Source organism: Crassostrea angulata, chromosome 2, assembly GCF_025612915.1.
Source record: "Crassostrea angulata isolate pt1a10 chromosome 2, ASM2561291v2, whole genome shotgun sequence".
In the NCBI taxonomy this organism is placed as follows: Eukaryota; Metazoa; Mollusca; class Bivalvia; order Ostreida; family Ostreidae; genus Magallana; species Magallana angulata.
The window spans coordinates 16,966,206-17,038,294 of NC_069112.1; the positions used below are offsets into that span (position 1 = coordinate 16,966,206).

The 72,089-nt window shown below is 33.2% G+C and overlaps 1 protein-coding gene, 1 long non-coding RNA gene and 1 pseudogene across 4 annotated transcripts; 2 read left to right on the forward strand and 1 right to left on the reverse strand.

The window, feature by feature from the left end:
* The first annotated feature begins 2,421 nt into the window (after positions 1-2,421).
* LOC128172212 (uncharacterized) lies at positions 2,422-12,630 on the forward strand (annotated as a pseudogene).
* Positions 12,631-17,484: 4,854 nt separating this feature from the next.
* On the reverse strand, positions 17,485-45,744 carry LOC128173495 (uncharacterized). Of its 2 annotated transcripts, XM_052839193.1 has the most exons (4): positions 45,586-45,663; positions 32,252-32,370; positions 25,494-26,126; positions 17,485-17,867 (listed from the first exon to the last, which is right to left on the reverse strand). In XM_052839193.1, the coding sequence occupies exons 3-4, from the start codon at positions 26,074-26,076 to the stop codon at positions 17,587-17,589; spliced, it is 864 nt and encodes a 287-aa protein (XP_052695153.1). In that variant the 5' UTR covers positions 26,077-26,126; positions 32,252-32,370; positions 45,586-45,663; the 3' UTR covers positions 17,485-17,586. The 2 variants fall into 2 exon arrangements, with proteins under 2 accessions (XP_052695153.1, XP_052695152.1); XM_052839192.1 differs by lacking the exon at positions 32,252-32,370 and having other exon boundaries at positions 45,586-45,744.
* A 3,993-nt stretch (positions 45,745-49,737) lies between these two features.
* LOC128174909 (uncharacterized) lies at positions 49,738-54,577 on the forward strand. 2 transcript variants are annotated; one of them, XR_008242590.1, is made up of 5 exons: positions 49,738-50,186; positions 52,363-52,445; positions 52,613-52,821; positions 53,160-53,358; positions 53,767-54,577. It is a non-coding gene; the product is annotated as an uncharacterized LOC128174909 (long non-coding RNA). The 2 variants fall into 2 exon arrangements; XR_008242591.1 differs by lacking the exon at positions 52,363-52,445.
* Positions 54,578-72,089: the final 17,512 nt, after the last annotated feature.

Below are 72,089 nucleotides of genomic sequence, written 5' to 3' on the forward strand. Positions count from 1 at the left end.
AGGTGACCCTTGGATTCCAGTGAGATCCCTTCGGTATTAATAGTTATTAATTTCTATCATTGGGGGTACCTTGGGGTGAGCCTTGGATTTGAATGAGACCCCTGGATTTTTAGTGGTTAATAATTTCTATCATTGGGGTTCGTAGGGGTATCCTAGGGTTTCCTTGGGGTGTCCTTGGGGTACTAAGAGGTGACCCGTGAACTCCAATGAGACCCCTTGGGTATTAATAGTTATTAATTTCAATCATTGGGGTTCCTTGGGGTTTCCTTGGGGTTCCTTAGGGTTCCTTGGGGTTAAAAGACGCACCCGTATTATAGTAAACACTCATGATTTTATTGGAGATTTGCATAAATTTGTGCAAAATTTCATATCAAATTAAAAAAAAAACATAAATAAGGTGAAGCGATGAATAGGGCGAGGTCCACGTGCCAGGAAAAAAAAGTATCGACCTGATTTCCGAAAAATACAGTACTTTTAATGGGCGATTTTTTGTCTATAAAAGGCCATTGTTTTAAACATTCCATATTTTGAATTTTAAGTGATGATTTTTTTTTCTATCTAAACTTGTAATAATCTTAACTAATGAAATTCATGTTAATATGTAGATGTTTTAAAAAAAAGAAAATAAACATTAATTGTGAGAAATCAAATTCATAATTATTGATCAATATGTTACTAGCACTGTATGATCATTTTTTTTTTTACATGATATGATATGCTTCCTGTATGATACATGTTAGCTGCAATGATGTAGCCCTCTCACGATTTTTTTTTTTTTTTGGAGAGGGCTACAACTCCAAAGGATCTCCGTAATGGTGCAAGTGCGGGAGTGATTCACTCCCGCAACAATTTCGTCTCAAATCGTACATAAATGGAAATAACATTTGCATTTCTTACCAGAACTCAAACATTGTAGATGTCTATGGCATAAATTAATCCAAAAATATCAAGTATAGTCCATATATCGGTTATTTTTCGTGTATGTCAACAACACAAATTGAATTTGTCCGCCATGTTTACTGGCCTTGACCAGTTTTATTTTGGGACAGCCAATGAGAATTCAGGAGCGGATCTTTACCTGAATATAGGAATTCCCTTATTTTAAACATAATTAACGCTGTAAATATGAATTTTCCATTATATACCATTTCCTGAAACGATGTTTTAGTGATAGAACGAGGAAAGATCGATTATTTACTCTGTCATTCACGTTATCAAGCCCATCAAAACTCCAAGCGTAGATCCCATACAATCACGCTAGAACTGTCTTGGCTGCTGAAAAAGACGACTGGTAAACATGCTTTTGTGTTTTATCTGGTTTTGATTTATATACGGTTAGTTTGTTCAACCTGAATTAAAAAATCATTTTATCTAAAGGAAGTCAAATATAAAATCGAAATTTTTAGACCGAAGTCAGTTGCATTAAAAAATTAATTTAGCACCATTATGGAGATCCTGTGGAATTGTAGCCCTCTCCAGTAAACATCAGATATAAAAATCGGAGAGGGCTACATTATTGCAGCTAGATACATGTATAACACTTTTTCTATACACTTTTTCATACAGGAAGCATTATGATATCATATCATGTGAAAAAAGACCATACAGTGCGAGTAACATTTATCATATCGTACAAAAAGCAAACCGTGCTATGATAGGAACGTATTGTAAAAACTGTATAGCGTGTGAGAAGCATGTGAGAAACATACAGCTGGTATAGTAGTGTGTTTCAGGTTTTTATTTGTATGAAGAAAAAAAATAATAAATAAATAATGCATCCCCCCCCCCCCAATAATTTCATTTTGTGAGGGGATGCTCTGCTTTGCGGTGCCCTTGTATTTTTTAAAAATACATTGTGATTCATATACCGTTACCACTATATTGTGATATGTATTGTTGTTTCATAACGCATGCATTGTTCATATAACCATAATATTTCATCATATGAATGCTTATGTTTATATGTAACATTAGACTTTTTATCTAAGTATTGTTTTCATTATTATTTTACAGCATTGATCAGTATGAATCTTCCAAAAGCTTGAAAAGCACATTAATGATGCAACCTCAGACAAGCCCAAAAATAATGCTGTTATGAAATTAATGTTGAATGAACAACTTCCCATGGAAGCTTTGACTCTTTGCAAGGAGGGATATTGATAGACAGTAGGAGATTAGATATGACTTTGGACTCTGTTGCAGCACTGTGATGCACGTTCCATAGATTCTTCTGACCACTGCACTGATTCAGCAGATGTCAGACATGAACAGGTATTTTTCATTAACTACATTACTTTTTTCAACACATGATTTACAAGCTTAACTCTAATTACAATGAAATCTTTTTCAAATTTATAACAGAGAGCATTCTAGAGAGGGACACAATGGTAACTCATGTAGATGTTCCACTTACTAGTTAAGATGGGCTCTTAACTGATACTACAGTCTACTCAGAACCATGCAACTTCACATGTTCAACAGCTTAGGCATTTTACTACAGGTATTACCTTTAGTTACTCTTTCTGAAATATAGGGGAACATTTCAGTAACTACAGTAGACCTGTAGTAACTAAGTAACTAAAATTTCATTGACAATTATTCTTTGCCTGTACTCTAGGGAGGAATTTGAAGGCAAATCCTGTTGAAGCACACCCAGATGTTCCACAGATTCTGCAGAACAGTGAAGCCATAATTACCGTATATACTTGTTCTACAGATTCAACAGGTCATAAAGGACCATGTTGCCGAATATGTTCAACAGCCTTGCATAGGTATTTTTATTACACAAATACATGTATTCTGAATGATAGGGAATTTTTGTCAAGGCAGGACTTCACTAGAATATCATTGTTCTTTGTATACTCTAGGGAGCATTTTGGAAGCGGCAGTTTTGCATATACCGCATAGTTTAGTGCTAGAATCTTTTTAAGAGCACCCGATTGGCGCAACAATTTTTGAAATATTTTTATCTCCTTAATAAGAAGACATATGTATAAAGATAGAGAAAAGTAATAAGATTTTAAAGCTAAAATATTTAGATTTTTTTCTTTTGTAAATGATAGTTTATAGCTAGACAAATCATATCAAAAAATTTAAAGAAGATCTGATGGTTAATTTATTAACCACCCAGCCTCCTTAAAGGATACTATCTGAGTATTAATTGATCACCAAATCATTTTATTTCTTTTCAGAATATTAGATAGAAGCTTGTAATGGTAGTAGCATCAGCATTGTCTGGAAGGAACTATCAGTGAAGGTAATACATGCAGATACATTATTTGAGGGTCCTCAACACCTGTTAAAAGTTCTGCATACAAGCCCATTCTCTTAATTAAAGATATTGATTTTTAGCATGTGTTTTGACTTAAAAATTACCCCCCCCCCCCCATAATCAGTTTTTTTAAGGGGGGACTTTAAATTTCATATCTCTTCATTAAAATAAATGCTCCTTCAGTATTCACACTCAGAACCGGTGGGTTGGTAGACTGAGGGTAAACCCATAGCTGCACAGAGATATTTAAAACACCAATTATTGGCGATATTTAAACTGTTTCACATCGCGTTGAAATTGCCATGATGTGACGTATTGTCTTAAAAGTAGAAGTCACAGGGTGTCGAGGATTCTTAATTTCGTTATTGTTTTAGTTATATTTTGTCACCACTTTTTAATCAGCCTTTATCCTTAACTTTGACAATGACAGCTTTTTTCTGAAATGGAATTGTTTGTTCTGACATTTTCCCTGTAGATTGTTCATGATTTATTTTGTGTCTTTGTGACATTGTGTATATGCAAACTTATAACTGTGTGATTGCTCATGGTTTTTGGGTCACTGTCAGATATATGTATTTGTGTCTGTTCATAGATTAAACGTGGGTCATTGTCATATATATATATATGTTTGTGTCTGTTCATGGATTGTGGGTCATTGTCATATACATGTATATATAAATATATATATACCGGTATATGTTTGTGTCTGTTCATGGATTAAATGGGGGTCATTGTCATATATACATGTTTGTGTCTGTTCATGGATTGTGGGTCATTTTCATATATGTGTCTGTTCATGGATTAAATGCAGGTCATTGTCACACATACATGTTTGTGTCTGTTCATGGATTGTAGGTCATTGTCATATATATATACCGGTACTATATATACCAGGGTTGTCCAAATAAGTTCGTGGACAATCGCGTTTTTGTTATTTTAAATGGGTTAATTTATTCATATTGTTTATCTAAATCTTTGTCATAAAATTTCAGATCAAACCAAAGTGGTTTTTATTGTTTTCTATAGAAATAAAGTAAAATTTAATGTATCAAAGGCTCGCAGAAAGTATGCACGTCCCAGCGCAAAAATTGTCCAAACTTTGTAATTGAGTTTTTAGACATGAATATTTACTGTTTTCATAATCTTCTATTGTGATGTAGTCTAGCTGTATTGTGTACATTATTTTCATACATCATTTAAAAATATTTTCAAACCAGCAGAGGACTTTTAAAAGATATTACGGCAAGATTATGTCTTTAAAAACGCATGAAAAAGCAACTTCATCTGACCGCTGGCAATAAAAAAATTGTGTCAACTGAAGTAAAAAACTGAAATGAATGAAACGATTATGGAAACTTATCCACAAGTGGCACAAGTGATATCTTGATGGAATATGCGATTGTACCTTCTGACCAAATGGTGAATGCGGCATATTACTCTCAAATAAACCCAGGACTACGTCATTATAATTTAACGTCATACTAGGCAATGTATATCGTTCATAACTCCATTACAAAAATATACATTGCTCTGATTTTTATACACATACATTATTATGCTCTTTATTACAATATTATAATACTTTCCTGATAATGGCGCTTCTATTTTGAATAAAATTATATGTGTTCACAAACGTTTTGGACAACCCTTGTATATATATACGTTTGTGTCTGTTCATGGATTGTGGTTCACTTTCATAGAGTTTTTGTTCTGCAATTTTTTCTGTGGATTGCTCATGGGTTTTTATGTCTTTGAGTTTAGACATTTGTGCATATGCATGCATACATATTTAGTTTAGATATATATATGTGAATGCTCATGGTTTTTGGGTTGCTCTCATATCTACATGTTTGTGTCTGTTCATAGGATGTGGATCACTATCATGGATTGGTTGTTCTAACATTTTTCCTGTACAGTAGTTTGTTCACGCCTATTTTGTGTCTTTGAGTTTAGAAATTTGTTTAAGTGCAAATATATATGTGAATGCTAATGATTTTTGGGTTGCTGTCATATATACATGCTTTTGTCTGTTCATGGGATGTGGGTCATTGTAACAGATTGTTTGTTCATGAGGTTTTAGTGTCCTTGTACATAACGCCTCAACTACCTTATGTGGATGATGATGATACTTCAACATTAATTTACATGATGATACTTCAACATCACATGCTGAAACTTTAACATTACATGCTGATACTTTGTCTTTATATGATGATAGTTCTTTGTTACATGCTGATACTTCTTCATTATATGATGGTACTTCACTCTGCGGTGATTCTAAAAATAGGGAAGGGTCATCTTGAGATTGAAATACACTAAAATTCAGAATTCATTGATGCCTGACAAGTTTTTAACACTGGGCTTTTTCTCTGTTTCGGAGATTGATCAGATATTACTAAGGTCCACTGAGACTAGTTTAGATCAAGATACTCAACAAATAATACCACTTGATTATGTGTTGTCCTTTAACAGAGTCATTTTATATTTAAAGAAAGCCTGCTTGGGAAAACCATTGGCGCTCCCCATCAGTGCATACAAATCAGGGGGTTCGAGGTACCCCAGGGGATTTTTTGTCCAAAAATGTGCATTCTGAAGTGAACCCAAGTTTATGGCGCTTGGTCAAAGTGGACCGCTAAAAGTATTCATAGCACCTAAACAAAGACTTCTGTCATTCAGGTTACATCAGATTTATGGGCGGGCTTTCCCTGGAGATCCACATAAAGGAGTGGGCAATGTAAGCACTAATTTTTTTCAACAGTACAGTTACTGCTAAAGTCAGTTTCAACAGCGCACGTAGTCCCTAGCATCTGACTTCATGTAAGATATTGCAATCTGGAGGACGCAATGCTCTATCCTTTGCATGTAGTTTTACAATAATTTTATGAAAATGGAAATTCGATCATATGTAGATCAATAGATGAAATATTGTAAAATACGGGATCCCCCCCCCCCCCCCAATTTCCTATTTTATATTTACTTGTTGACTTGTTGTGATTGAGGGGTAGGTCTGCCACCACCCCCCCCCCCTTAAATAAAAGATAGTTTGTGCAAAGCGCTGGGATCTAATGGATGATTGCTCATGCTCTGATTTCCTTAAGAAAGAAAGTAAAATCGCTATTTAATGGCGTAGAATGCCCAATCCAAAGGGGGTAAAAATAAATTTGAAGGCCTGCAGAATTAAAACAATCAACCTACAACATAAAACGTACTCATAAAATTGGCATCCAATTTGAAGGCGCCTAAACAAAGATGAGTTCCAATAAGGGGACTATGGAATTGTTTGACACACAGAGATTTCGGCGCAAGTTCCAACAAATATAATGAAAGTGATGGTGCCCCCATTCCCTCCAGCATCCAGTTTCAGCTGAATGGCACAATCCCTAGTATTGGGAATATAAGTTTTGATAATAACCAATGGGGTGTCCATATTTATATAAGGAAATAAGCATAAAAGAAGCTTGTTTAAATTGTTGGGTACAATGTAGCTTGAATTTATTCTATTCTCTCCTTAGTAATATCCCTTTATTTTTACCGAATCACGATCCTGCTGCTTAAAGCGAATTTAGAATCACCGCATACTGTAATACCATCATTTTATGAAATATCAGCATGTATTAGTGAAAGCATATAGTGAATAGGTATCATCATATAATAAAAAATTATCAGCATGTAATGTTATACTATCAGCATGTAATGATAATTGATAAATTATCATATAATGAAGAAGTATCAGCATATAAAGTTCACTTGATGTATCAGCATGTAATGTTGATCGATGATCAGCATGTAATGTTGATCGATGATCAGCATGAAATGTTGAACTATCAGCATATTATGGGCATTATCTACATAAGGCAGTTGAGGTGTTCCATATCTTTGAGTTTTATTTGTGTTTACATGTATATGTATATATATGTGAATGCTTATAGTTCTAAGGTTGCTATAGTAATACATATTTGTGTCTGTTCATGGATTGTGGTTCACTGTCATATATACATGTTTGTGTCTGTTCATGGATTGTGGGTCACTATCGTAGGTTAATTGTTGTATTATTTCTCCTGTACCAGGTAGTTTGTTCATGACTTTTTTGTGTCTATGAGTTCAGACATTTTTATATATGCAAATATTTTAAAGGGGCACTGTCATGATTTTGGTCAAATTTTGTTTTTCTGTTTTCATTATTTACAATGCTTTAGGATATATTTCTAATGATCAAATGAAATTTGAGAGTCAGTCATTGAGTTACAAGCAAGATACAGAGCTCACAATTCTTTGTCATGTAAACCAGGCTTATGCCCTATTTTTTATTTACATGGGTTCAATATACAAGTCTTTTTCAAGCTGATTTGTCTATCTTTTTATTCATTTTAAAAATAAATAAACAGTTCCTAACATTTAACACATTCATTTTAGGTCTATAACTGGAAGTTTTGCTTCAACATTCAAAATTTAAACAAAAGATTTGTTTACATAGCAAAGTAATTTCTTATTTAATTTTGGTCTCAAGCATTTTGATATTATAGTATGATAGAATGCTGGAGAAAATTGTATCTAATTTGTTTGATGAATTATTGAACTGTATATACATGTTTGTGTCTGTTCATGGATTGTGGGTCATGTATATTCATGTTTGTATCTGTCCATGGATTGTGGGTCATTGTCGTATATTTACATCTACAAACTTTAAGTATAATTTCCTCAATTTCTTACGGTAGGTTATAGTTAATTCATAGCTCTATAGAAACAGCCAGACTGAAATCTACAGGCCCCATTTATCTATTGGTCGAAATCTACAGCAACTGAAAGTGACAGGACTGATCCGCTAACGCGGGTTATGTATTTTTCCTGCAATGTCGCTACCTTCATATCCCGAATGAATCACTATAGAAAGCGTTTTATTGTATAAAAAAAAATGACCTGCATATGGAAAGGAACGATATGATTAACATAATAGGATAAACAGAAAAACCGTGAAGTTAAATGATAAACTTTCTAGGATTAACACTCGGTACTACTGGATTTGTGCATGATGATAGATCTGTATGCTTGATCGATAGGTCTGACAAATGATATGATATGATAGTATAAGATTGTAAAAAATATTGATGCGGGTACTATATACCGGTATATATATGTTTGTATCTGTTCATAGATTGTGGGTCACTATCATATATTGTTTGTTTAAACATTTTTCATGTTATTTGTGTATGGGTTTTTTGTGTCTTCAAGTTTAGTCAATTGTGTATATGCATTAATACATATTAAGTTCAGACATTTGTAAATTCAAAGATATATATGTGAATGCTCATTGCTTTTGGAGTGCTGTCATATATAAATGTTTTTGTCTGTTCATGGGATGTGGGTCACTCTCATAGAATGTTTGCTCAAACATTTTTCCTGTAGATTGTTCATTAGGTTTTTGTGTCTTTGAGTTTAGATATTTGTGTTTATGAGTACATATATATGTGAATACTCCTGGTTATTTGGTCGCTGTCATAAATACATGTTAATATGTGTTAATGGATTGTGGGTCACCGTCATAGATGACTGGTATATGCTCAAAATTTTCCCTTTTAGTTTACCAGGTAGTTTGTTCACGACTTTTTTGTGACTTTGAGTTAGATATTTGATCTTTATGTTAATTGTTGGTTCTCTGTTATACTGTATCCGCAATGAATTTAACATGATAATAAAATGATAGGATAGAAACCACGCACGATATGATAGGATTGACGCATGTTATACATGTACATTGAAAAGTGTACATGCAAGATACGATAGGAATGATACACCAGAGGAAAGGATAAATGATGTTCATGATAAACATATAATATTAGCTCTAAATGATCTTCAAAATTAATGTGATAAATTAATGGCAGAGTTTGATAAAAAAAAATGTACAAATAAAGATACTCGCAGAAATCTTTTTATTAACAATTGCCTAGTTGTTAATCCTAGCTGCTTCATCTAAAGGGTATACAAAAATGACTTATTGGCTTACATGATTAATAAATTATCTGTATTCTACATTTTTTTCATTACCGAACATCCCAGCCAATCACTACTAACATGTCATCTCAACATCGAATCCTGTGGAAAATATCAGGTTCAATAAAAATTCAACTGTCGTTTTTAATAAACATGTACAATCCAAACAATAACAAATTATATACAAATTACCTGTAATGTTTACGCAGTTATAAACTCTAGTACATATGATTAAATGTAATACTATGAGCATTTAGTCTAGAAAAAAATGTTACTGTAACCATGTTCCTATAAAGATCTTCAATTGTTCACATTAATCTTTTATTTCCATTACTTACATATATGATTAAAATGTAATTTCTAATTTGATTTTTGTCACAAGAGTTTGGATATTAGTATGATAGAATGCTGGAGAAAATTTTACCTAATTTGTTTGATGAACTATTGTACTGTAAAAAAAATGTTGGTGTCTGTTCATGGATTGTGGGTCATTGTCTTGTATATACATGTTTGGGTCTGTTTATGGATTGTGGGACATTGTCATGTATATGTATACCTGTTTGTGTCTGTTCATGGATTGTGGGTTATCATCATATATTTCTTATTCTAACATTTTTCAGTTGATTGTTCATGAGTTTTTGTGTCTTTGAGTTTACTTAATTGACATTTGCATACTGGATATATGCGTCCATACATATTGAGTTTGTACATATGTACAATGAAAGATATGTATGGGAATGCTTGTGGTTTTTGAATCTCTTTCATGTATAAATGTTTGTGTCTATTCATGAATTGTAGGTCACTGTCAGAGATTATTTGTTCTAACATTTTTCCTATAGTTTATTACTGTGTCTTTGAGTTTAGTTATCTGTTTATTTGCAAACATAATTACCAGGTACATGGGATGTTGGTCACTGTCATAGATTGTTTGCTGAAATATTTTTGCGATGGGTTGTTTATGAGTTTTTTGTGTCTTTGAGGTCAGATATTTGACTGTTCATATGCGTACATATATATATAGCAAGTTTAGACATATGTTTATATGCAAATATATACATTGATATGTGATCGCAGATAATTGTTTAGTTTTTAAACATTAAAGCATTATTACTTGAAAGATGTGGTCACAATTTACTGCAGCATAGTGTGTATACAAATTGAATACCAAGCATTATTATCCCTTCTGTCAGTTTGTCACTATATATTCAATACTCATCTATTTTCGCATAGTATCAAAGGATTTATATAGCGTAAGCATACTATGCCGTAATAGAGCACGGCGAATATTTTCAACGAAAATCTGTCAAGCGCCGACAGCGGGATTCGAACTCACGACGCTAAAATCATTGAATCTAGCATGAAGCCCAACGCGTTACCGCTACGCTAAATTAGCCGTTATCATGACAACCGGTATTTAGGTATATAAAACGTAGAAATGTACGACTGACATCAAGCAATTAAAATTATTCATTTTTCCAAAAAAAAACTTCATTATTGACGGTAATTTTAAAGTTAAAGTTTCCTATAAACTTTTGAACAAATTGATTGAACATTTTTCAAAGAAATTCTACATGAGAATCACAAAAACGCTTTTTTAAATGACGCTTGATAAAGAATGTTCAAGAAAAAAAATTCACTGAGATTTCGTCTGCTAAACATTTCGAGTTTTCTCGGTAAGGCCAAACGTCTCTCTATTTCTTGAATAGAACATAAATCTTTGTTGACTTTTTATTGTACAACAACTTGTTGATTAAATAAACAATCAAATCAATTGATTACACGTAATTTGAAAAACAACAACAAACGCTTGCTTTTCCGGTGATTATTTTAAGGGACTTGTCAACACTCGAACGTCAGAGCTACTTATAGCAAAGCACGTCAGTATATTTAACAGTCGGCATAATAATAACAATAGTGTTGTGTTGTGCATGTACTATGCCTAAATAGTAGTCAGGGTTTGATACATAGTGCACTCGCCTCCGGCTCGTGCACCATGTATCAAACCCTGACTACTATTTAGGCATAGTACATGCACAACACAACACTATTATATAACTAGCATGTTATGAAAATGTGTTGCGTACACTATTATTTTAACTTACATGTACAATTGTAGAATTTAATTCACTGAACCTTTCTTATATTTGATTCACAGATTCTATTGAAGAACACAAGGATTATGTCCCAAGTGGTATAGAATCAGTGGATAAACCATCATGCACCACATTACCATCAATGAAAAAATGGACAATGGAATAGGACATTTGAATTTTATATGGACTTTAAAGATTAAAGTGTACCAAGAGAGGCAGAAGCACTGAACTTAAAAAACAAATGCAAATTTCTTGCTGATAGAAGTATTCATCAGAAAAAGAGTAAAATGCAACATATGCTGAGACTTAATCAGCAGATACGATTGCTGATTCCAATGAGCCCCCGTTAAACGTAATGGCGGAAGATGAGGATGCAAATTTAGGACGTTTGGTCTTGCAGTAACAAATGATTCTGTAATAAACCCTTTAAATTTAAACAGTAATTGGAAGATTATCTCCTCATGAAATACCCTGGACTTATTTATAAACAAGAGTCGTCTGTATGCTTCATGTTTTAGATTGAAGATTGAATGTGGTTGTGTTATATCTGTATTACTCTCTCTGCTTCCCATCTGCAACATGTGTACCTGTGGTGTAACCTCATGGTTTAGTTTTTATTCGTTTTAAAATCTTAATATCAGCAATAAGATGTTGTAATTTCTTATGTGTTACTTTTATGTTTAAGGTCAAGTGAACATGATTGAAATATGTATTGCATATATTTTAAAAGTATATTACAATGTAATTTAGAATACTTAACGTTTTTAAAAAAGGACAATCATATTAAAATATCTAATATTTACATGTAGTGTATATTTCCCCTTATGTTTGCAGAGGACATCTGTGACGTTCAATTTCTCATGACACCTCTGGGTTTTAGCTCTGCTGGCCATTGACCAGAAGAGTGTATGCGATGATCTGTTTGTGTAGCTTTCTGTTTGTCTCTCTGTGAACAATTTTCAAATGCTACTACTATTACAGCTATCAAGAATGTTCACATATATATACATGTCTTGTGTTTGAAATCATGCATGACACATTTTTCTAACTTTGAGAAATAAAATATATAATCTTTAACTGACAAAAGTGTTCCCTTATTAATGTTGTTTTACCTCTGCAAATAAAGGTATCATGGTATAAAGGATTTACCTTGTCTGTCTGTTAATCTGTGTCTACATTACAAGTGTTGAGGATGGATTGCTATGCCATAGCAATATTTTTGGTGGGGGTTATGCATTTGCTGCTGCCTTTATTTGACACAGAGATGGTCATGGTCATGTAGTGATTCGTCATGACCTAGACGTGGTAGTACATGGACAAGGTGATAAGGAAAATAATGATTTGGGGTATTACCCTAATACAAAGTCACAAGGAAAAGCGTATAGGACAATTTGATGTGGCCTAAGCTATAACCGAGATAAGTTGTTCACACCTTAATTTTTACAAGTAGTTTCAAACCAATGGCATTTGACACTTTAGGCGTCAATGATTTTAGTGAAGAGGTTTTCTGGTCTGTTACCATATTCTCTTTGAAGATAATTATAGAAACCAAACTTAGAAAAACAATGTATTTGAAGACATTTTTTTTTTTTATCTTTGACACCGGTCAAAGACAATGTTTTGATCTATGTTCTATGTTCATCTTATCAAAAGGGGTACACAGACCAAACTTCTTCCTGAGATGCATAAACATATACCGGTACTAGTATATGATCATTTCAAAGCATGCTTTGCATGCTGTATGCTAACCCTTTCGCTGCCACGTCAAAATAGACGTTACTACGCTTCAGTGCCAAGCATGACGTTATCAAATTCATGTTTTGACGTAACAATCTGACACAACGCGCCGTACCATTTTTTTAGCGTTGCGGGATGCAGTTTTGTGTTTTTAATTGATAATTTCTAATGTTATCGAAAACAATGGCTTTTTATCTTTTAATCTGTCATTTCAAATAAGACGTTACGCCATTCTTTTTTTTCTTTCTTTTTTTTAGCGTCGCCAAATGAAAAAGAAATGTAAAGAAAACCACGTCTTTCAAAAAATATGAAGAACTTCATTAATGATACATGTTCCCAAGCTTTAACAAATACGTGTAGTTTTTAAAATAATCACTCTCTTATCCTGTCAATCCTTTATTATAATCCACGCATACATCTGAATTTTTTATCATTGAAATTGTAATTAATTCTATAAGATCTAACGCATATATCTCTTATTTCTTTGCTTGCATATATATGAGACAAAAATTTCACGATAATTTTTTTTATCTTATTCCTGAGAGAGAGAGAGAGAGAGAGAGAGAGAGAGAGAGAGAGAGAGAGAGTTTAAGTAGGTTTACATAAAAAAAACATATAAATTATCGGATTTCTATTTTGCTAACCTTATGACATGCAATGCAAACTTTTTCACACCAGAGTTTCCCTCAAATTGTGAAAAATGGAACTAAAAACCTTCAGTTGATGGGGCGGGATTATCAAATAGTTATCACGAAAGTATATGGTCTAAATAGCATTAACTAAGTTTTTCCCCCGAATAATGTGGACATTTATTTTTAAAACATCTTCATTCGGTCTCGCACCGTATGGGATTTACTGACCATGTACAAACCATATTAGATCAACAGTAAACTATATGTGTAATAAAGCAAAACACCAATTTTATATAACCAACTTACATTGTTTTAGAGCCTGTATGCATTTTTATAATACCATATTTTTGTTACAATCATTATCATTAATAGCGGATAATTTTCAAAAACTAATTAATTAGTATAACGCAAATATGTTAGTGGTCAAGAGGCGGGTATTGCTGGCTGCAGCTGTAAAGGTTTATCATGATGCAGTTTAAGAAATTCGCAAAAAGGAATTATTTTTTAATGTGTGTTAGATACGCAGACAGACTGACAGACAGACAAAGAATGACTGTGCTAGATTGGTAAGTAATTCCTTGTTCGTTTTAATAATCATTTCTATGAAATCGCGCAATTAGCATAAACGCATATCCAAGTTTATGCTCGTACAGTCATTTGGGGTAATTCGAATCACCCCGCGTTCCGTGTTGTAGAAAGTTTGATGTATCGCTCTGCAATGTACAAAACAATGTACAAAACATGAACAAATGAAACTCTCCAATAGTCACCACCTGCAATGTTATTTACATAGGCGTCGGAATCGGGGGGGGGGGGGGGGGGTAAGGGGGGCTTAGCTCCCACCCCACTTTTTTTGCAAAGTTAGACCAAACTATTAGGCACATAGCATCATAGAGGGTTCAGCCCCCCCCCCCCCCCACACACACACACACTTTTTCTCGCAGGAAACATAATTGTTCTTAAATTTACCTTAAAATGATTAAAACATTGAGAAATTGGAGTCATAGGCATACTAGTCTATTTGGTAGGTAAGAATATTTGGGAAGTATAGGTATACTACTACCCCCCCCCCCCCCCCCGAATAAGGAATATCATGATCCAAAAAAAATTAGAATTAAATAATTCTTTTTTTGTTGGAAGTATACGATCCCCCCCCCCCCCAATGGATTAGGATTTTCATGATTTTGGGAAATAATTTTTTTATTTTTATTTTGCTTGTCAATATTTCTGTATGTTTGTTACCGCATGCGCGGATCCAGAAAACATTTCCAGGGGGTGTCCGAGGGATAATTTTGTTTTCCAATGTTGGATAGGGGGTTTTAAGCCTATTTCGGGAATTTTGCTATGTAATCTTATTAATTTGAACTTTCCAAGAGGTGGAAGGAATAGTCTATGCACCCCCTTCTAGGTCCGCACATAAACGAGTATGATCTTTCTGTTGGACCAAAACAACGAACGTTTTTACACATATTTAACAATCAAGTTGAACAAAAAGTGTTATTCAAAATACCCCAAATAACTGTATTAATGATTTCGTAAATAGAATAATATATAGGCTTATCGTGAAATTTCTAAAGCTGCTATGCCCGATTTCATTTAAAATTTTGTGTTCGCTTTTATACGATGGCTATGCTATGTATGTGTATCTTAATAGACATTGCAGTAGTTTTCCAGGTCAATTAAGCCATATTTAATGAAAAAGTGATGTACACAATTTATTTACAAAAACAAACGGCAAAAATTGTACTGATTTCTTTCGTCTCATGATAAAATTCGCTGCTGAGGTCAAGGCGGGTATGGTTGTATTACGACTTTGAAAAAATTCAAATCAAAAATAACCGTCGGTACATTTTATTCACTAATAATTGGAGAAGTGTTTTGTATACAATCGATACATCACATGCGGGTTGAATAAACCAATCATTCGGGAGCGAAACCAAACGGTTTCCGTTTCTAAATATTCCCAAGATGGAGTTGGTTTGTTTTTTTGTTTTTTGTGTTCTCATACAGAAATTTTTTATGTACTTCTAATAATTCAAACTTTGAAAGGAGACGGATTTTGCTTGTGTAAATAGGCATATTTCTAACAGATTTGGTCTGTATGGAAAATATTTGATACTCTCATAGGCAAAAAAAAAAATCGGACTATATAGCTTTAAATTATTTGTATGCCTTTTCTCGGACAGGTGAACACTATCTTAATTTTTACATTTTATTCCATACAAAGTAAAAACTTTTACCACATCATACATGTAATATTTTAAAATTGATATAACGATCGTCATTTTTAAACGTTTGACCTCTCGGAAAAAGATGTACAATTTTGTTCTTAATGTTCTCTAATATCTTTTCTTATTTATCGATACAACTACGATTGTGATTTATATTATAGTTCTAATATTCAAAGAATTAAAAAACAATATAGACCTAAGAAAGTTAACGATTACACATAGTTCATCATCATACGATGAAATATAACAGTTATGAAATGCAAAACATTTACGATACTGTATCTCGATTCGAGCTAAGGAGGTTTTTTTTTTACAAACTTGTTGCCTTACAGTTTGTTTTATTGATTAAATTTGCTTGACCAACTGAGTTGTCTAAAATATAATAATGATAAAATTTTGTAAATAAAACATTTATATATTTTATATACTAAAATTATGCATAAACTGAAAGAATAAAAAGTATTTTCATAAAGTATATTACACTCCTCGTTTACCACTATATTTGCGCCTGTACACAAAGTAGATGCTCTTTGTGACCGACTTAAAAGTCCTTGCAGCCAGAACCATCCATGTGAAAATTAAATGTCTATGATGTGCGATGTCCAATTTTAGAGACACGGTTGAAATTTAGTTTCAAGAAAGAATATCTCTGTTTGAAATGCTCTGAAGAAAGAGATAGTTTTAACGACTGTAAAACGTCTGAAGATTTTTAACAATGAAAGCGCTTATGTTTTGCAGTTAGTGTTGCTTTTTTTCTTTTATTATATTTTTACCGGACACTGAGAAAATACTTTTGTGATTTGGATATATATATATATATATATATATATATATATATATATATATATATATATATATATATATATATATATATATATATATATATATATCGTTTACTTATAGGAAATATAATCTTTTCCGCCCGGTGCGATATAAACCGAAAATTCACCTACCCTAATGATAAAAACCCGAGGGGTGTGACATAAGATTCATATCCCACCCCTTTCCAGAAATCTTTGGATTTTATATCACACCCCTTACCGTCAATCATCGGCTATTTCAGGGAAGTTTATTAGAGATGAAATATATTGACAAGGAGCGATTTGTTAAATAATAATCATTCACCACATTATGTTTTTATTGTCTTTTTTAATATTTTCTATAAGTATATATATGATATAAAAAATCAGAACATGGTAATTTTTATTGCCATGTACTATATAACATATAAAGATTGCCGGAGAGTGGTGTGAAATATATAGCACATCTTTCTGTTTATCATCGACTAGAGTTTGGTATAGATGGCAATAAAAATTGCCATTTTCTGATTTCATGTTCAGCCCCAGAGCCATGGAATAATCTAAATGTATATATATTAGGAAGGTTGTCTGTAATTCATGCTGCTGTAAACGATATCATGTTGTTTCAAAATTACAAACTGACCAGTAGAAATTAAAGCTTATGGTCCAAGTGACCCTTCAGTTCAAGCACTCACTTGAACCTTCTATTAAGGTGAGCTAAAACAATACAACAATTCTATATTGAAATACGTTTTATATAAAATATGTTATTCATGTGTATACTACAGTTTGATGTATACTTTATGTTATACAAATGAAAACTCAAAAGTCCACTTAGTGTGGCATGTTAATATGTTTCAGATGTGCACAGTCTGTCAAATATTCCAGGGATAAAAAGGAATACACGACAGTGTTACTGAGGCTTGGAATGACATCAATTGCCGGTTCATTGTGGATGACTCCATAGAACAGTTGTAATGGCCGAGCTATCACCACGCCCACTCCGATGTAAAACAGCACGATCTGGAAGGCATAGTTCATTTTGTAACAACGGCTGCATGTGGCATTTTCGTGGGCACAGGATTTCAGAATGGCAATGTTCCAAAAGGAGACACCTGTCAAAAAATTTGAAACAACAAATTGAACAAGTGAAAAGCTGTCAATGTGACAGCAAACCGGGTTTTCATTTATGTGAACTGTATCCATAATCCATGTCAACCCGTATCTAGTGAAATAGAGTACCCTATATGCAATATTTTGCCAAAAATGACTAAGTTCAAAAGCTGGGGTTTTTTTCCCATAAATTATCGGAAATCAAAATCCTAGCAATATGCACACCTCTGATATATGTATAATTGATCTGCAAAAGAACAACTTCTTATCTTGAAAACTGTAGGAGGAGTTATACGTATAATGCGGGTACCCTTTCGGCAGCCGCCCTCCAGCCCGCCATTTTCACCATTTTGATAACCGGATTTTTCCGTTGAAAAACCCGATTAAAAATGAACTCATGCAGTTATATATAAAAGCATAGTTATGAACTTGTCTTGGATGCAATAACATGTTAGTCAATGAAGAATATCATCTAACGTTCTTATAATGTACCTTTTTAAAAAAAAAAAGGCATATTTATTGAGATTCTTTATCAATAATTTTTATATACAGTGAATTAGGAATTCCAACAATGACTTGATAATTTAGCCTTGTCAATTAAGAAATAAACAGGAATTTAAAAAGTTCACCGTGATATGAACTTTATATTTGATCACGTACCAACCAAGTTCATATCCTGGTGTTTTTTTTAATATTGCTGTTTTTTAACTTATATTTACTTTTGAGAAAGGCAAATTGTTTAAAATTACTAATATAGCGGCGTTTTTACGTTTACAATTATGCAACTGTCAAACGATAAGCACCTGCACTAATCATTGTGACATCATAAAAAAGTCCACACAGAACTGGATATTTTCGTTATTCTAAAAGAAAGCATACTTTCAAATGTAAATATTTTGATATGTACATTTATCAACATTATCTGCTGGTTTACGAGCTGAGTAACTGATATTGGCAAATCATATACAAAATATCAAGGTCACGCGGCACGTTCCGCAAAAACTGTCGATTATCTTTCAAATCTCCAACGGCCTGACAATACATGTATACGATATAAAATTATTAATATTATTGAAATTATTTTCTAAATGATTACAATTTCGTATATATATATATATATATATATATATATATATATATATATATATATATATATATATATATATATATATATATATATATATATATGAGCCAGTGTATGAGAAAAGGGGTCTTATGACATAACGTCATAATGCAGAGAAAACGTCATAAACGTCGGCAACATTTCGCGACGTTGTTTATAATTTGTAACGCTTTATTTCTTTTTGTAACATAGGAAATTAAGCATAGCGAAGGGTTTATTTACCGCAATATGTATACTATTCTTTGCTGGATTATATATGTATATATAAACAATGTATAGATCTTAAGTTAAACGCAGTTTGAATTAATTTAAATTTCAATAGAACTACCAACCTGTAGGTGAAGGTGCAATTCAAAAACGTGTAAAGAAAAACCATGTGCTAAATTGTGTTGTGTTTATATATACTGCAAAATGGTTTCTAGGCATGATTTATTAATAAGAAATTTGAAAAATAAACAAAAATGTTAAAGAGTTTATAGGCATGGTAAGTGTACTATAAACAGTGACATATAATATAATATAAAATCGTACATAATTTTATAGCATGCAGTCAAATACTTGATTATGGGATCTAATATAATATAAAATTGTACATGATTTTATAGCATGCAGTCAAATACTTGATTATGGAAAATCAGATTTGCCATTTATATTTAGGTATTGGATTGACAATTAATCAAATTGCCCCTTCTTCAAAATTTTTAATTGTTTCTTAAATGCAAAAGTTGACCTCCTCCCCTTTTAAAACAGGGTAAATTTGGACTTACGCGGCGTGATGAAGGACATTTCTTCAATGTGTCGGCGCATTACCCGGACGAATAAGAAATTATGATTGATAAGTTATAGGTAAAATGTTGGTCTGTTTTCATGCAATTAAATTATGAATAAAAGATATGTGTTTCCGTATACATGTGTTACCATTATATACTTCTGCTAAGCGAAAACACATGGAAAAAAAAATTGATAAATATTTTTAAAAAAATAACCAAGAATCAGAAACCAAAAGTATCTGATTATTTTTCATCCGTAATTTACGTAATTATGGTATTTCACAATTCTTATGATTTTCAAAATTTCTATTTAATTTATTTAAAATTTTGTTTGTGAAATAACGAACAAAGTTTGTTTTAGAGTCCGATTATTACATACACCGTGTCACTGCATGCTTGAAAGCCTCTTTAATGTTTGCTATTAAACTAAAAATATAACGCGATCGAGCTTAAGACAAATTTAGGTATTCAGTTTTTGAACGAACATCACATACGCTTTCAGTTAACGGTAACCACATGTACATGTTTGACAATATTTCTACCGGTATTGTAATTATTAGATTTAAAAAACTACAAATATATTCATGCTATAAAAGAAATAAAACACTATTTAAAAAAACACGATGCTCAAAATGCGTTTAATGTTAACTTAGTGTAGAAAGGGTAAATCCTTTACTGACAAGTACAAAGTAGTACTGTAGTGGTGAAAAAGAGTAGACAAATCAGAAAACTTGTTTGAATAGTTCTGATTATAAAAAATTTGGTTATTACAATGTACATGATCATTAGTTTCTTCGAAAACCATGTAAATTAAACAAATCTAATCACTTTTATTCAGTATTTTGAATTCAAGTCAGTAAAATACAGATCTGGTAAATGCGCTGTAATATTAAGCGTTGATTCTTAGATCACAAACTACAAAGCCCCAACTCGTGTTTAATCTAGGGCGCGCTTGATTTGTCTACACTGTTGTACACCTGAAGTAGATGATTTACACCTTAAAATAATGCGAAATTTGGTGTAGTGTGTATTATCAATATGGACGTTAAAGTTGTGACAGCTGCCGAAGAGTTCCGTTTTTAAGACAATTGTTTTTAATAGTTTTTGAAAATAAATAATGTTTGTATTCGATTGCTATACTACCTGCATGGTATACCCTTGCCAGTTGTCAGGTACATGCAAAATACAGTATGCGTTTCTTTAGGCTATTAAAAAATTGCCAATAAGTTTAGTAAGGACAGACACAATGCTTAGAAAAAGAGTAAATTTATTGTCAAGCGAAAAAATAAATACATAAAGTGAATTTACTTACTTTATTACTGTAAAGTATAATCTGGCAAAATTACTACATATCTAGTGCATTCATAAGCATTGTAAAAAAGCGTATAAAACTATATTTTCGAACTTCTTAGTACACTATACATGTATCTGTTGACTTATGCTGACAACACATGTTTTAGTGAAATATGTATAAAAAATACATTACTTTTTCTTATGCTTTGAACACTTTCATATTTATACACGCAATATGTGCTAAAATTAGGCTATCAACTCTAGCAAATTTCTTGTGCTGACAAAAAAATTCTGCAGATTTCTCAGCTTACTTTTTTGCCGCCATATATTGAAAACAAGTGTGTAATTTCCAACACATGCCTTGTACAGAGTGTAGACGGTGTACACCTAAAGTGTACACTTTTGCACTTAATTAGAGAAAAGTGTACACCGGTTGTTAGGTATAGACAAATCAAGCGCGCCCTAGCTTAATACACTTATTTCTAGGTTATAAGCCGGATTATGCTTCCGTCCGTTCTGATCGAAATCAATCCTAACTATTCTTAATACGAAATTATAGAGATCGCACGGGAACAATTGTATAATTGCACGGCATTCTCAACACAGCCATCATGAAATATGTAAGAAAAGATTTCATAACAATTACATGAATTAAGCCTATACATGTAAAATATAATTTTTTATGTAAACAATTCAATTATTTAAAACCATTTCAAGTTTTAAATAGCATTATAGCAAATTGAAAACACGAGTTTATTAAAAATTTCTCTCTCTCTCTCTCTCTCTCTCTCTCTCTCTCTCTCTGAAAACGAAAATGTACGATCAAATAAGAAATAAAAAACAAAAAAAACAGTACAATATACCAGTATCATGAGCAATTCGTGTATCTTAAATAATAGCACAAATTTTGATTCAAAAAGCGATTCTAAAGGTACAATGTTTAAATTCAACATCCAATTAATTAATCAATCAATGAACTGTAATGAAGCGTAAGGATAAATTTACGAAAAAATGAAAGTTAATTGATGTAAACTAAAAGGCCTCAGTTACATTGGGTGTATCAGAGAAAGTTTTTTGTCCATATATTTAAGCGTAATTAAATGCATTATTTTGTGATTCATGCGGGTGAAAAGGTACTAGCTACATGTATCATTGTAGAAAAATATATGTTTGAAGAATTTAAGTAAATGTATATTTTTTCTGCAATGCTCGCTTTCTTCATAGTCAATGTTTATAAGCAGAGAAAGCATATTTTGTTTACATATACATCTATCTTTGAATCCCTCCCTATCAATTAAAAATGAGTTAAGTGTGTAAAGTATTATCATATCGTTACACAAGAGGTCCGTGCAAGTCCGTGCAGGTTCGTTGGGTCCGTGCTCTTAATGTAGCTAAATAAGTATTCATCAATCAAGAAATTAGTCACGCAATATTCAACACCAACAGTACAAAGAAGACATCAATGAATGATTTTAAAAAAATCAGTATAGCACTTGATATAAAGACTATATTAAATTGGCTAAATGAATTAAGCATTTTTTTTTCAATTAAAATAATACGCCGAAATCGTTTAACAGGATCGCATAGATTTCAGTCTTATCAGTTTATAGCTGTATGAATTACAATCAATTTTCCTAAGAAATAGATTGAAAATACATTGTGGATGTTATAATAAAACGGTAAATATATAAAAGTACATGTAACAAAATTCTCGCCAGTTGTACATTACGCAAATCAATGGTAGAAACAATATGCGTGTATGCGTTTGTATAATATCAAAGATATTTATACAGCAAGCTAAGAATAAAGATTGTCAACAAAACGTTTATAACTAATATTATTTTTCCCCAGTTAGAAGTTAGACGTTATGTTGGGGTGGTGCTATTTGGATTCTCTGACACACTGGTTAGAAAAGATTGTTTTCAGTAAAGAGAAATAATATTTCTTATTGTTTAAAACCCAAACACTGTTTTTTGACAATAAAATGAATGAATCAAGATATTCTTTATTGCAACAGAAAATACATTACAATATATATTTTAAGTATCTGAAAGTATTATTTATTTTTTCCATGCAAAATTTCAAAATTTGAATAAATTGTTGAGATGAAATAAAATTTTATGAAAAAATAGCATCCTGTCACCTCGGGGCAAATATTCTGGTATGTCGCCCTCGAAGCCATGTAATATATAATCGGCAAATACGACAAAAGTGATAAACTCAAGCGTGAGTGTTTTTAAAACATTTGCCTCTGCCTTGTGAATTAAATAAATATGTTGATAACCCGAGTTTGATTTGTTTAAAAATGTTATATAACATATAATACATGTCTTCTCGGGCGACAATACCAGAATATTTGTCCCTCGGTGACAGGAAAGCCCTGGAGTGTTATGTCGCCCTCTGCCTTCGGCATCGGGCGATATAACACTCCAGGGCTTTCCTGTCACCTCGGGGCAAATATTCTGGTATGTCGCCCTCAAAGCCATGTAATATATGTATAATATATAAGAGAAATTCACCTTATTGGAGCTCGACCTTTGCCCACCCGGGGCTTGAACTCACGACCTTTGAAATCTATTCTCCTAGCAGTGACCAGCAATCGCACTAACAACTCGGCCATCTTGGCAAGACTTGCGTAGATTGCCGAGTGGTTAGTGCGGTGGCCGCTCACTGCTAGGAAAATGGATTTCAAAGGTCGTGAGTTCAAGCCCCGGCCGGGGCGGAGGATGAGCTCCAATAAGGTGAATTTCTCTGTGCTTTATGTATATCATTCACTATGGGCAGGTAAATGTCAATTTGAGAGTATATTGTATATTGCAATGTTTGTGCTAATTATATATAAGCACAAATAATTCGTTATTTTCAGTGCAAACAACATTTCCAGATATGTTGTGCATTAAGATATCTTTTTGTTATGAAAAACACTATTTTACAATGTTTCAATATTTCTATCGACACAACTATTGCCAAATTTAACTTAAATTCCATAAAAGTCAAGGAAAAATGAATCCCAATTTTTGCTTAAAATCAGCATATTTCATGCCATATCTAAAATTTTACATAATAGACTCATACTTTTTGTTTTATTTCCTGAAATTTTTAAGATTTTTTTGACAAGTTAATCATTACTGGAGAAAAAGTTTTTTAAATAAGACTTTTTAATAATTTCATTACTTGTTGAATTGGTAATGGATAAGAATAGCGTTTTATCAGTGCAAAAAGGTCAAAATATGAATTAGGTGAAGATATTGTAACATTTTTCTTTATGATAATTTTAATTTTATTTATTTTAAATAGTATAAATTTGTAATTGATGCCATGGTTCATTCCGATAAAATATAGAGAGAAAACCGATTTTTGAGCAATCTGCACTTTGACTGCAGAAAGGTCATATTAAATACATCGTAGCGCCAAATGAAGTATATAGACCCCACAATTTTGTTTTAGATTTTGGCTAAGCTATGTGTGTAGATTTTTAAAAACCACTTTAGAAAAAAAAAATAAGACTTTTGATTGCAGGATGCAATGTCCTTAAGAGATATTTTTGAGAAAAAAAAATTATATATCTACTTTGTGTCCATAAATTTCAAAATGCTATTCATCTGACCAACTCTAAACATGTAAAACAACCAATGTAGTTATCGATTTCTTAAAACTGTAACAAATGTTTTAGCACATATCAGTTACATACAAACAATAAAACATATTAATTTTGCAATGTTTCAAGGTTAAATACTAAAAATTTCATATTCATGCACATAAATATTTGTAAAAACAAGGATATATTTTATGTTGGTTAAAAAAAAGATGCCCATTGCTTGCATTTGAAACCATTACGTGAATCATGCATCATCAAGTACACGTAGTCTGTAGAAATAATTTTTTCAGTAGAAAAAGAAACCATGCGATTACAACGATTGTAATAATTACGATAATGTGTTCATTTGACTCAGATAAAAGTTTCGGAAAGCTTGAGATACTAAATTATTCCTTTTTCCATTGAACAAAAAAGACAGACAGTGAGTCTATCACTATGATCGTAGTCAAAACAACAGGTCTAGACATTTCCAGATCAGACACGATTTTATATTTTTTTCTGAACGTAATTTGAAACATTTATAGAACTTTAATTGCAGCCCTTCTAAATGAAGTCCTGCATGACTATCAGATAAATTTCATACATATTTTATTCCTATTTTCACCATGATTTATGGCAAATTAATTTTCATTATGCAAATGCGTGCAACAAATGCTCTAAAAATTTTCAAACTACCCAGATATTTAATGTCAAATATTGAAGGAAATCTGAAAACAAAATTAACTCTAGAGAGTTCTTAAACAGTTAAGGTGGTTTAATATTAACATATTTGGGCATGCAATTCTATTGATACTCAATTTTGAATCTACATTAGTTTAGCATTTGAACAGTAGTTAGACAATACCTGTATCAGCTGTAGATAACTGCCTGGCTGTCCACACATAAAAGCACACAAGAGGAAGATAGTACAATATGTATTCCATCAAAATATGTGAAGCATTCTTGACCACATTGTTCCTGCATACAGTGAAGTACACCTGCACATCTGATGTTAAATTCATCGAGGCCGTTTGGTGTAAAGACTTTTCTGGGTTTTGCCAAATGATCAAGGAAACAGAAAGCAATGCGTGCACAACAATCAAATTGTATGCTGTACTTTTATTCCTAATGAAGGATCCAGCAAGAACAACATGTGTAGTTATGATGGTAACAAATATGACGTTAGAAATCAGCGTTGGGACAAAGAAATCTCGACAGCCATCGTCCTTTGGTCTGAGACTTTCTATCTGCATTAAACGCTTGAAATACCCCAACACAGATGCACAGTACAACTCGTGCACCAGGCCAGTCGTTACTATGACTACAGTTATCACGGTATGTTTGCAGTTATCCAGCATCAAAAATAGCAACACCAAAAAGCCGGCAGCCAGTGTCCCAAAGAGAACTACCGACTGCAACATCTCCAGGGCAATAAATGGCATCCCCATGTTGTCTTTACGTTCTCCTTTCCTCCACTCCACTTATATAGTACTTGTTTCTATAAAAATATAAATATACCAGCATTACATGTACGTGTAAAGACTTGTATAATCCGGCGGAGGGTGGTTTTGAAAAAATTGGCCGGATTGGGCAACATCTGGTTTGGAGGACATTTTTGCAAATAAATTTTACTCGTTTAATCGTCTATTCTTGCAATTTTCAATTCTTTTGAGGTATACTAGACCTCCTCGATCGTGATTATGGTGCCAATTTTCATTTTCACATTTTATTAGGAAAACAATAACTGCATAACGGAGTACGTACAATAGAAATATTTTTTTAATCAAATCATCGTAATTGATAAATTTTCGAACACCCAATTTACCTGCCACGAGACAAGTGCATGCTTCAACAGAAATTCTTAAACAAACAATGACCACGCCACAAGTCAACAGCATTTATGGCAAGAAATTAGGACTGTATTTTTAAATGATACTTGTGTACCCTATTAATATGTTTTACGGTGCAACCGTTTGGAGGGCGAGCCCAATAGTGGGGCTAGATCAGTAATTTCCCTTTCATCTCTGGCCTGTCATCCCATATATTTTGTTTTGCTCAGGCTCAATAATCTAATTGCTGGCCCAGAAGCATTGACATAATAAACTTATTCAGAGATATTCACAGGAACGGAAAACAGATTTCTTATGAAGATTTATATTTTTTCATTTGGAAGTCTTTTGGAACACCTCACACAATTTTCATCCAGACTTCATTCTATATCATTTGCAGTGCGAATCTCCATAGATTTTTACTTGAATTTGCGACATTCTTTAGTCGAATAAGATTGAGATATAAAAACATGTAAACAAATGTTTATTCTGGTAAGTTGATAAATTTTATGTATGACTACCGTTTTTCGATTATGCTATAAGACACGCCCATTTTGTTTAACTCACAATTTGTATTCATAATGTTATCACAGACAGACATTTGAAAATGTAAATATTGTGATATATGAATTATATTTAACACCGGTATATTATTAACTGCAGGTATTTTTTTTTTTTAAATCAGCATCAATTGTGGGCCTACATAATCACATGTAATCATAATTTCAAACAGTTGAATCTTCACAATTAGATGATGCAAACATTTATTTCACTCATTTTTGTCTAAGAGGTCATGCAAAACATATCTAGTTTATATGATTAAAATACTGGATAAAGGGGTTATCATTTACCTGCAAGATTTTTTGTTTGGTGTATTAGTATCTGTACTGATAAATTAAGGCATTTTGCAAAAAAAAAAAATACAAAATGCCTCCACCAGAGTACTTGCTTAAACCTTTGGTATTTCAACAATTGCGTGAAGATGTCCGTATATAAGGTATGATTGAATTTTAACTAATCAAAAACCTACTTTCATTTTCCATAAACAAGCCCGAAATAGCAAAAATGAGAGTAAGGTTGTGGACACGCTTTGGCGGATCCAAGTCATGGATAGTCTCGATCAAAATATATACTTGCAATGAAATAATATTAAATGATTACGTAAAGAGTGAATATATTTACGATGAGCCTATTTATAGAATACACAGAAGTTAAGATTTGACAAATAATGTTGAATAAATAAAATGAGTCAATTCGTTTCTTTAGTGGACAATTTAAGTTTTGATTCTCATTCGCTTGCGAAGCACGACCTATTGTGAGAGAATGGATTAAACTTTCCAGAACGGAGTAACCAAGAACGCGGATTAACTAATTAACGAAAAGTATAGGACGAGTTCTTCATGCATCGCGGGCAGATACCTTGGATCGGAATTCGATTGATACAAAAGTTAATAAAACAAATTGGAACAATTCATGCGATTTTAGCATTGATTGAAACAACTTTCCAGAACGAGGTGCCCAGAAACGGGTTGACTAACTGACATCATGACGGAAAGTGTAGGGCAATTTACCATCGAGCAGACACTTTGAATCTGACTACTTTGGTTTAAAATATGCATGCAAATGGATAATAATGCATAACCTAGCGTGTTTTAATCTCATACTTATTTATCCCACGTCAGATTTGTTCTGAACCTTATACAATTTGAAAACATTAATGACTAATGAACAGATTATTGTATTTTTCGTCTATATGGATAAATGATGTATGCATAAAACGGAGAAGTTTAATGGGAATGCCCCCCCCCCCTCCCTTCCAGATTGTTTTTCAAAAAAGAAGTCTTTTATCTGAAAATCTTAATTTGGACAGTAATAGGTTTATATTGCAAATTGACCTAAAGAACCAAATTTAGAACGAGAGACACTAAATACTCGTTCACTCTTTTAAAATAAATACAATTTAAAAAGTTCATTTTTTTCAGTCAGCTGCAACAAACAGGTTTAAGGCCACGTACATGTATATATTATCCGTTTCAGTTTAGAATTTTCATCCCTGCCCTCTCCTTTAAATATCCAAAATTGCGGTTTGTTTTTTATTTCGATTTTAAAGAATAAGATAAGGAAAAAATCGGACAAAGTGTATACAAAAATGAACAAAACAAAAAAAATGGTCAAACATATTAAGCATTATATCATAAAAATGTGCAAAGTGTTAATTCCCGCACTTGCACGGGCTATCATCTAGTTCATAAAAAAAGTCGAACTTAAATTCGCATTATTTTCATTTTCTGACCATTTATAAGATTTAGAAAAGTAATAAGATGCTATTTAGCTCTATGGATAAACCACGTCGATTAGATACATTTCATTTTCATATATGTTGTCTCATATCTGAAAGTGAACAAAGATGACCAACAGAGTGTCGACAGATAAACTGGAAGCCATTGCACAGTCTTTGAACACTGTTGCAAAATTTCCTAAGGCCACAGTCAAAAACTAAAATGGTCTTAAATTCCCTTAAACGATTGTTGTTTACCTGGCGTGAACTCGAGTGACATTTCATAACCTTACATCAGGGACCAAATAGAGCAAAATGTTTGGGAGACTTTAATTTCCCTTCACAGAAAAATAGCGAGAAGTTTTTAAATCATTACTTGTCAACGGCAAAATGCTAATGATTATCTACAAAGATTCAACCTTTGATAATAAATAAAATTGGCATAGAAGTCAATAAAAATTTAAAACCACCTTTAGATAAAAAAAATTATCCAATTTGTTAAATTCAAATTATTTTATGTATTCACATAATTATTTAATAGATAAATGTTTTTAGCTTATGACAAATAAAATCAGCCTCTGTACTTATGTGTATTTTGGAGGAATTAGTCCAAACCTATGACCAAATAACATCGTTATACATAGGATCTCGTCATGAAGTTTTTCAATTTTTTTATATCTTCAACCTCTATACAATAAATACATTTTATTCATGTATATTTACATTCTCCAGTGTCTTTGCCTGTGATAACACTACGTATCGATTTTGTACTATATAACTCATAATACAAGTGACGCCAAATTGAGGCGCCAGCGGGGTTTGCTTCTTTATATTTTAAATATTTAATCGTACGATGACTTAAAATTATATCAATATAAGTAATAAGGAATCATTCTTTGAGTATTATGAGGTGATAATTTCGGTCGAGGCGTGATCAAATATATCATAAAGCCCTTGGGCTTTATTGGATTTGATCACGCCCCGACCAAAGTTATCACCTCATAATACTCAAAAAACGATTCCTTATATTTTATTGTATAGAGGTGGTAGATATAAAAAAGTTGAAAATCTACGTGACGAGTCCCTATGGTTATATAGAGGATCTTTAAATTTTAAAGATAACACACTGTAAACAAACGGCTTTATGATTATCTATGAATTAATTTGGCGGAGTTAATCACTAATTACAAGTTACCAACTAATGTAATATCAACACAAAGTGTAATAAATATCGGTACACAGTATGTAGTTGCATCACCCGTAGTTATAACCCCTAAAAATAAAACAGTCGCGAGTTATTAACCACGGGGGGGGGGGGGGGGGGGGGGGACTGAGGCTGTGAAAACTTTTTTTTCAATTATGTACTAATTACGGCTATCAATGTGCTTTCTATAGACTCTCACCTATATTTCATATGTTTTTGGCGCAATATTGTTGTATGACGTCACTTGCTAGACTGTATTAACATTGTGACGTCATAGTATATGTTCTACGTTGTGTTGCTATAGACAATAAACACCGACTGATGAAGACCGGTAACACGGTCGAAATATTTTGAAACAGTGTTTTAAAAAAAATTTATTATATATATATATATATATATATATATATATATATATATATATATATATATATATATATATATATATATATATATATATATATAATCGAAAAAGAAAAAGAAAATGAACAGTTCCAAAGTTTCTATTCACTAGCGTTATGATAAGTTATGATAACTTATGTACATTCACCTGAAGAAGGATGTAAATCCAAAAAGCGCTAGTGAATAGAAACTTTGGAACTGTTCATTTTCTTTTTCTTTTTTGATTATTTATACTGTGTGATATCACCTTTCACTCATTTTGGATTATATATATATATTTAAGAAATGAATTCAATGTCTACCCAAGTTATACTCGTATAACCTGGGTTGGGGCAATTTACGCTTTATAATCCGCGAAGCGGATTATAAAAAAGCGTAAATTGCTCCAACCCAGGTTATACGAGTATAACTTGGGTAGATATTGAGTTCATTCCTTATAATTTAATTTTCTGGAATTTGCCGTACAAATTGAGTCCGTTTTACTTTTAAAAATGATATAAATCTGTTCAAAATTCAAACGTAACGTCAAGTGAATTAGTACGTTGGTGCATTGTGACGTGTCTTGTGACGTGCAAACCAGGTTATACAAATTTAACTAAATTTTTCTATCCAATCAAATGCCGCGTTACAACCATAATTAAATTATATATATATATATAAAGAAGCTAAAACCACCGTCACAAGTGAAAATGACAACGCATTGAAATATTTAACCCACTTTACTTTACAAAAATGGCACCAGTATCTTGCATGTTTCAAAGATTATTTTTACACGATAACTCTTTCACAACAAAACTCAAAATGGTTGCATCAAACAAAGAGCCTGGTTTTCAAGATATGGAAAAAAAACGAGCCCGAACTTATAAACTGATTGGAACCCCTTTTTATATATTATTTTTGTGACTAGCTCAAAGAAACAGAATTAGACTTTTAATTTTTTGCAATTTAAATTTCCCTTTCTATAAGGATACTTTATGCTAAATTTCGTTGATATTTACTCAGTACTTCTAAGTAAGAAGATTTTTAAAAATGTACTCAACTGGCCTTTTTTTTTTCAATTAATATTTGCCTTCCCATAAGGATGCTCTGTGCTGTGCCAAAGTTGGTTGAAATTAGCCAGGTGGTTTAAGAGAAGAAGTTTAAAATGTAAAAAGTTTACAAATAGACTGACGGACGGACGGACAACGAACAAAATGTAATCAGAAAATCTCACTTAAGCTTTTAACTCAAGTGAGCTAAAAATCATTCGCAAGGATCGCAAAAGTGCTTTGGATATGATTTTTCATAAAAAAGCAAAAACTTTTCAAAGCCGATCTTCGGTTTCACGTACTTCTGCTGACTGCTGAGGTGATGGACTTATAACTGATATACTGTATCTATTCTGCATATCTACATGTTTAGGTCTACTTTATAGTAATATAGTATAATGATTGGTTGTCACATAACTTTATTGAGATAACGCGCGGACAAACTCAAAGAGTTTAAAACATTTCAATAGCATCCGACATATCTCAGCAGAAAGAATGCAAATTTTTAATAACATACCATTTCAATGCTATGTAATATTTTACAAACAATCTGGAAAATTCTATCAAAAACTACAACAATTGAATTATAGAAATTTGTTTGTTACCGGTGACGACAGAAAGTTACAGATAAAATATAGATATTCAAAAGACACAATTCCATGTAAGTGTGAATATACTAGTAGCATGCCAATCATTTCTTTGTAAAGCACAAAAGTATGAATTAAAATTAAAACGCCAAGAATACATAAATACGCCAAGGCTTGCGGCGAGTGTCCTTACCTCATTCTCTATTTATGTTGTCGTTAGAAGTAAACATCGTTTTGCATTAAAATTTTCAGATCTAAATAAGTACATGCAAATATTTCATAGTTCGCACTTACGTACCGGTAATTACGGCGAGTTTTCAAACCCTCGTTTCAGTTCTACAGTTCAGTGTGTTTGGTGATCCGTAGAGTGTTAATGTCTCGAATGCTACTCGTGTGAAAGTCTCTAATAACGTCAAGCTTGAATTATGAAAAGAAAATTGACTGATAAAAATGTTGGATTTTTTCCATTTATCACTAGCTCCGATGAAAGAAATTCAAAGTCATACTTTTTTTAAAACTTTTCCCTTAAAACCAAATCATTTTAACTTCTTTTGCGTGTGTGTTAAAAAATGCATGTTATTTTGTGAGGTTTTAAAATGTGAAGTAGCAAAACAAATTAAAATGATGCCTTAAAGGCGCTCAGGCAGCAATTTGAAGATCATTAATAGCCTCTAGTGCAATACATGTAGATTCTGTATAAATAAAAATCCATTTTCCTCTGAAAATTCTAATGTTTATGATAAAGTATCAAAATGATTTTATAGTCATATCAAAGGTTGAGCGGTGCAGTTCTCAAACATATCCTAAACAATTGTTTTTATATATGGGATATAAACACACATGAACGTCAAACTCTGAACCCCTGGTGAGGCAAAAGAATCAACAAGGGGCCAAAGTCAAAACAATTTTAAAGAATGTTTTTTTTAAGAATATGTCAAAAATTGCATATATTGATTAAGTAGAACACTATGTTATAACGTTTCGGTTTTGTAGATACATGTATGATGAAAATGTTTTCCTTTGTAAAATTGGATTCCCAATGTGGCCCCACCCTACTCCTCAACATTTTGATTTCAGTAACAAATTTGAATCTACATTATTTCAGGTTGCTTTCACTATAGTTACAGTTATTCTAGGCAAATGGTTTTTAAAAAGAGGATTTATAAGATTTTTTTTCTGTATATCTTCCTATGTAACCCCCCCCCCCCCCCCCATCCATGACCAAATCCTACCCCGGAAATCATGATATAAACAAACTTGAATTTACCCTTAGTTCCTGAGGATGCTTCCACACAAGTTTCAGCTTTCCTGGCTGATTAGTTTCTGAGAAGAAGATTTTTATAGATTAACTCTGTATATTCCTATGTAAAAATTCGACCCCCAACCATAGTGGCCCTACTCTACCTCCGGGGGTCATGATTTTCACTACTTTGAATCTACACTACCTGAGGATGCTTCCACATCAGTTTCAGTTTTTGTAAGTTTTTGTAGATACATGTATCATGAAAATGTTTTCCTTTGTAAAATTGGATTCCCAATGTGGCCCCACCCTACTACTCAACATTTTGATTTCAGTAACAAATTTGAATCTACAATTTTTCTAGGCAAATGGTTTTTAAAAAGAGGATTTATAAGATTTTTTTCTGTATATCTTCCTATGTACTCTCCCTCCCCCTTGTGACCCAATCCTACCCCGGGAATCATGATTTAAACAAACTTGAATTTACCCTTAGTACCTGAGGATGCTTCCACACAAGTTTCAGCTTTCCTGGCTGATTAGTTTCTGTAAAGAAGATTTTTATAGATTAACTCAATTAATATTTCTAATGTGTAAAAATTCGACCCCAACCCATAGTGGCCCCACTCTACCTTCGGGGTCATGATTTTCACTACTTTGAATCTACACTACCTGAGGATGCTTCCACATCAGTTTCAGTTTTTCTAAGTGTTTACCTGATTTTTGTATGAGTTGCGGGATTTGATGACATAAGTATTATGAGAGAGAGAGAGAGAGAGAGAGAGAGAGAGAGAGAGAGAGAGAGAGAGAGAGAGAGAGAAAAATTCACTTATCATATTATCGGACTTTTAATAGTTCTTTAAACACGTTACCTGCAGGCAATCAAAACATGCAAAGAGTATTTCTTTCGGGGACCCTAGCGGGTAAGGAACGGTAACTCTGTTAGGTATTCCTCTGTTACATTTCAGTGTTACAGTCGATGTTTTTACCTATGTGTCGATTTCAGTTTGAGAACTAATCTATATTTTATCAGATTTTTTAAGCATTATAGCTGCTAATTATTATGTACATATATTAAAATAATGTACATGTATGAAATTGTGTTTAATTTTGAACAAGCCGCTACCTTGCGGCTACCGTGTATTGTAGAAGTGCCAGCGAAACTGCTGTGTATATAACCTTATTGTTCTTGCTTTGTTTCTTTTTCCCTATTATTAAGGTCTTCCGTCTTCAGTGGAATACCTTACTGTTTTTCTACTGTTTCTCATTCTTCTATATTATTAAGGTCTTCCGTTTCCAACTGAAGACCTTATTGTCTTCGTTCGGTTTCTTTTTCCCTATTTTTTTTTCCAACCAATTTTGTGTACGCGATTTCTCTAAAACTACTCGACCGATTAAAATGAAACTTTCAGATCTGATAGATAATGATCTGAACCTTATCGGCTTGTCCAGGAGTAAAATGGCCAGACGTTCAAAACTTTGATAATTAATATCGGAAAAAGGAGAAATATTTTGAAAAGTAATGTAGAACAAAAGTTGCTCAGAATAATGTTCTTAACAATATGATACCTTAAATTGTGTTGGTGGCCCCGGTAAAGAGTTGAAGGGTCGGCCCATAAACCACAGTTGCTCAGATATCTCGAGAATAGTTAACAGTTCGTGAACACTTGTTGAACAAAATATGTTTATATTAGCGAGACCTTTTATTTGATATCATGAAAAAGGGGCTGACCCCTCAAATTAGGGGCAAGAAGGGCTACTAAGTCTTTTAATAATAACTCGTTTTTGAGTGAAAATTTGATATTAATGTTTAAACAAAAACAAAACACTTTTTATGCTTAATCTAATGCTGAAATCCGTTTTAAAATCGGACGATGCACTACAGAGATACTGGGGTTTAAAAATTGATTTTTCCGGAAAATTCGATTCCGCATTCTTAGTTAAGAAAATAAGGTTATGTTCAAAGTTAAATTAACTCGTACCTAAAATAATTCGATAATTGTTAAATCGTTATTAAGGTGGCTCACTATACCGTGAAATATTTTCTCAAATCAGCAGAAAATTACTTGATTATGATAGATATCATAACAGATAAGAGGTATTTAAGTCTATTTGGCAAAAAAATGTGCAATTTTGGATGACAAATTGCATTTTCAAAATTTTAATTTAGTTAACATGAACAAAAGCTCATGTTAAGATCGAAGCTTGAATTTTTTAGTAATTGCAGATGAATATTTGTAGATGTTCCTCCACGCTTCCAAATGGGAAAAATGCAAACGGCCTTAGGCTCATGCACCTGAACCTGAAAATTAGCACCAAATTTTTTCACGAAATTTTTGCATATTTTCTGTAATATCTTTTAATGTAAAAAAAAATTGTTTAGACATGTAATGCAAAAGTTTAAACGGGTTTTAATTTGATATCAGCCAAAAGGAGCTGGTCCCTCCAATTAGGGACCAAGAGGGCTCTAAAGTCCTTTTATAATAACTCTTTACTGAACAATAATTTGTTTTCAATTATAGAAGCAAAAATGTTTATTGTACAGATGTCTGTCTACATAATACCATACGTAAATCATATGTTACGTAAGTAGGGGTTTTAATGGGCCAAAAGTCCAAAACTTTGATCATTAATATCTAGAAAAGGAGAAATATTTTGAAAACTCTGTTGAACAAAAGTTGCTCAGAATAATGTTCTCAACAATATTCTACTTTAAAAATATTTGTTGGTGGTTCCAGTAAGGAGTTGAAGGGTCGGCCCATAAAACACGGTTGTTCGGATATCACTAGAACAGCTAACAATTCGTGAACACTTGTTGAACAAAATATGTTTATATTTGTGGGACCTTTCATTTGATATCAAGAAAAAGGGACTGCCCCTCAAATTAGGGGCATCGAGGGCTACAAAGTATTTTTATAATAACTTATTTTAGAGTGATAATTTGTTAATTATCATCATAAAAAATAAGAGCTTATAAAGCTTAATTCGAAACTGAAATCCGTTTTAAAATCGGACAATGCATTACAGAGATATAGGGGTTTAAAAATTGATTCTTCCGGAAATGTTGATTCCGCAGTCTTGGTTTAGAAAATAGTTTACTTTCAAAATGAAATTAACTCGTACCTAAATAATTCGAAAATATTTAAGTCGTACTTGAACGCATTTGGATTTGGATTTGCAAAGTCCCTCCTGAAATTGATAAGGTTTCTATTAATTCGTACTTAGATTCATTCGGATTTTGTTAACTCGTACCAAGAATAATTCCATTTTTTTTTCTTTTTGTTTGAGTTTATTTTGTTATTAATTTAAGAATACTGCTTCTTTGGGGATCTTCTAGCTTGACTCTCGACATTAACGGAAGACCCACTCGTTGCTTAGCAACGAACTTTGCCTTTGTTTTTATCTTTTTTTTCTTCCTAGACGCGAATTTTGAGGCTTCATATCGTGCTCATCTCTGAACAGTTTTTGCTAAAATTTCAGGGCTTATAGACTTTACAAAACATTATCTTAATCAATTCATAAATTTTAGAAATCCTCTTCCGTTAACGAGTTATTCCCTTTTTTTAAAAAAATTTAGGGCCTTTGGTTTCCAGACAAAGGCTCCTAGACTATGATAGCAGGGAATGGGAATCCAACGAATTTGAATAACAGAGACATTGTAGTTGTACATATCGGTTTTTGTTTTTGGATTACGTTTTAATTTAGGAAAAGGTAGAGGGTCAAATAACAGGATTCCAAAAAGTGCGAAAATTTAGACATATTTTCTTTTGTATCTTTTAAATGAAAAATATTTTGCTAAAACATATTGAATAAAAGATGTGCAAAATATCAAGGGCTTTCATTTGTTGACACCAATAAAAAAGGGTTGGCCCCTCAAATTAAGGGCCAAAAAACCCCTTAAAGTCATTGCTTAATAACTCCAAAACGATTAGGATTTCAATATGGCTGGAAAAGTTGTTTGTTGGGATCTCATAAAGGTCGTTACAATGTTATTTTGTTAGTGATTTGTGTAGTATGAGTGTAAAAAGCTTTACATAGTAACATGTACCTGTTTTCATTTGGCAAGTTAACGAAATTCTTTGTAAGAAAACAACTGACATAAAGTTACCACAGGAGGCATTAATTCATAAGAAATTTTTTTTTTTAGAACACATGCTTTTTTTTTGAGGAGTTTAAGTCATTGTTGTTAAGTTTTTATAGTCACAATCCTTCAAAACGGGAATCGAAAAAAAAAATTCTTTTTCTTTTCTAGAAAAACAAAATACGGATTTAAAAAAAATATGCATTACATTTTAGTTATTAGCTGCATGCATTTAAAATCTACCTTGAATCAGAGCTGTGTATGTACCATTACGTAAGCTATCACTCGCCCGCGGCCGAGAAAACCGGTCACCAGGGTCGCGGCTGGACTACCTACATGTATATAGCGGTCAGCGGTTATCTAAAAAATACACGAGAGTTGCGTCTCTCATATAAGAGTTTTTAAACCGCGAACTCAAGAATTGTTTAGTTTTAATTACACATAAAAGTTAATGGAATAAACGATTGGGTGTCAATTAAGAAACCGTTCAGATAATGAATAAAAGCAATGTCATTCTCAATCTAAAGCAATATCAGACATAGATCATTTGTAGGTCTTAAGTTAAAAATACTTCTATTTGATAGATTTAGTCATCACACTGCAAACTTTTCAAATCTTCCCGGGTTCTGAGATGTGCGTGTGTGTGCGTTAAACCTTTACGCATTCTATCCTTCGCCCACGGCCGAGGAGATGATCAGCCACGGCTGCACTACCTTGGGTTAAGCGGTTATCAAATACGCAAGATTCGCACACGCACACATACATGTATATGAACATGTTTGAGTTTATATAGCCGTAAATTTATGAACTGTTTTAATTTTATGTTATAAAAGTTTGTCCATCTTGTATTCCTTTTATGAAACATTTGAGTGCAAATTTAAAAGTCGTTCTGAAAATTAATAAAAGCGATATTACTCCAAATCGGACACATCGTCAGACATAGGTGCATGTTTGAAATTGTGTACGGATACAACGTAATATATTTTATGTTTTCAACTATTATATTGGTTTAAGATAAAAAGGTAAATTTATTTTACTTGTACAATTGATTCAGCATTGATTTATAAGATAGCGTACAAAGTAGTTTAAAAATCAAATCAATTATAATCAAAGTCCATGTTACATGTTTGCGGTAGCTGTTGGCACGATAAAAGAGTGAGTTTTTAAACAAGTTTAGACTAGATTCTATCGGTCAAATATAAATAACTTCTGTAGTTTTTCTACATGGTCGTTCGTTTCATTATGGAAACGAACTCTTTGCTGCGTTGCCCCCCCCCCCCCCCAATCCTCCCGCCCCGCTGCCAAGTGCTCGGGCTGGACTTTTTTTTGGATTTGGTAAATTGGCGAAAAGATATCTAGATCTGTACATGTCGAAAATCATTTTTGGTGACTACTTCTTATGTGTAACATTTTCTACTGAACGTGTTTAACTTTCCCATCCGTTTGTTTATTCGGTCAGTCTGTGTTAATTCATTCGCCACGTGCGACTGAAAATCTTTTGCCGCTTCAGTGCACACAGCTCAGAACATATATAGCCCCAGGTCATCAATTTTTATGTAGTTGAGTAACAGTTGAAGGGTGCTTTCACTACAGTGGTCAATTGATAAACAATGAGACTATTGTTCGAAGTCAATCATCTTCACATTAAAAGTGTGAGATCGTAATCTGAGAATGTGGCTATTAAATTAGCTGTTGAACACGCTAAACTTCTATAGTTATGAACAAAATAATTTTTAATACATTACTAGAATTTGACCCGTGCGTGCACGATTTGACATTGTATATGATATCGGACATGAGCTATGTTACCCACTAAAAAATTCATGAAATTCTGCATGTGTAAAATCCGGATGTTTTTGGAGTTACCACCCTTTATTTTAGAGTCTCACAAAATTAATTTTTAAAATTTTTCTACATACTTTTTTCATGTATTCGAAAGATAATTCACTATATTATGCAACTGAGAATTTAAAAATTTGATTTTCATGTATACCGCATAAAAATAGCAGGAAAATCCCTACCCATCATGCTTTTCCCCAGAGAAAAACCCCCAGAATTTTATACGAAACTGTGTTTAGCTACCTTTTATATTTGAATGAATCGTTTTAAGGTCAGACGACATGTTCCTCGAGAATCTTGTTTGTATCTCCTCGTAATGAAGAGTTCCAATAAAAAATATTAATTTTATAATTACTTTAAAAAAGATCAAAATTTACTTGGATTTGGTTATTTGTCCAGATGGCCGATTGGTTAGAACTGTGGCCGCTCACTGCCAGAAGCGTATAGGTTCTAGAGGTCGTGAGTTCAAAGCCTCGCCCCGGCGGAGATATAGTTATAATATTGTGAGTTTCGCTTTGCTGTAGGTGTATTTATTTTTATATCACCAATTGTGATTTTCACCAAGTGTATTTTCAAGAAGATTATATAGGAAATTGCATACTCTAGTATTTTGCAGAAATGCCTGGTAAGGTACCCTAATTTTTTGCAAGAAAGCTTGTCAAAGTAGTAGTAAACCATTAACAAATTCCTGGAAAAAGTTATCTAAAATTGAGGAACGTGTCGTCTGACCTTAAGCTCATATTTAACTTAAATTTAGTCCGAATTTCCTCTATCAATTTTCAAATTGTACCTATGTTTGATCAAGTTTTATGAAAATCTGACTTTTAGGAGCTCCAAACCATTGATTGCCTAAAACTGTTTTTTTATAATCTGTATTATATTGTCATTAACATTATATAAGGTCAATGATCAAAATTTCGAGATATTTTATCTTGAATCGATTTTATGTATTTTAAAGATTTTTCCAATCGCGTGCCACCCAGTGATATAAATTTATAGACGCGTTAATATAACCATAAAATATTTAAAATGATATTAAAAAACACATAAAAACTTAACTTTTGCAATTACACTGCAAATAAGAAAATGAAAAGTTTCCGAATTTCCTCTGTTTCAATTTTAATCTGCCTTTGTCGGAGCATATCTTCCTCAAATAAACAAATCATGGATATCAATATCGATATTTGTTAATAACGTTGTTATTTTGTGTTTTTAAAACAACTTTGGACTTCAGATATTGAACTGTGTAAAAATTATTTTGAAATCTCAAACCCTGAGTAAACGTAATCCTTAAACTGAAGGCGTGCGTCCTTAAGAAATAACATTTTTCTTATATTTTATAGGCCCTGTATTCAAACACACATATGTTTTTAAATATTATTTGTTATAACAAATTGATTAATTTGTTATCACAGAATACACTCCTTTTTTAACGAATTTATAACATTGAAATCAAGACACCGTTCAGCTTGTTAAATATACGTTTAAACAAATTTTCTACAACCGAAAATACGAATTAAACCTTTAAAACGACGAATTCAAGAATAAGTTATTTCAAATTTAATTTATTAAAACAGATTTCAAAATTTGTAAAACATGAATTCAGCAAGTTTAATATAGCAAATTTAAATCGTAATTTTGTTGTGATTATGTATATTTGTGACGTAAATAAAAATATCCGGTTTTAATTGTTTGAATTTATTAAAGTCCAAAATCACATTAAACAAACATCATCTTAAAAGAACCTAAAAATGAGAATGTATATTAATATCTATCCCGCTTGTCTCATCATAAACAGATGCTTAAACTGATCAAACTGATTTAAATTTCAAATATAAAATACCACTCAGTTTACAGAAGAAAATTAATTCGATATGAATAAAATATATAACAAAGTTGACTTTATCAATAAAATATGCGTATGTATATAACAAAATTGAATTTCTAAAATCTGCCATACTAAATAATATGCGTTTTATTTTTAAGAAATCTAGGATCCTATCGGTTCTTAAAATAGTAAAAAGGTGTTTGTGTGTGCGTCTAAGTTAAGGAATTTACATTTACACAAGTGCATAAACACATTGAATTTAAACCCAAAGCAATACAAAAGACCCGTACTGTATTTTAAAGATTCAATCAACCACTCGCTCAATCGGTGAAAAAAAACCCCATAAAGGTTTCCCACTCTACAATGTTGTTCTATCAAGATTTTCTTGAGAAGTGTATCATTAAAATTGGTAGACAAAACATATCTAAATATAACAAAGAAAAAGGGGAATCAGTTTACATTCCTCTGAGTTATGGCCCAATTAGTTTGACTTTTTTGCTCCTAAATGCCTGATCATGCTTTGGTGCCAGTCTTTTTAGTCCTCTACCGGTTTTCACCGGAGGGGACTATAGCTTTCCTCTGCGTCCGTCAGTCCGTCTGTCTGTCCGTATGTCTGTCCGTCCGTCTGTCTGTCCCACTTCAGTTTTCCACACTTTTTTCTTTATGCGTTTAAGGAATAATATGAAGTTTGCTGAACAGCTTCACAATGTCAAACTACAGATCAAGTTTACAATTTTGTAGCGTCTGGTTGACATATTTTCGAGAAAATTAATTTTTTATATTCCAATTTTTTAATGTTCGGGTTCAATATTCTGCATAACAGTGCATTGTTTTCACAATTTCCACACACCGGTAGGGGACGTGTATTGCTTATGCAATACTCTCAGAATGCTTGTTCATCTAGCAAACTTACTTCATCAAATATTGTTTCTCATTATGCACAATTATGGAATGCCATAGCTGCCTTGTGTTGCTATGTCATGCGAAGATGGTGCTTTATTATATAAAGGTGGTGCTTTATTATATGAAGATACTGCTTTTTTATATGAAGATCTTCATATAATATAGCATCACCTTCATATAATAAAGCACCATCTTCATATAATAAAGCACCATCTTCACGTGAAATAACCACAGCATAATATAATAAAGCACTATCTTCACATGAAATAGCCACATAAGGCAGCTATGGCGTTCCATACACAATGGTCAGACTGAAAAGAGCGATGAAGAAAAAAATTGTATATAATTTTGGTTACCTATATGCATTTAAAATAGACAATCTTTAGAATAGTTCCAATTTGGTTTGAAAAAAAAAATTGATGAACATCAAGAATTTTTTAAAGATTTATCCTTTATTCCTATATATGTTTTATGTATTATTTTGAAATAATAAAGCATGATATCACTGATCTCAAATCTAAGATATATGGCATCAAACATAAAATTCTTGCAAAATTTGTCTTAAAAAATTGTTAACATGTTTTAATATATTTATATGATTTGATGCTAAATGTCTATCACACTTTCAAGATTTAATTTTGTACATGTCACACAGAACATACAGATTCCGTTACAAACCTGACAAATCTTGAAAAAAATGTGCAGAATGAATAAAGTATAATAAAACAGAAATTGTAAAAATTATCAAAATCTCTTGTTTCTGTCATTTTCGTCCAAGAAAAAGAAAGGCATATGGAAAATTCATAAATTTGTGGGTTTTTTTTTATTTTTACCTAAAAAGAACTTTCCAAAAGAAAAAAATAGCTTCCTAAAAACCTGTTTGTTTATTCAATTCAAATGGGATTTCTTTATGAATAAGTGTAATTATTAAATGATAATATTTCAATGATGATAAAATAAATAAAATCATTTTAATATTCATTTTAAATATAATGATCATTTGAGTAATTAAACCAACAGGCGAGGAGTGAGATACTTAAATATAAATGCTTGCATTCACAAAACTCTTCTGAAATTGCCAAGTTTCTTTACAAAATTCAACTTCAATGAGAGAAGCATAACATAATAATAAAACAGAGAGAGAGAGAGAAAGAGAGAGAGAGAGAGAGATTTCTTTGACATATTTATTGCTTCTATTGTATTAAGATATATCTTTCTTATACCATGTATATCATAAAAAAGCAAACGTTATCCATACATGTCAAAGACCAACGTTGTTGTTGATATCGACGATATCGACTACAAAATGTCGATATCGACATCGATATCGAAAAATGCTAAACCAATTATGGTGTCGATATCGACGATATCGTACACAACTTGACGATATCGACATTGACATACACTGATGAAGATGCTAAATCAATTTTATTATCGATATCGTTTTCAAGCTAATTATCTACGTATAAAACCTGGTTTAATGCGGAAGTTTGAAATATCAATGGATACTAATATCATTTTTAGGTCAACTCAGGTGACCAAAATCTTCTTTTCTACTCCCAGACATGTTAGGAAAAAACTGGTTGCATGGTTATAATGTCTATGAAGCCCTCTAACAAAATCATGGCCCCTGTGTCAGGGGTACTGGCGCTAGGGTGGGGTCAATATGGACATACATCAGAAATACTGTGGAATCATTAGAATTCGTGGTGGCTCAATTTTCGTGGATTTCGTGGGTACCTCTCATCCATGAATAAGCATCCTCCACGAATAATATATTAGGGTTATAAAGTCATATTTCGTTTTGTAGGTATAAGAAAATACACGAAATTACGTCCCCACGAACCTATAAAATTTCAGCAATCCACGAAAATTGGCCCCCACGAAAATTAATGATCCCAAAGTATAATAAATCTTAAAAAATCTTCTCTTCTCCAATATATATATATATATATATATATATATATATATATATATACATAAAATCAAAAAAGAAAAAGAAAATGAACAGTTCCAAAGTTTCTAGCGCTTTCTGGATTTACATCCTTCTTCAGGTGAATGTACATAAGTTATGTATGATAACTTATGTACATTCACCTGAAGAAGGATGTAAATCCAGAAAGCGCTAGTGAATAGAAACTTTGGAACTGTTCATTTTCTTTTTCTTTTTTGATTATTTATACTGTGTGATATTACCTTTCACTCATGTTGGATTATATATATATGTTAAAAACTAAATGCATGATTATGATGTCCATGAAGCCCTCTAACAAAAGTGTGAAATTCATGACCCATGTGTAAGGGTTTCAGGCTCTAGGGTGGGGCCAGATAGTAAAAATATATTAAATCTTAGAAAATCTTCTTCTATACTCCCATATATATTTGTTAAAAACTAAATCCCTGGTTATAATGTCCATGAAGCCCTTTACCAAAATTGTAAAATTAATGACCGATGTGTCAGGGGCTCAGGCTACAGGGTGGGGTCAAAATGGCCATATAGTTAATTTTTAAGAAAAAAATCTTCTTTACTCCCACAAATGTGGGCAAATATCTGAATACATGGTTATGAAGTCCACTAACTCCCTAAATTGTAAAAATTCATGGCCCCTGGGTCAGGAATTAAGGACATGGAGGATATGGCAATATAGTGTTAAGGTATATAATGTTTAAAAATCTTTTTCTCTATTCTCACACATCTGTATGAAAAACTGACTTCATAATTATGTTTACCAGGAAGTCCTCTACTGGTATGGGTTTTGACCCTAGGGCAGGGCCAAAATGAATGTGTAGGTGTTAATACATATAATATTTAAAAATTATCGTCTTTACTCCCACACACCTGAAAGGAAAACTATATTCATGATTTTGTAGACCAGATCTTTAAGTTTTTCGCCAAAATTATAGGTTTCATAGTTCTTTTTGAAATATTTAGGACAGGGAGCTCGAGGTGGTCGTCATTACAAATTTATAATTGTTCTACTCCAGAATAAAACCTAATTAAATGCATATATAAGACTCCTTGACAAGTTTGTATATGGGTTATATGCTACTCAGGTGACCGTTAAGGTCTCTGTTTACTTTGCTGGTCGGTTCAGAACCAACTTATCGTTTTATCTGATTCAGACAGTTTTTTTCTCACTATATATACTTCACTCTCTTTTACGTTAAAACAATACGAGATAGATATGATTTGGCAAACCAATTCACACAATAACCATCATATTATTAATTATGTTTCCTCATTGTTTCAAAACCTAAAACTTTCTTTAATGCATGACAAATTGTTCAAAATCGTATTGTATTGAAAGATGTTAGTTAATAAATAAACATGGGATATTGTATACAATAACCCCGCTTTTAGATGAAATGGCAGAGATGGTGACTTACCAATTTCTCCTAGAAACAATAACATTCCATTCCTTCTTAATATTTGTGTGAAGATATGAATACCAACTGTTTTAGTCAAGTTATTGCTTTTTCTGCAAATAGCATTATTCATCCTACAATGTCCGGAGTGTAGGAGTGGTCAAAGATTTATTTCATACCCAAATGATATTGTGTCTGTATATACGTTATTGAAATTGTGCATAGGTTGACCATAATCAACGATTTCAGCGTTTGAATCTAAATAAGAACCCTCTGATTCTCTTGCGCGTTAGGTTTACGCCTCAACAGTCTAGTAAAAACTGTACAAAAGCAATATAAAAAACATATTTCGTGAAAAAGAAATTTTAGATAACTTACTTAGTGTTTTATTCTGCCCGTTCTGTTGAGACGCCATTTTGTTCGATCAATCAACAGCGCATAATGTGTTTGGTCACATGTTAAAATGTTTATGCAAATTCTACAACATACTTCGAATCTGATTAGCTGTTGTGTAAACCATGTCATCCGTTATTGTTGCAACAACAGGGGCGGATCCATGCCATACATTAAATGATATGACGATATTTCCCTTTGAATTTTAATACGGAAGCAGCTGTTGATTCCTTGATTACATTTATAGTCACACGATGTCCGAATAATACAAACTTATTAAGTTGCGTTAGAAAAGTAAACTTATTGTGCCTCAGACATCCTCCTTAGTAAGCGACCCCCCCCCCCCACGTCGGAAAATATGCTTCAACATGTGTAAATACATATGTATATATGTTTTTAACTTTTTTGTTGTTTGGTCTTAATGTTTGTGGAATACCGTCGCGTGTTGCAAATATAATCAATCGTTGATATATCACCACAAATCCTGATTTAAATTGTTTGCTCATTACACTCATGCATTTTAAAAAACATTAAAAGTTCAAATCAGTCTGCTTGCTCTTATTCATAAAGTGTAATACAATACCTTTAAATAAGACGGTTAAAACTAGTCCGAGAATCTTGTGTTCAGTCTTGTGTAAATCAAAAGAAAACTGTCCTATTTAGAGTCTATATTGTAAATAGGTGGTCTTAAGTGACAATGTATGCAAATTGTGTATTAGAAGAGCTTGCAACTCGATTACATTCCACATGTAGCAATCCAACTTATACTCATAGCTCTCATTCTCAGGAAGAAATTCCAAAAAAAATCATTTGTCAGTTTTAAATATTTTGAATATTCCATTGTAACACAATTAACGTCATTTGATAATTGTATTACTCTTGAACTAACATTCTCTGAACAGAAGCATGATATATTCTCCCAGTCTTACTTACTCGTGCATAAGAAACGTGATATGTTCCATTGGACATATTTACTCGTACCTTTATTATATAACCAGTGAAGCCTAGTTTTTAAAACTTTCTTTAATGCATGACAAATTGTTAAACATCGTATTGAAAGAAGTTAGTTAATAAATAAACATGCGATAGTTTATACAATAACCCCGCTTTTAGATGAAATGGCAGAGATGGTGACTTACCAATTTCTCCTAGAAACAATAACACTTCCATTCCTTCTTAATATTTGTGTGAAGATATGAATACCAACCGTTTTAGTCAAGTTATTGCTTTTTCTGCAAATAGCATTATTCATCCTACAATGTCCGGAGTGTAGGAGTGGTCAAAGATTTATTTCATACCCAAATGATATTGTGTCTGTATATACGTTATTGAAATTGTGCATAGGTTGACCATAATCAACGATTTCAGCGTTTGAATCTAAATAAGAACCCTCTGATTCTCTTGCGTGTTAGGTTTACGCCTCAACAGTCTAGTAAAAACTGTACAAAAGCAATATAAAAAACATATTTCGTGAAAAAGAAATTTTAGATAACTTACTTAGTGTTTTATTCTGCCCGTTCTGTTGAGACGCCATTTTGTTCGATCAATCAACAGCGCATAATGTGTTTGGTCACATGTTAAAATGTTTATGCAAATTCTACAACATACTTCGAATCTGATTAGCTGTTGTGTAAACCATGTCATCCGTTATTGTTGCAACAACAGGGGCGGATCCATGCCATACATTAAATGATATGACGATATTTCCCTTTGAATTTTAATACGGAAGCAGCTGTTGATTCCTTGATTACATTTATAGTCACACGATGTCCGAATAATACAAACTTATTAAGTTGCGTTAGAAAAGTAAACTTATTGTGCCTCAGACATCCTCCTTAGTAAGCGACCCCCCCCCCCCCCCACGTCGGAAAATATGCTTCAACATGTGTAAATACATACGTATATATGTTTTTAACTTTTTTGTTGTTTGGTCTTAATGTTTGTGGAATACCGTCGCGTATTGCAAATATAATCAATCGTTGATATATCACCACAAATCCTGATTTAAATTGTTTGCTCATTACACTCATGCATTTTAAAAAACATTAAAAGTTCAAATCAGTCTGCTTGCTCTTATTCATAAAGTGTAATACAATACCTTTAAATAAGACGGTTAAAACTAGTCCGAGAATCTTGTGTTCAGTCTTGTGTAAATCAAAAGAAAACTGTCCTATTTAGAGTCTATATTGTAAATAGGTGGTCTTAAGTGACAATGTATGCAAATTGTGTATTAGAAGAGCTTGCAACTCGATTACATTCCACATGTAGCAATCCAACTTATACTCATAGCTCTCATTCTCAGGAAGAAATTCCAAAAACAATCATTTGTCAGTTTTAAATATTTTGAATATTCCATTGTAACACAATTAACGTCATTTGATAATTGTATTACTCTTGAACTAACATTCTCTGAACAGAAGCATGATATATTCTCCCAGTCTTACTTACTCGTGCATAAGAAACGTGATATGTTCCATTGGACATATTTACTCGTACCTTTATTATATAACCAGTGAAGCCTAGTTTTTAAAACTTTCTTTAATGCATGACAAATTGTTAAACATCGTATTGAAAGAAGTTAGTTAATAAATAAACATGCGATAGTTTATACAATAACCCCGCTTTTAGATGAAATGGCAGAGATGGTGACTTACTAATTCTCCTAGAAACAATAACACTTCCATTCCTTCTTAATATTTGTGTGAAGATATGAATACCAACCGTTTTAGTCAAGTTATTGCTTTTTCTGCAAATAGCATTATTCATCCTACAATGTCCGGAGTGTAGGAGTGGTCAAAGATTTATTTCATACCCAAATGATATTGTGTCTGTATATACGTTATTGAAATTGTGCATAGGTTGACCATAATCAACGATTTCAGCGTTTGAATCTAAATAAGAACCATCTGATTCTCTTGCGCGTTAGGTTTACGCCTCAACAGTCAAGTAAAAACTGTACAAAAGCAATATAAAAAACATAGTTTAGTGAAAAAGAAATTTTAGATAACTTACTTAGTGTTTTATTCTGCCCGTTCTGTTGAGACGCCATTTTGTTCGATCAATCAACAGCGCATAATGTGTTTAGTCACATGTTAAATTTTTTATGCAAATTCTACAAGAAACTTCTAATCTGATTGGCTGTTGTGTAAACCATGTCATCCGTTATTGTTGCAACAACAGGGGCGGATCCATGCCATACATTAAATGATATGACGATATTTCCCTTTGAATTTTAATACGGAAGCAGCTGTTGATTCCTTGATTACATTTATAGTCACACGATGTCCGAATAATACAAACTTATTAAGTTGCGTTAGAAAAGTAAACTTATTGTGCCTCAGACATCCTCCTTAGTAAGCGACCCCCCCCCACGTCGGAAAATATGCTTAAACATGTGTAAATACATATGTATATATGTTTTTAACTTTTTTGTTGTTTGGTCTTAATGTTTGTGGAATACCATCGCGTATTGCAAATATAATCAATCGTTGATAGATCACCACAAATTCTGATTTAAATTGCTTCCGCATTACACTCATGCATTTTTAAAAACATTTAAAGTTCAAATCAGTCTGCTTGCTCTTATTCATAAAGTGTAATACAATACCTTTAAATGAGACGGTTAAAACCATTCCGAAAATCTTGTGTTCAGTCTTGTGTAAATCAAAAGAAAACTGTCCTACTTAGAGCCTATATTGTAAATAGATGGTCTGAAGCTTGCAACTCGATTACATTCCACATGTAGCAATCCAACTTATACTCATAGCTCTCATTCTCAGGAAGAAATTCTTTTAAAAAAATCATTTGTCAGTTTTAAATAATTTGAATATCCCATTATAACACAATTAACGTCATTTGATAATTGTATTACTCTTGAACTAACATTGTCTGAACAGAAGCATGATATATTCTCCCAGTCTTACTTACTCGTGCATAAGAAACGTGATATGTTCCATTGGACATATTTACTCGTACCTATATTATATAACTAGAGAAGCCTAGTATTTAGTATCACAATACAACGCCCAAATGTTTTAAAAGACTTTATAATTAGAACCCACAAGCTCAGATTACTTATAATTACTTTATGGAGCATGGTATCCTGCATTTTGAAGACAACGCTGGAAGGTCATTAACCGGATAACTGGTGTATACTTATTCCTTATGTATCTAATGATTTGCACAAAATGCAGGTTGGAGGAAGTTCCATATATTTACTACCAACTTTAAGGGGACCAAAGTAAATGGTCATTTCCAAGGATTAGTGTCAGTGATGAAAGGACATTCCGATCTTAATATATGTCCCGGTCGAATGAAGTCAGAACTCTACTGATAGCCAAGGAGTTACCTTGTCGCTATTTCTCAACAGTATTCCTGAGACAATTTCCACCAGAGATTGGTTTCGCCTTTTTGTATTACTGGACTTGATATCATCAATAATTGTGTTATTATGTAAAAATTATAAACACTATTCTGATGTTCTGTATTGTGTTACAGAACTCATTTGGTGCCGTAACCAAGGATAAGCTAGTCAGACGAACGGGAACACTAAAGTCGCCGAGGAACAGTTCTCTACGTACTCTCTCGTAGGTACATTGTTTATGTTTTTGCCACAAAACTATCAACTTGGCCGATGAAGCTTTTATTTCTGCTGTTCAGGAGTTATCAATTTATGATAAATAATTTGAATCCAAATTTTGGAACAAGTCAAATCGCACCGTTTGACGGGGATCCAATTTAAAAAAAAAACAAAAAAACCATGGAATAAGTCTGTTGCGAAACATGAATTTTTGGAGAGGGTTAAAAGGAAAACGTAAAGCTCGTTGCATTTAAAGCAAGTTCTGGGGTGGTCGTTAGCAACTTCTTTCATATATATTTAAAAAAGGATCCTTGGGTAAGTTGGAATGCACGGAAAACTGAATTATCTTATAGATTTGCTGACTTGACTGACGCTCAACTTTTGAGACGAGTGAAACAAGTAAAAAATCGTTCACACCAACAACCAAAATTAATGTAAACTAGATCTCGTTACAAGTAACGAATAGGTCTTCCGTCCACTTTGTTTTATATGATACAATGAAATATCGATACTCTCTGCCAAATCTGAGATCCTTGTAAAACTAGTTTTTTTTGTTTATCTCGAGACTGGAAACTGACGAACGAAAGTGATTAATGGAAAAAAAGCTAGTGGTTCTTGTACATTTGCCTAGTGTTCATCAGTGTTTATTATGCTAGATGAAACATCTAAGAAAATTTGTTAGACTTGTTAAAAACATGAATTGTTTGAACTCTTCCGGTGAGCACCGGAGGTGACGGTTGACAAAATTAAACCCGTTGAACACATCTTCAATCAATTGTCTATCATTCATAAAAGTTTCATGTCTCAATCACTTCCAGTGACTAAAATCTCGGGGATATGAAATTCATACGGACGACTGGAAATGAACTTTGGAAAAAATGAAATCAATTCCTGAGGATAAAGTTATGTTCAATCAGTCCTGCAAATTTCAAGAAAATCTATCAGGCCATCTCTGAGAAATTTTGTAGACAAAAAATGGGGAACAAAATTCGTACCCAATTTTCGAGCCAAATTGAGCTCCAGAGAATGGCGCCACTGGCGTAAAACAAAAACAATAGGCTCAACTTCAGACTATGGTCTACCTATCCTGAAAATTTCATATCCATGTCTCTGATAGTTTCAGAGTTTTAGTGTGCACAAAATAAGTCGTAAAAATGAACAAAATTGCTGATAAATCGGTACCGGAAGTGACGAAATGAAAATTATCAAAAATGTGTTAAGTTCATATCAAGTCTAATCATCTGTGGAAAAATGGTGGAAATCGGTCGAATAGTATTCAATAAATTGTCTGCACAAAATTTGTGGAAAAAAATTAATAATAATAATAAGAAACAGTACGAAAACAATAAGTTCTTCCGTTGGAAACTTAATTAGCCTACCTATATTGCATACCTAAACGTCATAAAAATCCTTTAAAAAAGATATATAGCAGTTTCCAGTAAATGAATAACGAAGCCTTTTTTAATTCTTACCAAAATATTAACAGCTTCGTACAAACAAGTTGATAAAACAGGATTATCAACAGTCCTAATTGAAGTCATCTTTTTGTAAGTTCTATAGTCGAAATAATGACCTTGTCAGCAAATACAATCTTCCATTGAGTCGAATGTTAATCGACGTTTTTCATACTTATTGTCAAACCGTTCACACTTTTTTTTGGCTTTGTATCCAAGGAAAGATAACTTTAAAATTTGGCTAGGAATAGGCAGTGATTATTAAGACTGGTGATTAGCACAATGGATGGACGTGCAGACACTTAGTGTCTTTGTAACAATATCTTTGCTTATGCTGTCCAATCACCTCGGTTTTATTAATTAATTAAGCAGATTATTAATGAAATTATTAATAAAAATGTCCCATTGATCTTTCCTTATTGTTGAAAACTGGTATTGACCATATTCTGTTTTTACCTCTGCATCTCTGATTCAGTATGTTTGCTATTTATGAAATTGATTATAAGGAAGAGCAGAATGCAAATTTTTTTTCCACAATAGAAGGCTTAAAAGAACAACTATCTGTCATTTTTGGCTGGGCTAGGCAGCCTGAATGAATCAGGGTATGAAGTTTTCGCCCTGTTGTTAATGGTTAACAACAAAAAGTACAGATTTAACAAAAGTTGCATGTTTCTCAATTGTGTCAGTGTAAAATTAATGCAAACAAACCATTTGTTTCTTGATTCGCAGTCTGTTAACAATTCATGGAAAAGATAAGTCATTTAGGAGATGCATGAGTCATGAACCACATCCGCAGTGTCTATTTCAATAAGGTAATATGATGTTTCTGTTAAGGTTTAGTTGTTTATACCTCACACATGCTTATTTACCCTGCTGTCTCTTTCGTTATTGTAGAGTAAGAGTTCTCGGAGACTTTGTTCATTCTTTTCTTCCTCCCAAAATGTCGTGTGGTCTTATATTTCATTGTTTTCTTTTGTAGACTGTTGTACTGCCTCAAGCGATCGAGCTAGGTCACCTTACGATGGATTGGTCTTGCATGGTCCAAGCGCATACCGGTCTTGTTGGCAATGAGAAATGACAAAGACAAAGTGCCGTGAGGAGCGGTATGTACAGCTGAGTGACTTAGTGCAGCGAGGTGGTATTCTTCGGTGCAGCTGCACCCGACTAGAACTTTAGCATAATGGACAGGTAAGACACTTGAACTGGTCTGTTATACAAAGTCCTTGTCTCTTAGAAGTTCATTATAAGGTTATTGCAGTAATGGTGGTCTGTTGTTTCTTGCAGTTACTGTAAATTCCTTATATTACGCGAGTACTTAATTACGCGACCCCGCTGGTTTGTATCAAATCGCGATAATATAAAATTGCGAACGCTGAACTTTTCTCCTTATTTCTTTTAGTTTTCAACTCTCAGAAAATAATGGCGAGATTTCAAAATCCGCGAAGGATGCTTCTCGCGATTTTACGCGGATACTAATTCCTCGCGTTTAATTGGGAATTTACAGTACGTAGTTTTTTCTTCTTCAGACCGATCGTCATTGTACTCTGGATTAGTGTAGGCTTAACCAGACGGTTCCGATACCTTACTGATCGCAAGAAGAGGTCATAGATGAAATGGCATATCGATAGGCATCCTGGGGTGGACGCATCCACTGTTAACTGGCCGAGACTGACCGGGAACCATCACTAGCATTTTCTATGTCATCGTAATGACAACCGTTAACAGGTACTTCTCTTGAACTGAAATAGTGATAAACCTTTTGGAAATACCCTTTGCGCTTTCCATAGTCTATTTTGTATTAGGTTTTTTTGGGGCGGGGCATGTTTGAATGTGGTCTGCCTTTGGGTACCTGCTATATATAGTTACAGCACTTGGTGTACTCACATCCTTTAATCACGAATGTTTTGTTTAAATTTAGTGTGTAACTATTATTTGATAAGGGTTTTTATTTTCTTCTGAGGCTTTGTTATGATTATAAATATGGAAATGATGGAATTTACCGGTATTGGTCACAGATCATGCTTTCTTACTACTGTTTCCGTGGTGCACAATCTAACTCCATTCGTATATTATTTTACATGCAGGTAAAAGAACACGAAATATGGAGAATAACATTTCTTGATTTTTAAACAGCTTTTAGAAGAAATTTTAGATGAGCGGTTCAACAATTAATTCCCAGCAGGCATACAACGTTGTACCAACGTTGAAAGTACGTTGATTATGGTTGACGACATTGAACAACCAGAAACAACGTTACAGGACGTTGAAAAAAAGACGTTGAAAACCAAACCAATTTTCAACGGTAGTATGACGTCTTGTACTCTGAGATATATCGACTAAGACATAACATAAAAAAATTATCTGATTGTATTGTTTTGTAATAAATATATGCATTTTCCCAGATCAAGACTGAACAATAATAGGCCTTTGTACTTCCAATTCTTTAAAGTGGGTCGCGGGTTTACCCTATAAAAAATCTTACGAGAAAACATACCCTGAAAATTTAAATCGTTATTTAGGATACACAGTTCATTATATAAATTTTTTATCGAATTTGCCCACGCTATTTGTATGCAATACCGCTCTAAACTTAGTATTGTCTGTAGTGCTGTTTTGACGCTTTTCTAATGAAATATATAGGAAAATGAGCATATTTCTCTTTATATTCGAGATGGAGTTTTTTTTTAAAACTGCAAATAGCTTCTTAACAATTTAGACGAATTTATCAACGGTGTCTATGTGTAAAGAAAACGTGATTTACAAATTATTTATGTAAAAAAAATTATATGTGTTCTCGCTAGATTTTTTGCTATTTTATTTTATGTTTCTGATTATTCTACCAAAAATTGTCGCATTTCGGTATTTGACGTCATGATTACGACGTCAAAAATGTTAAACCTGTTCCACTTACTAAGTGATGCAATTATTTAAAAACTAAACCCAGGACTGCTAACGATTTGACAGATTTAAGGTTCTAAGGATGATGCAGATTCTTTTTACATAAATATTGTCCACAGAATTACAGAAAAGAGACAATATTTTACGTACAGCCATACATAGCCATGTTCGTACACATAACTCTGTAACAGTAAAAGTGACAATTTTCCTAGTGATTAGACCACCTACCATAATAAACTTGCTAAAGCATATATCTTTCTTTAAAAAATGGACTTTTTGAGAATATGACAGAGCTCGAGATTAAACATATTTTTATCAAGAATCCAAAACTATTAGGGGGGCAGCCTCTCGTGTACACTGTACCTCCGGTATACAGGAAGAACCCCCGGTCTTATGTACAGGAAGAGATCTGTTCTGTTGATATTAAAAAATTATTAACCAGAATCTCTCTCTCTCTCTCTCTCTCTCTCTCTCTCTCTCTCTCTCATGTGTTAAAAGTTATAGACTACACCGCTGGTTTTTATTTACAGTTTGAACTTTTACATAGACTGAAAAAGAACGCTCCAATTCTTGCTGATTATCTGCATAATTATAATGTGTTGCATTCAATGTGCACTTCCTTTTTTGATTCGCGGAGAATAAATATGAATGATTACTACTGTCTAGTATGAACGGCATATATATAAATGATAACTTCATTATCACCCCGAGCAATTGGTTTTAGAGCGTAATGCGGGAAACTTGAGATGTATCGTTTATGACGTCATAAACGAATGTGCACAAAACGGCCAAACAAGTTGTCTAAATTGCGTACAGAATTTGATGACGAAAGCAAACCCGCGACCCACCTTAAAACAATGCCATTTTTATAACATACATAAAGATATATAAACCAATAGACCTAGAGTAAATTTACAAATATAAAATGCATACTAAACCAGTAAATTCAGGGTGCGTTAGCCATTAGTGTATTACCTCGCCCCAATCTGAACTGTTTGAAACGAGCTGACCAATTAGTATCAAATTACTGGTGCAAACTCAAACAAAGAGATAGAGTCCAGCTGTGGGGAAGGAGAGCGCATTTTGAATTTGAAAGTGTGAAGCAACACATCGGCCATTGAGGCAAAATGATTTGGATTTTATCATCGCAAAAGTGAAGTAAGTTGTCATTTCTTGAACTTTTTAATAACATTGATTCATGTAAAAAAAAATGTGAAGGAAACTCATGCATTATTGAATTATTGAAATTGATCACATGTATGTATATGTGTTTCTTGCATACTTGCTTGGTTGTAATATAATGTTTTGATTTTAATATAAAACACCCGACATTTGGACTGATGAAAGGAGTTAACATTAACTGATTGAGTGCACACATGTTGTTCGACATCGTGTACATGTATCGAAGCAAAATTGGGAGTCCCATTATTATATCTCAGGAAACTCGATTGAAGAGACGGAAGGAAGAACAATGAATTATTGTTTAGAAGAAATGACGACTCTGTGATTCGAACAAACTATTGATATGTGTATCATCTGTTTTATGGTGGTGAACGTGTTGCTCCTTATTGACTAATAAGGAACTATTGTGAGGAAATTAAATCCATAATTAAATAAATTGAGTATTATCTAAAGTTTGGTGACTTGTTGTGTATGAAATAATTTGTTATGTTGTATTATTATTTATATAGTTCAGAAGCTATCTCTATACGAAGAGTTAATGACAACATTTCAACCATATTTCAACCAAATTTAGACATTGGATAAACGTCAGAAGACATTGAATCAACGTTGAAACAACGTCAGAATTCAACGTTGAATCAACGTCGGAATTTCAACGTCCATTCAACTTTCATATTCAACAAATTTTCAACGTTATTTCAACGTTGAAGGGTGACGTTGTTTCAACGTTGATACAACGTTGAAATGCCTGCTGGAAATCTTCTAATTTACGGAATTTACACAAATGACAAATAAACGCAATGCATTTAAACCCAAAGCAATACAAAAGAACTGTACATCATTTAAAAAATTCAATCAACTATTCGCTCAATCGGTAAAAAAAACCGCATTGAGGTATCCTTTTCCTCAATGCTGTATCAGGAATTTCTTGAGAAGTTTTTCATAATTAAATCTGTAGACAAAACATATTTTAAAATACTAAGAAAAAGAGGGAATTGTTTTTTTGTCCACTTAGTTATTGCCTATTCAATTTGACCTTTTTGCTCCTAAAATGTTACCGCAGCCTGATTAGGCTTTGTTGCCAGTATTTTTCATCAAGCAATTAATTTCATCAAATATTGTTTTTCTTTATGCACAGTTTACAGACAATGTATTTAGTAATAATTTGGTATAATTAAAAAGAAGGTTAGTTATCCCAAATTTTAGATATAGGGCTTCAAATTTACCCAAAAAATTCAGGCATTTTTTTTTATATATTGACATGATTTTAAGCTTAATGGCTATCACATTCTCAAAATTTAATTTTGTATGTGTCACACATAACCTATAGAATGTGTTACAAACCTAACAAATTTTAAAACAAACGATGCGTACTTAACAAAAAATATAGTAAAGAGAAAAGTATATTGAAATTCTCAGAATTTCTTGTTTCTGTCATTTTTTGGTCAAAAAAGACATATGGAAAATTCTTAGAAATTGCTAGTTTTTTTTTTTTTTGTTTTTTTTAAATAACTTTCCGCACGAAAATATAGGTTCCCAGAAACCTGTTTGTTTATTGAATTCTAATGAAATTTCATTATGAATATTGTGTAATTATAAAATCTTTCTGTTATGATCAGTCTGGGCGGACTCCGAAAACGGAGTAAACGGAAGTGATTTCTCAAAAGTAAAAATACTCCGAAAAAGGAGTTTGGCGCATGCACAGTTAATCAAAATATCACATTTTTAAGTGAAAACAGGGCACTCAGGAAAATTGATCGTGCAAAGCGGATTATTCATATGCAGGTCTGAAAATACGCTTAAATGCTTTATAAGACATGTTTCAACAGAATGTATTTGGCAAAAATATACGTTCTTTGGGCAAATCAAATTTTATTTGCTGTCAAAGTTGGTCAATACTGTTTCCGATGACGAAGCCAATAAAGTGAATAAATTAATGTTTTTTCCATGATTTCACTATTATTAAAGATAATTTATGTGCTAGGGTGTGAAATACACTATTACTGTGAGTTTTTATCCCGTTTGTAGTCATTACACCGTTCTTTTGATCACGCGCTGACTCGCCAAGTCGGCACTTCTTAAAACCTTGTATACATTGTAATTAATCGTAATTCTTATAAAAAAAAAAAACACCATTTATATTAAAGGCTTGAATACTTACATGAGTGCAACTTTTAAATTTTAATCTCCATACTTCCAAGTTTTAATTTGAAGTCTGATTTTCTTATCTTATAAGTCCTGGTCGACCACGTGTGAGTTTTGATATTTGTATGTATTTTTCCTGTTGTTTACCCAAACATTTCCACATTTCTTTTAAGGTATTATTTTAAGATTAATCATTTCTGAGTCGTTTCCATTTTTTTTTTCACGCTTCTAAAGGATTTTAATCTATTTTTCAATCACGTTTTTACGGGAAAGGGAGGCAACTCTCCATTATTTACATTAGCTACAAAACGGAAGTTGAGAAAATCGCAATGCATGACGGTGCCAAAGACTCCGTTTTCGGAGTAAACTCCTTTTTCGGAGTCCGCCCAGACTGATGATTAGATAAATAAAATCATTTTGATAGAGAGAGACAGAGAGACAGACAGACCTACATACAGAAGGACAGACAGACGGACAGACAGACATACAAAACATAAAAGCAGACAAATGATTTTGAAATAACCGATACAAACCATCTTATGTAAAGATTTTTTTTAATAGGAGAAACTTTATACAGTATTCACTTGATATATTTATCGCTTCTATTGTATTAATATATGTCTTCCTTCTACCATAAATATCATGAAAAAGCAAAAGTTTAACTTTTCCAAGCTAAATGTTAACGTATAGAACCTGTTTTTAAATGTAAACAAAAACTTTGGAAGCAGAAGTTTGAAATATCGATCAATGCTAGTATCACTTTTGTACTTTGCTGCTAATATCATTTTGTACTTTGCTGCTCATATCATTTTTGTACTTTGCTGTTAATATCACTTTTGTACTTTGCTGCTAATATCATTTTGTACTTTGCTGCTCATATCATTTTTGTACTTTGCTGTTAATATCACTTTTGTACTTTGCTGCTAATATAATTTTGTACTTTGCTGCTCATATCATTTTTGTACTTTGCTGTTAATATCACTTTTGTACTGTGCTGCTAATATCATTTTGTACTTTGCTGCTCATATCAATGTTGTACTTTGCTGTTAATATCACTTTTGTACTTTGCTGCTCATATCATTTTTGTACTTTGCTGTTAATATCACTTTTGTACTTTGCTGCTAATATCATTTTGTACTTTGCTGCTCATATCATTTTTGTACTTTGCTGCTAATATCACTTTTGTACTTTTCTGCTAATATCATTTTTGTACTTTGCTGTTAATATCATTTTGTGCTTTGCTGCTCATATCATTTTTGCACGTTGCTGTTAATATCATTTTTGAATTTTGCTGATATTTGGTACTTTGCTGGTCAATTCAGAACACACTTATCGTTTTATCTGATTGTGACAATTTTTTGCGTATAAATCTCATTATGTATACTTCACTCTCTTATACATTAAAACAATACGAGATAGAAATGATTAGGCAAACATTCAAGCAATAACCATCATATCATTAATCAGTTAATTTTTTTTTTTTGCAAATTCTACCAGCAACTTCGAATCTTATTGGCTGTTGTGTAAAACATTTCATCAATGCCATACATCAAATGATATGACGATATTTTCTTTTGAATTTTTATACGGAAGTAGCTGTTAATTCCTTAATCACTATTATAGTCACACGTTTTTCGAATAATTCAAACTCAGTAAGTTGCTATAGAAAAGTAAACTTATTGTGCCTCAGACATCCTCCTAAGCAGTTTGTACCAATGGGAATTCCAACAATATGTAGCTATGTATGCATGTATACTATTCTCAAATAAGAGGTAATTCAATACGCTTGTGACATGTAAGATTTCTAACGTGTTCTCTGTATGAGGGCTGTGCGGTATACTGATAAGTTCGGTGCACCACGATTCATTAATGTCGTTTCGGTGCACCGATCCAAATTTGGGTTCAAAGTATACCCGATAGGTACAAGCAAAAATGGACGCCAATAAGACGGTCAGAAAAAAAACGAACCGTATTATTTTAAATCAAAATCGAACCGAATTGGATGAAACCTTAATCGTCCCAGCCCTAGGCACCGAAATGTTTCTATACATAATTTTAAACTTCAAACTTCTGTTTCTTTTGAAGCATTAATTATTACGTGCATATTGAATTTCCTTCCTGTGCATAAAAGCCTTGAAGGGAAAAAAATTGTTGGATTTTTTGCGCCTGATTTTTAATAATAAAAAGTAATTCCCGAACAAAAAAACAAAACAATTTCGAATCATAGTTTAAAAATACAGGTTATCAAAGGTAGTTGTGAATAGGAAACGAAGCTATAGCGATGATGACAGTAAATAAGCTCACAGAAAATCCTACTCACATTAGAAGTGTTACACTTCACTGAACGCATATCAAAGAGTCGATATCAGTTTAATCAAACAAAAACAGGTCGGGTTGTTCAATTTGTTGATTTTAACGATTGCTCTACAAATTAAGCAAGTGAAACGCGTCATAAGGGTTTTATTAATTAACATTTTCCCACGGGAAAATAATTTAAAAGAGGAAAACCCAGACTGCAGTTAATTTTTTTTTCATAAAACGGTATGGTTCGTATTTTTGTATTATCATCATTCCATTTTTTGTAAAATTGAATCAAAAATGGGTAGGGATTTGAAAACTGATAGAGGAAATTCAGACTGGAATATCTTGCTGAAATCTTCATGCATTGTATCTATTAAGTGCCACTACCATTCATAAACTGTATTTTATTTTTTAAAATGTTTTATTATTTGTAATATTTTGACAATTTAGAAAATCTCAATCGTAGTGTAAAATGTTAAGGGATTTGTCTTGATTTTTCAAAAAATCTTCAATGGCCATTAACTCAAAAATTAGGTCATTGGCCTACTTTTTTGAAAGTGAAAAATAATACTACATTCAAAGGTCTAAAACATACAATAGATGGTTTTTCATTATCATCAGTGGAATTTCTTTTCATTCTGAGTAAACGTCATCCTTAAATATATGCAATTTATTTCAACGTTTTTACTAACGTCTCCATTGGTAGGGGAAAATGGTTGAAGGCAAAAACGTCTCCTTTATTCTAAAAAAAACCCCCACTGTTTCCGTTACATTACACATTTATCATATTTCTTTAAAAACTGTGTTCTCGTCTATATGCATTGTAAGATTTTAGACAGTTGACTAAGTTCAATACCTGATGAAAGACACACGTACTGCATCGTCGGAACACATGATTTCTCATCCCTACACTGGTGTTGCAATTGAAAGCAGTGTAACGGAGAGAAAAACCATTATGATGATCATACAGGCTCCGATTTCACAAAAAAACTTCAGTTTTTACCCAAGTTTTTTAAATCAAATCCTGAGAATTTACTCAGCTGAGATTTTTCGCAAATTGCATTTCACAAATCAAACTTAGTCATTGCTCAGCTGAGTCGAATTTTTCACTTAGCTGAGTCAAGAATGTTCATTGTCACAAGTGGCCCTTTATAACTTCTCTTGTTTTTTTTTTTTTATTTATTTTCAATAAAAACAAACGTCTGCTTATGTTTTCAACAGAGGAAAATCGGATTAAATTAACAAGACTCATAAAATGTTAATCATTCATGAAATGTACACTTTGTTATGCTAGGTATAGATGACATATCTACATGATCTTATATATTATATAGCAAACAAAAGACCACATTTAATGCATTATGGTTACCTTAAAATCATTAGAATGTAGAATCACTGCACACACTATATAAAAATAAAGATTTAAGGTTGCTCACTACACCGTGAAATATTTTTCTCAAATCAGCAGAAAATTACTCGATTATAATTGATATCATAATAGATAAGAAGTATTTAAGTCGAATAGACAAAAAAATGTGCAATTTTGGATGAAAAATTACATTTTCAAAAATTTAAATTCCGTTAACATGAACAAAAATTGAAAAATTTAAAACAGAATGGAAAGTCGACTCAGTTTAGATTATATAGAAATATAATTTTGCTGCACAGCACTTCAATGCTTCAGAAATGAATTATAAATGTTTAAATACCCTAATGTACATGCATGTTACTAAAATGGTTAAATTGTAATTGCTCCAGACCTGAATTATTCCTAAAGAATTGGCTTGTATAGTTACATTTTTTTTTAATTTTGCTCTTCAGTAGGTTGTTATAATAAACAAATCGACTACAAATGGAAGCTTTTTTTTCTTTTTCATGATATATGAAAGAAAATTCTAAGACTTTTTTTTTTTATTTTACGATCAAGCAAATAAGTATTTGTTCATTCATTTATTTATTTATTTATTTTTTTTTTTTGGGGGGGGGGGGGGGGAATAAGCATCATTAACACACGCACTAAAATAAAACCCAGTATAGTTTTTATTTCACATGTAATATGCTAACTTTTTATGATTTGGGAAAAAAGAGACTGTGAGTGAGGAAATAAAAGATGAACGAATGAATAAGTCTCAAGTGGGGTAAAAATATACAAAATCGCGTCGGTTGACAATGGTTTCCTCGGGGTGTCAATTTCAACTGTTACCCTCCCAAACAGGCACTATTTATATAGTGTTACCCGTTGCTAAGTGTGTTGCTAACGATGAGGGTAATAGTATATAAATAGTGCTTGTTTGGGAGGGTAACAGTTGAAATTGACACCCCGAGAAAACTATTGTCAACCGACGCGAAGCGGAGGTTGACAATGGTTTTCGAGGGGTGTCAACTTCAACTGTTATCCTCCGAAGCAGGCACTATTTATTTTGTTATACTGAATGTCTTCATTTTTTATAAAATTTTACAACTTTTATATAGTAATAACGTGAATTCTACAGCGAACGGTACGCGCATAATTTTCGCGCATGTAAGAATTTGTAATGTTACCCGTTGCTGAGTCCGTTGCTAACGCTGATGGTAATATAACGGATTATGAACTGCGTCTTAACCAATCAGATTTCAGTATTTATCGTATAACAAAACGGATTATCAACTGCGTCTAAATCAATTAGATTTCAGTATTTAACATAAAAGTATAACAACATGTTATGGTGTATTCTTCTACAGTTATTATCGAGATCAAAGAGATGCCGCGGACGTTATTCTCCAATATACCCGAACGTCATCATTAAATAATCAGATCAAAAATACCTATTTGTCTCGCACTGATCATGAAAGTACAACTTCAAACCGTAAAAAGTTTTAAAACCATGTCAATTTCACTTGTTAGTTCTAGTCAAAACGATGTGTATTGCCTCAAATATTTATTTTTAAGAGATCAATGCGGCTGTTCCGAGAACCTCCCTAGCACATTTTCACTGCGGTTTTTATTTTACATAAAAAATATAACGTGTACTAGTAATAATCGTATTAAATTGCCCTTAAAATATTAGGAACATGGTTCAAAGATATTTCATAAATACTAGTAAGTGAAGAGTATTAAAAATCAAAAAAAAATCTGTCGACTGCATGTGATTACTTTGATCGATACACATGTAAACATTACTAACAAAACCGTTTGGGTTACACGGAACAGCCGTCAAATGAGCTATAGATCGTCTCTCTATTGGAGAAACGATCCGTAAAATTACTGGGCTGTTAGTAGAAGTAGTGTAAATGTACCCTTTCTGGGCCAGCTACCTTACTATGGGTTCCTCAGGATCCTTTGAGGAGCCTCTGACGTCATTCATAACCATAGCAACACCAATGACGTCATCCATAACAATGGAACCCCCAACATCATCCGTTCCATATGTTAACCTTTATTTTTGTTCACCCGTTGACCTTTGTTTTATTGTGTATCCCCCATGTTCTATTTCAATACCCTACCTCTTTGACCTTTGTTCTTTTGCTCATCCCTATGATCCTTTGTTAAAACAATTATCATTTAAATATGTCTTAATGCCACGTCATTGATAGATAATCAATGTAAATAATAGAGTTGACCGCAAAATGTATAAAGGGGATTCTTTTAACCCCTAATGGTAGTTTTCCATGACGTAAACAGTAAAACCCCTTCGTCTAATCGATAAAAGGTGTATACAACAAAAGGAACGAAAGGTCCTATTGAAAACGCATTTAAATGGAGATTTACTCAACCGAAATACTACAGGTAAAAACATGTCTAATCATCACAGGTAGATACATGTCTCAATGAACTTGGACATTTAAATGCCAGGTGTGTTCACGCATCATAAATCATGATAATATAGACACGAGCAGGTAACTTACACAAACAAACATTTCAAAGATATATAATAACAACACTTGTTTGGTAACATATACGTTTATTCTTTTTATATACATAATTACAAAATTTAAGTACAATACATATGAACAGTCATACATAAGCTTTTACATCGTTTGCATTGACCCAGGAATTAAATTTTGAAGGCCAGTGTAACCATTTTATAAGGTATTGCTTGTTTGGTCGTCGTCCTCTAGATTGTAATATTTTTTCCACTTTGAATTCATCACCTTTTCCGGACGTCCACTTTCTGTAGTTCTGCTTGGTAAAATGTTCCTTTGGTCTCTTCGTTTAAATAGTCTTTGAGTCTGTATATAGGCAATCCTCCTCTTAGTTGTCTTTCTGATACAATGAAAATTTCTCCAGACCACTTCTCGTCGTATTCGCGTGAAAATATGTTTCTTAGATGACTGATTCGTACATGATTCCCTACTTTGAATTTATAGGGTTTCTGTACTCGTTTTGTTTTTGATATAACAGGTGTCCTTTTGGGCCAATACATCTTCCACCAAAGGTCTCTTGCTTATCCTTGGCCCCTTTAACAGGAGCCATGCCAAATGTTCTATGATAGGTTGCATTGTAATTTCTGGCAAAGTCCTGCAGCTTATCAACGTTATGATACGATTGTTTGTAGGTGATGTATGAATACATTTTAGTCTTGATCGTTTTTATCACTCGTTCGGCATAATTGGCTTTGACTTCGGTATTTTGAGCATACAAATGATCGATGTTTTCCCCATTCAATAAGGCATTAAACGCTCGGGATCGGAACTCTTGACCTTTATCTGAGCGAATTCTGGTAGGATGACGGCCTTCTCGAAGAATATTTTTAAAAGCTGCAGTGAACTTTCACCTTTTTTGTCCTTCAGAGGTTGCATCCACAGGAATTTAGAAAATATGTCAATGACGATTAGTACAAATGCGATCCCGTCGTTTTCCTTCCTATATTTTGACATATCCATCAAATCCACATCCCATTGATCATCGATGCCAAGGGCCATAACTTTGTTTTTCTTGAAAGGTCTCCGAACACCTCTCTGAAGACTGTAGGCTTCTTGTCTTTGTAACCATTTTCTGATCTTGTATTTACTCAAGACGTATTTTCCCTCCTGCCTTACAAATCTATATAATTTCTCAGGTCCCGAGAAACTTCCGGCATTGACAGGATCGTAGTATATCTTTGCTAAATAATCCTCCCAAGACATGTTGACACTTCAAGTCTCACCGTTGGAATGAGGAAACATGTGAACATTTTCCCCTTTTATAAGATATATCAAATCACTTGACATATATTACGATAATAAAAATAACTAGAGCAAAGCTCGTTGCAAAGCAACGAGTGGGTTTTCCGCTAATGTCGAAAGCAACGCTAAAAGTACGTCTAAGAAGCAGAGTTCTTAATCTAGTAACAAAGAAACCTAAGTACAAAAAGATAAAAAAAAAAGCGAATGATTTTTGGTACAACTTAACATAATCCGAATGGTTTTAAGCACGACTTAACCAAAAACCCTTAACCATTTCAAGAACGACTTAACAAAAAAAAACAATGTGTTTAAGTACGACTTAACAAATTTGACTTCATTTTAGGTACAAGTTAACTTTACCTTGAACTAACATCTTTTTTCTTAACCCAGAATGCAAAATTAAAATTTACGTAAAAAATCAATTTTGTTTAAAACATAATTCTGAGCAACTTTTCCTCTTCACTGCTTTTCAAAGGGTTGACCTTTCGTACTGTGTGCTCGTTGCGTCATTAATTGTCAGAAACTTATCGATGTAAAGTTTACTTTACTGTACCTCTGTGAATATTTTCTATGTAAAATTACTATGAACCAGACAACATTGAAATGGTGAACATTTCAAAGGGCCCCGCTTATGTTATTTCAGAGAATTTTGCTTTGACCTTGACCTTTAACTTGAAATTTTTCCAGCTGGCATAGAACTTTTAATTCAATTTCATTCCCCCTAACATACATGCATTTTTGTTCAAACTGACCAAGATTAAGCATATTTGGAAAATAATCTACTGTCTAAAACTAATTTTAAAAAGATCTACTATGACCTTCACATTGACAGACTTGGTTCAAGGTCACTGCACGCCATTAACCAATAAACTCTGTAAAGGTAAAATATTAGCCAAATAGGGGCTAAAAGGAGAGTATATCTATGCTCTTAAAATATGGATTTTTGTGTGTTCTGATATGACCTTGACTCTTCATCTACAAATATCATTCGAGGTCATTGCATATATTTTGATCAAAGGCATCATGTGGGTGAAGTATGAGGCTGAATGGAGCAAAGGGAGAGAAGATATACTCCGGACAAGGATTTTTAAAAATATAATTCTGCTATGACCTTCACAGTTTCTTTTCACTGAAAATAGGTTCAAGGTCACTACACACCCTTTACTCAAAAGCTCTGCTTATGTGAAGTCTGAGCCAAATAGGGGTTAGTAGAAAGTATATATGCTCTCAAAAAAGGATTTTTGCATGATCCGATATGATCTTCACCCGTTACCTAGAAATTTCATGCAAGGTCACTGCACATCGTTTAACCATCGAGACACTCTGCGAGTATTAGCCAGATTGGACCAAAGGGAAAAAAGATATGCCCCAGACAGGGATTTTATATATATAATTCTGCTATGACCTTAATCTTATACCTAAAAACATGGTTCAAGGTCACTGCGCATCCTTCAACCAAAGGAACCCTGTGGATGAGGTATGAGCCAGATTGGGCCAAGGGGAGAGAAGCTATGTTCCAGTCAAGCAATCTCGGATGGACAGACGGACAAATTGATCACTAGAAGGCGCCCGCATAAACATGCCTTTTTATCTAATTTAAAATAGTATCCATGCTATCTGCCCTTGGTGAATAGTCATCAAAACCATTCATCAGCAGAATTTGATTTCCCTCCTTTTGAAGGTGGTATGGGACATCTGTCGATATTAATGTGGATTAAAGTACTATATAATTGAAAATTTTTCACCGGTTTAGAATTTTCAAATTTTACAATATTTAACCAAAAAATAGCTTTTAAAAATATTTGAAAAGGTAAAAATTGTAAAAACCCCAGCGGGATTCGAACTCATGACTTACAGGTTCCTAGTAAACCCTCTAACCCACTGCGTTAAGGAGTTAGGTGACCATTTTTGAAAAGAAACTACATGTACTTGTCACGGGGTCGTTATTCCTCGTACAAAATAAATAAATAAAAGGATGGTCCAGTTTCCAACATTACTTTATTATGGCATTCGTGAATAATAATGATGATAAGAAGGTGACCTGAAATGAAAACACTCATACAATTGACGCATACATTTTTATAATATTTAGATATTTTAATTTTAAGAAAAAAACAATTAAAGAAAGTATTTCTCACCAAATTCGCCTTCAGTAAAACTTAAATAGTAATAGTTTGAAACTAGTGACAATCTCAAACTATTAAATCAGACCAGTTGTAAAACTGTCTCTGTCTGCTGGCAAACGAGTTATGTTCTAAAATCATGGTGCAAAGCATTATAAATTAAGTGTTATCACTCACACTTGCGCACTGACCATACACACCCATGAAAACCTGTTTTTCCACTACCAAATATAGACATACAGTAGTAATTACCGTATTTGGTAAATCACAACCCAAAATAACACAATCACGTGACAGAACACGAATACCACTCAAACACGAGTAAACTATGAATGAGTTAATAATGAAATGTATGGATGAATGAATGAGTAAATAAATGAATTACTAAATACTAAATTATACTCAATTGTAGCCCTGTGACATTCTCCCCCACTTAAATAAAATGTCTCCTGACATTTCTTAAGGGAGAATACTGAAAAGAATAATAACCTCTCCAAATCATATAACTTAATACTGTTACTAAATATTTAAAATATATATTATTCATATTAGAATAATATCATGTTCTACCGTCTATGACATATTCTAATGACAAAATCTAACTAAATCATCTTATCAACACTAAAATAATCATACCACATTCTACTTATACTACAAAATTAAAAACAAATATTCAGGAAAATATGTAATTAAAATACAACACAATATGCGATTCTGTCTGCAGAATTTCACTATTCTGTCTGCAGAATTCCACTAATCTACCTGTGACATTCTCTCCTTGTCATACATACCAGACCTGAGTTTGTTGGGGAGATACCCAGGTACCATACCTTTCTGGGGGTTTTCTAACCCTTTCAGACCTCCTTGGTTCCGTTATTTCCGGTGTTGGCGATTCAAACGTTGTTGTTGAATTCCTTGTGATAGATGACCGACCAGTTGAATGAGATGATCCCATTGTGGAGTACTGCCGAGAACTATCATTTGAATCTGCCGTTGATTTTCTTTCTGAAATACTCAAATTTCGTTTAGTTTTACCTTTCCTTTTTCTAATGATAGTTCCTTCATCACTGGATTCTGATTCTGAAATATCTGATTTCTCTGTTGATTCTTTTTGCTCTGGTCTTGGCATCTTCTCAGTTGACTCTATATTTGAACTACAAGATTCAGTTATGCACATAAAAGGCAATAAAAGATTTCTATGTAACGTTCTTATTTTCCCAGACACCTCATTTTTGACTCTATAAACTGGAATGTTTGAAACAGGCTGTTCTACAACAACATACGGGTCTCTCTCCCACTTATCTGAGAGTTTAGCTTTGCCTGAAAACACTAACATTTTTACTAACACTCGATCACCAATATCTAGTTTCTCAAACCTAACACCGTGATCATAATTCTCTTTATACCTGTTCGAGTTCCTTCCGATGTTACCCCTTGCCATCTTGTAAGCGTAGTGTAATCGTTTCTTTAACTTCTGGGCATAGTTTTCTCTACTTCTTACCTTTTCTTGTGAATCCTCTAATCCAAGATAGGCATCGATGGCTAATCGTGGATTCCAACCAAACATAAGGTAGTGCGGGGAAAAGCCTGTAGTCTCGTGCTTCGTCGCGTTATAAGCGTGAACTAATGGTAAAACGTAAGTTTTCCAATCTGTCTTCTGCTCATCGTCGAGTGTCCCCATCATTTTAAGAAGCGTCTGATTAAATCTTTCTACCTGACCGTTACCCATTGGGTGATACGGCGTCGTTCTACTCTTCTTTACTCCGGCAATCTTGCAGAGCTCCCTAATAACACTACTCTCAAAGTTTCTCCCTTGGTCGGAATGTATACGCTCTGGGAAACTATAGTGGCAGATAAATTGCTCATACAGTACCTTTGCTGTTGTTGATGCCAGTTGATTCCTGGTCGGAACAGCCATTGCGTATCTCGTAAAGTGGTCTGTTATTACAAGTATATTTTCATACCCACCTTTTGACTTCTCCAGAGTAAGAAAATCAATACAAACAAGTTCCAGAGGTCTTGTTGTATGAATGGACACCAATCCAGTTTTTGGTATATCTCTTGTCTTGCTTCTTACACACCTCTCACACTTTTCTACCTTGTCAACCACATCTGCATACATATTGGGCCAGAAGAATCGCTGTTGAACTAACCAGTAGGTTCGATCTCGCCCTTGATGACCCATGTCATCATGCAGTCCTATGAGTACACTACTCCTATACTTACCAGGAAGAACTAGCTGACGAACTTCCTCTCCTGCAATCACCGCCTTTCTTACCAAGATTCCTCTCTCAACCACCAGTTGTCTCCATTCCCTTAAAAGTAACCTGACTGGTTCTGATTCCTGTTGCAGATTATTACCAGATGGTTTGACCCCACCGTTTAACAGATCCTTGACTCTACTAATAACTTTATCCTTACCTTGTTCCTCTCGCCAATCGATGTTGCTAAGCTTCTGCGGTGTTTCATCGACTTCTTCTGACTTCGGCTTCATTGACTTTCCAATTACACAACTCTCCGCTAGAGGGTTAACCTTTACCAATGCAGCTAGAGAAATAGCTTTAACCACATCCGAAAACAGTTCTTGTTGTGGTGGATTTCTTGATAACCCATCTGCATCTCTATTGAGCTTACCTGATCTATATGTAATATTAAAATCGTAAGCTGACAACGATGCCAACCAACGATGAGAAGTAGCATCCAGCTTGGCTGTTGTAGTAACATAGGTTAGAGGATTATTATCAGTCCTCACCTCAAAGTGATTACTATACAAATAATCGTGGAATTTGTCTACTACAGCCCATTTCAAACATAAAAACTCCAGTTTATGAGCTGGGTAATGTTTCTCTGGTTGTCTTAAACCCCTACTTGCATAAGCAATAACTCGCTCAATACCATCATGTACTTGATATAAAACAGCCCCCAAACCATCTGAACTCGCATCTACGTTCAAGACAAATGGTTGGGTAAAATTGGCATAAGCAAGAATAGGAGGATTTGTAAGTTTCTGTATGATCAAATCAAAAGAATCCTGTTCTAACTCACCCCATTTCCACTCTGTCTTCTTTCTCTTCCTTGCATTTTTCTTTGCTGCTTTGTGTGTTGGTTGTCCAATCAGTAGGTCATTCAAGGGCTTGACTATTCTGGCATAGTCCTTGATGAATCTGCGATAATATCCTGTGAAACCTAAGAAAGATCTTAATGACTTCACATTACACGGAATCGGCCACTTCTTTAAAGCAGATGTTTTATCAGGATCAGTCATAATCCCCCTTTCAGACACTACATGACCTAAGTACCGAACTTGACTTTTAAAAAATTCGCATTTCTTTGGATTTAATTTCAACTTATAGTCATGCAATCTCTGAAAAACAGACTGTAACCTCTCAAGATGTTCCGTGAATGTACTGGAAAATATAAGGATATCATCAAGAAAAAGTAAACACTCTTTGAGATTCATGTCCCCCATGCAAGTTTCCATAAGTCTTTGGAATGTTGCAGGAGCGTTGGTCAGACCAAACGGCATCCTGTTACATTCAAAGAACCCTAGTGGACCTACCGTGAACGCCGTCTTTTTCTTGTCCTCCTCTCGGATCTCCACCTGCCAGTAGCCTGACTTTAAGTCTAACTTACTGAAATAAGTAGCCCCGTCTAACCTGTCTAGCGTGTCATCAATCCTAGGTAAAGTGTAGGCGTCCTTGATTGTCCTGTTATTTAACTTACGCAAATCGATACAAAACCTTAAGGACCCATCCGCCTTCCGGCACAAAACAACATTGGAGCAATATGGACTACTGGACTTTCTAATAGCGCCAGCCTCTAACATCTCACGTAAATTTTGTCTTACCTCTTCAATCATTCCCGGGGGAATTCGCCTGTATGGTTCTCTGAAGGGTACATCTGACGTTAAGTGTATCTCGTGTTTCACCACATCCGTCCGCCCGAGATCGGTCGGGGATGTAGAAAACAACCCACGCCATTTCTCTAAAACACCATATACCTCCTTACATTCCTCTGTAGAGTCAGTGTTAACAGAACAGTCTGAAAATGGGCAACAAGGAGTGATAGTTTGTCCAGGGCTATTATCCATGAAGAATGCAGGTAGAAATAAAAGGGTCAACGTTAAGGTATGTAACATATCGGCAAGTGTTATCAAGATTCTGCCGAAAACAAATTTGTGTCAGGTAAGTCAGGTTAGAGTAATGGATACTTGGAATCCGGAAACACCGACTACTGACAAGACGAAAGATCACAAACCATTTACAGATTTAGGAGTGAAGGTAAATACAGATAATCTTTCTACAGAGCAGTGTAAGGAGGTATATGGTGTTTTAGAGAAATGGCGTGGGTTGTTTTCTACATCCCCGACCGATCTCGGGCGGACGGATGTGGTGAAACACGAGATAAAATGTTCCTTTGGTCTCTTCGTTTAAATAGTCTTTGAGTCTGTATATAGGCAATCCTCCTCTTAGTTGTCTTTCTGATACAATGAAAATTTCTCCAGACCACTTCTCGTCGTATTCGCGTGAAAATATGTTTCTTAGATGACTGATTCGTACATGATTCCCTACTTTGAATTTATAGGGTTTCTGTACTCGTTTTGTTTTTGATATAACAGGTGTCCTTTTGGGCCAATACATCTTCCACCAAAGGTCTCTTGCT

Coding starts and splice junctions, on each gene's coding strand:
- LOC128173495 (XM_052839192.1), bottom strand. CDS start 26,076: ATGGGGATGCCATTTATTGCCCTGGAGATGTTGCAGTCGGTAGTTCTC. Junction 17,868..25,493: donor GTTATCTACAGCTGATACAG/GTATTGTCTAAC, acceptor ATTTTTTGACAG/GTGTCTCCTTTTGGAACATT.